This window comes from Manis pentadactyla, chromosome 19 (assembly GCF_030020395.1).
Source record: "Manis pentadactyla isolate mManPen7 chromosome 19, mManPen7.hap1, whole genome shotgun sequence".
Taxonomy (NCBI): Eukaryota; Metazoa; Chordata; class Mammalia; order Pholidota; family Manidae; genus Manis; species Manis pentadactyla.
In genome coordinates this window covers 15653950-15726038 of record NC_080037.1, presented here as the reverse complement: position 1 = coordinate 15726038, position 72089 = coordinate 15653950, and the positions used below count along the sequence as shown (strand labels likewise).

General features: G+C 39.3%; 1 long non-coding RNA gene across 2 annotated transcripts; it reads right to left on the bottom strand.

Moving 5' to 3' along the window:
* Positions 1-25866: 25866 nt before the first annotated feature.
* LOC118935389 (uncharacterized) lies at positions 25867-39128 on the bottom strand. Of its 2 annotated transcripts, XR_008994947.1 has the most exons (4): positions 39080-39128; positions 33187-33213; positions 32126-32474; positions 25867-26728 (listed from the first exon to the last, which is right to left on the bottom strand). It is a non-coding gene; the product is annotated as an uncharacterized LOC118935389 (long non-coding RNA). The 2 variants fall into 2 exon arrangements; XR_005033797.2 differs by lacking the exon at positions 39080-39128 and having other exon boundaries at positions 33187-34407.
* Positions 39129-72089: the final 32961 nt, after the last annotated feature.

Below are 72089 nucleotides of genomic sequence, written 5' to 3'. Positions count from 1 at the left end.
AGAAATGGGTCTTAATCACTTCTTACTTCGACTTGCCCTATATAAGCAACCCTATTAAAGTCAACTGATTTTGCTATTTCCAGCAGTCTTGAAGATAACCCTATTCAAAATTGAAAAGACAGAGGATCTTTTCTGCAGCTTCTGGGAAATTCCACTTGAGACAACCGTTTTTACCTTTAACTTATTTTGGGCTCAAGGTTCTTAGCTTCCTCTTTAAACTGTCATGTGCCTAAGCCGGCTAGGGGTTCATAAGAGGATAATGAAGGATAAATAGTGAGGGTTTGGAGGGAGATACTGAGAATGCTCCCAGGAAAACTTAGCTTAGGAATCTAGAAAATAGATTTATATGCTGTCTGATAGTGCTAGCTCTTCAAAAAATAGGAAAACAAAATATAATTGGGATTACACCTTAGATTACTACAACGTAAAGTAATTATCTTTATTAGTTGTTGATTGACGCTGAAATCTATCTTTGGGTTTAATATAAGTACAATGTGAGATCATTCTTAAAAGCTGAGCCAAGCACCATGTATTAGTATGTTTGGCTCTATTAAACGCTTCGGAAAGAAGCAATAAAAACTTAAGTCTTAATGGTAGACAGACACAATTTCATCATCTGTCATTGCCATCAGACACATCAACATGGAACTGAGGGCAGCGAATGTTAAAACAGAATAACTGTATTTTTGATCCATTTTCAATGTAGCAAATGTTTTTATTGACTATTTTATTTTTCTTGCTTAAAGTGTCAATATCTGATTAGTTCATTGATAGATAAAATATGGATTTGTTAATAGTCAAATATACATGAGATTAAAACAATGTGAACCAAAATAGTCAAGCAAATATGGTCTCTTTCTTGAAGTCAAATTGTTCCACACACCCAAACTCTTCCTTCATTAGTTCTTTGGTTAGCATGATTTAAAGCCTGTTTTTAAAATTTTGAATTGAAGTTTCACTCAGCTTTTAACGATTCCCATGACTGCTGTGCAATGTTAAAACAGATATGAACTTACCATCACTCTGTTCCAAATGCTTGCAGTACTAGTATTGTATTTCCCCCTCTCTGACCTTTGTATGATTGTATTTACCACTAAGGATCAGGTACATGAATCAACCCTTTACAAATGTACTTTGTGTCACAAATCATATACAAGCAGAGCTCAACTTAGAAGTGTAAAATCAATGAAGTTTATTTCAGAAAACATGAAATTTACTTTTTAAATGAATACAGTCAAGTGAGTTTAAGAAAAATACAGGGAAAGTCAAAAGGGCTCAATAAGTACACATAAATTTTTTTTTCAATTAATAGAAGTATTTTTAACAAGTAGTTCTTCTGTAATGTGTTCTGTGCCCTTCCCATTGGCCAGCATACACATCTGTATAATGATTCTTATTCAAAGCCAGTGAATCTACTTGAAAATGATATACTTGTTCATGATTTAAAGATGTATTAAGGTTGCTAAAACCATTCAGGACTAAGTAAAATATCAACATATTTGTAAACAAGTCTGTTAGAGATAAAAAACAGTAAGTTTTCCAAACAATAAATTAAATAGTACCCATAAAGATGAAATAATGAGATATTCCATTTTTGAGAACTTTGATGACTTTTGAGCAATTTTGACCTTAATGTCCTAAAGATTATTAATAGCCCTAAATAATATCTGTACCCATTAGTTCATTTGCATCTGTGACTATTTCCAGTGAGTCATTGTTCTAGGCACACTGTGTGTGCACAAATCCTAAATCGTTCAGCATACATTATTTCAAAATTGACAAATGGCTACATTTCAATACTTTTTCATGATCTTGTCTTGCTGTTTCTGTTATATATGGTCTGCAGGCATCCTTTATAAAATTGTTCAGAATGCTTAATGTGTCAAGTAAGTAAGCCACACTAAGTATTAAAAACAGTTACTTCTCTGGAATTGATGCCAAATGCTGTTCATTGAAATAGGCTGCCTAGGAAAATGCTGAACAATTTGTACAGACTATTTAGGACACTCTTGCCTAAAGACATGAGGATGGGCTAAATGGGTTGTCCAGCTTTCTTTCTGGTTCTTAATTTCAAAAACATTGACCACAGTTGGCATTTCTTTCCATCCAGTTTGCAGATTTCTTAGTAACAGTTCTTTTTTTGGATTGCTCGATAGCTGACGATATTTAATGTAAGCTAGTGGTGGGTCTGCTTTGAAACACTAAAATGTTTTTAAACTTGCTCTGAATTCTACTAAATGTAATTACATGCAGTTTGAATGCCAAATGTAGTAAATCTTTTCAAGGGAAAAGTAATCTTAGGTGGAAAATGCTCATAAAATAGTAAGAAACCTTTCTAACAGCCTTGCTAAACTTGACATGCTGGATTCTGTCAATTCCTTTTTGATGGATCAATATAAGAAATTTAATGATGAAAATGAATCATATCATTCCATCGAAATTTTCATTTCATGAAAATGATACAGATGATGAAATGGAGCTCTTATTTACCACAGCAAGTAAAATTAAATGAAATGTTTCAATTGGGAAAAATATATAGGGATCATGATGAAACCTATATTGATTATCACCCCACTTACTAGATATTTATCCCTAGGAGGGAAAACGAACAAACAGATTAAAAATTCAGGATCTAAAATGATTGCATGATTCAGCGTTTCCCTGGGAAACAGATTTGACTTTCAGGGCCTTTGTTACCTCATATGTGAAAGACTTTCCTATCACTATCCAGTCTCCAAATTCCCTTCCAGCCTGAAATACTATGATTCCAAATGGACTATTGGGAAAATAAAGAAACTGTATCCTATTAAGGGTTTATAATTTTTTTATACGAATGACCAAGTTGACTGAAATAATTTTGCAAAGAAAAGAAACTAAGCAAAATCAATAATGAGACAAAGGTCAGAATGACAGTAAAGCAAAATGTTTAACCTCCATAAAATTCTTCTGAAGCCAGTGTTGGGAGTTTTTATGATCATGTCCATTTGTCCAGCATTTCTTGATGATCACTTTAAACTAATCAGTCTCTTACTACTCAGGTAGGGGCGGCAAGGTGGCACCGCCCCTGTTTGTCTGTTGCTAACCTATTTTGGGGGAGGGCAATCAGAAATGAGGGCAAGAGTCATACTGCCTCTGCAGAAGCACCATTATCGGCTCTCGCTGACTCGGGGGTCTTACCATCTCCACCAAGAGCCATCCGTGATTGCCCAAGGGTCTGGTGCAGGGGCGCTGGCAGTGACGTAGGCACATAGTCACACTCCTTCCTCAAGAACTCCCTTGCCTCACTGGCTTTCCCCAGTCCTGGGCATGAGGAGGTGCTTCACTGAAAAAGTAGCCATATCTGAAAACCAGCACTAGGAAGGGTGAACAGCAGTTGTAATTTTATATATACGGACTGTTTCCTAGTAATACACAGGGGAAGAAGGCTTCTAAACTTCGGACTTCAAAAACATGTGACTCAAAAGGGAAGGTCCCACTTTCCAGATGTCCTTCTCTCTCTCTCTCTAGATCATCCTTCCCTCTTTTTCCCAAAGGCCCTTGCAAGCTTCTAGTCTTCGATCAATCCCCATCCCCTTTCCTCCACCTTTCCCATTAGGAAATGCCAAAGGATTTTTCTCCTTTTGTCCTATTTCTGAATTCTGCCCACTGTAGCATTTAGACCTTTGCTTAAATACTACTGAAAATGCTCTTTGGTCTGGACCCTGCTGATTCCTAACGGCAAGGGGTGCGTTCTTGTCCCGTGGCAATGGTGGTGCTGGGGACGCTGATGCCAGCTTAGTCTCTACATCGTGGGAGGCTGTCGCTGATTTTCTCCTAGTCACTGAGCAAGTAGCATGCCCACTTGCCAAGGTGAGCATCACTCATTTGTCTTGGTAGCTGGCATCCGAGGCTCATCTGGGGAAAGGACTGCCTAACGTGACTTTGATCCTATACCTTGAGAAAGAACATCGGTGACACTGTTGTGCTGAGGAACATTTTTGCTCTCCTAGACCAGGGTTTCTCAACAGTGGCCTTATTGACATTTGGGGCTGGATAGTTCTTTGTTATGGGGGGCTGCCCTGTGTATTGTATGAAGTCTAGCAGCATCCCTGACCTCGACCCCCTGAAAGTAGTGGCTGCTCCAAGTTGCAACCATCAAAAATGTCTCCAGACATGACCAAAGGCTTCCCATGGGGCAAAAACTCTCCCATGAAGAACTGCTGTTCCAGATGTATATTACATTAACTTTCACCATAGCCATAAATGGCCTCTTCTTCGCTATCCCAAGTATCATCACGAATCAGATTCTCTTTTGTTTCCAGATTATTCGACATCCCCCAAAAGAGTGGGATACTCTGTGTATCTAACAAAACTGAGATAAAGACATCATACTTACAATTAAAATACCAAGATCTGATAATGACCTGGTTAAGTTTTAAAGCCTACGAGAGTGCTCTGTTATTACAATCTTTTTTGTTTTACCTTGGAGATTTCCAAAACTCCAGTTTACTTTAGCTTAATGATAAGTTAACATTAATGCCTCTGCTCTTGGGCATTCTCTTGCAGAGCCAGGGTTCCTCTAGGAAATGAGTTGCTCACAGAAAAGGCTCAGCGGGGTGTCTGTGGCCTGGATTCTGCCCCTGCTGTGATCCAAAGCCTGTCTCTACTGGGTTCAGGTTAATGTCACCGGAGAGTTTGAGGACAGCTTGTTTCTCCTAGAGTATAAAAATAGTTACTAAATCATGTCTGCAGTGTTCTATGAGTGGATAAATGCCTATTCCTTTAAAACATATATATGGTAATTTATATATAAAATTAAGAGAAAAGCAAACTGGTATTCCCCTTGTCCTTCACTCCCAACTCTGCCGATGTCTCCTATTAATTTAAATGTGATCCACTTTGATCTTTTTGAAGGGTCCCCACTCATAAGATGGCGAACTTCCTGCTTCTCTTCTGGGACCTCGGTTCCCGCTGGCGCCACCTGAACCCCAATCACCCCTCGCCCCCCTAATCCCAGCACCCAGCCAATAGTCACCAGCCCCGTAGAAGTGACACCACAATCACCCTATGCCCCTTCCTATATAACCCAGCACCTTTCCCCAGTGAAGCGGAATTCTCCGGTGAATTGCTGCTGTGTGTCACTCCTTTCCTTTCATTGGTGCCGAAACCCGGGAGACGGGACACCCCAACTGGGCCCCATCTTCCCCCAACACCAGCAGCAGCTTGCCCTCCCTCGTCCTCTTTTTCCGGCGCTGGCTCCTCACACTCACCACTCCTCTCTGGCCTTTGGGTAAGTTTTCCCCCGGAGTGGGCCACTCTTGCCCGACGAGGAGGGAGCTCTCCCCGCCTTAGGCCTTCACGGCTGCGGCGGACCCTCAGGTCCCTCCTCCAACAGCCATAAACGAGGTGACTCCTTTGCGGATGAGAACGCTCCCTTCCCCCCGCCCCCCGCTCCTTCCGTTCCTTCCGCCGAAAACTCCTAGTACTGGGTACCTGGGACTCCGGCATCTGCCTTCTTAGAGAAGCCTGGGTGACGACCACACTTCCTAAGAAACCGACTCGTATACGAGTTTCCGCAGACCCCCAAGGATCATCGGGGACACCCTTTGTCTCCTTGCCGTCTGCTCCCAGTCCGAGGGTCTCCGTTCGTCTTCCCCTGTTTGTCTCCTTCTCTGTCCTTTAGCCATGGGAGCCTCCTCATCCCTCCCTGGAAGCTCACCTCTTGAATGCCTGCTCAAGCATCTAGCCACCCTCTCCCTGACGCCTGATATAAAACCAAAACTTCTCCGCAAATACTGCTCCCAAGATTGGCCGACATGCCCCCTAGACAATAACAACCAATGGCCCGCAGGGGGAGCTCTTGATCCTGACATCACTCGCGATCCTTTAACTACTGCCAGCGCCTGAGAAAATGGAAGGAGATTCCCTATACCGAAGCTTTCCGCCTCCTCCCCCCCCGCCTCCCCCCAAGTTCTCCCAGCCTGCGAGCCGTCTCCCCCGCAGAAGCCTCCCGCCCACTCCCCTCCCCCTCCTCTCCTACCACAGCCCCTCCCCCTTCCTCCCCCACCATCTCCTCCCCCACCTCACCCCCCTGCAGATCAAGCCTGAGCCTTTCAGCCCCCCTCTAAGTCCCAGGAGCCTCCCCCATCTTTGCCCCCATCACCTGTTTCTCCCCCACAGACTGAGCCAGAACCCTCCAGTCCCCCACCGCCGTGGGTCTCCGCTCTCGAGATATCTTCGCCTGCTGCTTAATAGCAGGTCTGAAAAAGGCAGCTCGTAAAGAGTCAATTTTCAGAAGCTCCCTCCAAGTTCCTAGACAGACCCACTCAAGCCCTATTACAGTTACCAGCCTGGACCCGGAAACGCCTGACGGGAGACGTGTCCTTATGACATACTTCCTGGCTCAAAGCTACCCCAACATTAAAGCTAAACTCAAAAAGTTAGAACAGGGCCCCGCTACCCCGCAGACTGAGATCCTAACAGTGGCCTTTAAAGTCTTCCATAACCGGAGGAGGAAAAAGAACGCTGTAAACAAAAGGCTGATCAGGCCAATTTCCAAATGCTGCCCAGCTGATAAAACCACCACCTGGGCGCCCCTCTACAAACAAGTCCCCCCCAGGAGCTTGTTTCAAGTGCGGAAAAGAGGGACATTGGTCAAGGGCGTGCCCCTCCCCCAGATCTCCTACCACCCCCATGCCCCAGATGCCACAAAAAGGGCCACTGGGGGTCTGACTGCCCAGCCACCCGAAGGGGAGGCTGGATGAACAACCCCCATCCTAAGCCCTCCGTAGTGGGGCTGGCAGAAGGAGATTGACGGGGCCTGGGGGCTTCTCGCCCGACCATTTCCATCACCAAACAGGAGCCCAGGGTTACTTTAATAGTAGACGGTCGCCCCACCTCCTTCCTCCTAGACACAGGAGCCACCTTCTCAGTCTTGCGGGAATACCGGGGCCCTACCACGCCTGCCATTACTCCTATAGTCGGGGTAGGAGGTAAACAGATTTTCCCATTAAACCCCCCCCCCTTTTATGCACAATCCAGGACAATCCCATACCTTTCTCCCACTCCTTCCTGGTTATGCCCCAGTGTCCCATCCCCTTACTAGGAGGGGACATCCTTTCTCTCCTCCATGTTTCCATAACTATATCCACTCCCACAGCCCCCAGTACCCCCTTTCTGATGGCCCTCATAGCCGACGACCCCCCTCTACCCAATGAAAGCTCCAGTCCCGCCCTCATACACCCTGTAAATCCCAGAGTTTAGGACATTACAAGCCCCTCCGTAGCTCTATGTCCTCCTGCCTCTATCAAATTACGTGACCCCTCTCAGTATATCTGTCAGGCCCAATAACCCCTAACCACTTCAGCCCTCATAGGCCTCCAACCCATCATTCAAGATCTTTTAAACAAAAATTACCTCAGACCCACTCACTCCCCGTTTAATACCCCCATATTAGCTGTTAAAAAAACCAACGGATCTTTCCACCTCATCCAAGACCTTCGCCTCATCAACATGGCCGTCATCCCTATCCATCCCTTAGTCCCAAATCCATACCCCCTTTTATCGCGGATCCCTGCCTCAGCCTCCCACTTCTCAGTCCTAGATCTCAAGGATGCATTTTTTTTTTTCTATCCCTCTGGACTCCTCCTCCCAAGATATTTTACAGAAAACGGCTCCTCTCTGACCTGCCCGTTCCCAAAAGCAAGACAGAAATCCTTTCCTTTCTAGGCCTGGCTGGGTATTTTAGAGTGTGGATCCCTAACTTCTCCCTGTTGGCAAGACCCCTATACGACCTCAGCAAGGGCCCCCCTGAAGAACCATTATCCTCCTCACCCCGACACTCCTTCATTAAGCTCTTTCAAGCCCTTGAGGAAGCCCCAGCTCTCCGTCTTCCTGATTTGTCGAAGCCCTTCTCATTATACATTCATGAGAGGTCCAGTCAAGCTCTAGGAGTCCTAAGCCAATATTATGGCCCATCCTTTGCCCCAGTAGCTTATCTTTCCAAGCAATTAGACCCCACAGTTCGGGGATGGGCCCCCTGCCTACGGGCATTAGCCGCTGGACAGCTCTTGCAGAAGGAAGCTCATAAACTGACATTCGGGGCGCCCCTTATCATTCTGTCCCCACATCACCTAAAGGATCTCTTAACCTACAAAAGTTTACAGACTCTCCCTCCCTCCAGACTCCTGACCTTACTGTCCTCTTTCCTCCAAAATCCCATTCACCCCCTTTGCCATCCATACCCGAATCATGACTTTTTCCTCCTTTACTGCTCCCTCGCTCTTTCTTGCTTTTTTTCCTCATTCCTATTGTCTTCCCCGCCACCCCAGCCTCCTTTGTATGGCGATTCAAAGTCAGACAGACTTACACACAGCATCAAACAAAAGTTACTGCCCTCATTGCCACGTCAGACTGCCCTCTGAAAGGCTGCTCCGAGCCTTTATACCTCCACTTTCCTCCCTCCACCGAAGTGTTCACTAGCAGCTACCTTTATTCTCCCTACCTCTGCTTCCTCTATGACCAAAGACAAGCCTGTTGCAGGCGATGACCAGACACCTATGGGGGATGTCCCTACAGGTCTTGCATCATTCACTACATGGGTAACTCCCGGTACCCACAGTATTACTCCTCCAACCCATTCTCTTCAATACTAACAAACCCCTTCCTCACCTGGCTGTGGCCCATTGCAGGCCCCATAATAATCATTCTTCTCACCCGTCTCTTCTTACCTTGTACAGTAAAGTTTATCAAATCCCAAGTCAGTAAAATCTCTAATCAAACTTTCAACCAGCTTTTACTCAGGAACTACCAGCTTTTAGCCACAGAAGATCCCTCACCCTCACGTGACCTCCTCACCACACGCTGAGATGGACCCCTCTCTCCTCTGGAAAGTGTTCCTGGAAACAATGGCCGCAGACGCCTGGCTTCTGGCATCCGTATCCTCTTGGCACCATTAGAGTCAACAAGTCCTCGACCTATGGTTACAGGGAACCTTCACTGATTTCCAACCTGAAGAAGCCCACATCTACTCGTCCTTACTGTGGGGAGTCCTATCAACCCTTTCCCCCCAGTCCTCAAGCCCTCACTCCCTTCTCCGCCCCCGTTCAGCAGGAAGCAGACAGAGAGAAAGCAACGTCCACAACCCCATAGAGGAGAAAGGGGGGAATGAAGGGCCCCCACCTTAAGATGGTGAACCTCTTGCTTCTCTTCCAGGTCCTCGGTTCCCGCCGGTGCCACCTGAACCCCAATCATCCCTTGCCCCCTAATCCCAGCACCTAGCCAATAGCCACCAGCCCCGTAGAAGTGACACCACAATCACCCCATGCCCCTTCCTATATAACCCAGCACCTTTCCCCAATAAAGCGGAATTCTCCGGTGAATTGCTGCTGTGTGTCGCTCCCTTCCTTTCACTTTTCTTGAAAAGTCCGAATAAAAAAAAATTCATCTTTCAAGTTTCCCTTATACTGTATGCCACGTAGTGAAATGTCCTTCGGGCTTCTCATAGAAGAAAAGGCCCATTACTTTTTGTTTGCTGCAATCAGGGTGGGGAAAATGTTTTGGCTCTTCTGTGAGAGAAAAAGCTTCTGGAAAAATGCTAGCAAGTGTTTAAATGATTATGATCACACACACATAAAATTAAGCATTCTTAGAAATGCGTTATGGTATTTTTTTTTTCACTGTAGGGTAAATAAGAAACAGATTTTTCATTTTTCTTTTTTTTTTAGTTTTATTGGAGACATTTTATAAATCACAATACAGTGAACTTCACCACATGAGTCGTGCTGGACACCCGCCACCGCTCAGCTCCGTAAAAGCTCTGGTCGTCCTTTGAATTCAGAGAGCGGCTCTTGGCCGGTGAGAACATCTGGGGAGCCAAGCGTTAGAACAGATGGTTCAGGTCCCTGCAGGAAGGCCCTTTCCGCAGTGGGGACAGAAGTGTGCTCACGCTTTAAAAAGATTTTGCAGCACCCATTGGCCAGAGGCACTCAGAGCTTCAGGTTCCAGAAAGATCTATGTGGACCTAAGGCAGTCCTCAAGGGGCCTCGTAAGATTATTCGGTGGGACTCAGGGGACCAGAATAGGCGTTCTCTTTTCTGTTCTCTGTCTATGTGGTTTCTTGGGGAAAAGGAGTGTCTGTCAATCTGCTGGTTGCCAGTGCCCCACATAGTGATGATGGGAGAGGGGCAAGCTGGAAAAGGCAGGGACTGAGGACACTTAGAGAAGAGCCAAGGCAAATCTGGTTCCACCTTCCAAATGCTGGTGAGTTTTGACAGGGATTTTTAGGGCACAGGGTGTAGAGGTTAACAGGTGGATAGGCTTGTCGAACAGTCAGGTGAAGGAAAGCAGCCTCAAGCACAGAACTGGCAGCTGTCTAATCTACCAAACAAGGTGCCCCTTATCTGCTCCTCTGTCTGCTCCCCCCGCCCCCACTCCGGTTCTGCCTCCTCTGCATCCAATAATGGAAACTCTTGTTCCTTGCAGGGGCAGCAGACAAAGGAAAAGGTGGATAAAGAAGGGCGTGCACACACACAGACCCAGGTATACTTATCCTGCGCAAGAAATTTCCTTTCTGACTCATTCAGGATGTCTTAAGATGAAGAGAGATATTATTCATTAAACATAATTACCTGAATAATTTTAATTACAAATCCTTAAGGAGAGATAGCCTTGTCTTTTCTTAGATAATGGAGCACTTAAGAAATCATGTCGCTCATTTCTCTGATCTTTTGGCTTTAGAGATGTATGTTAGGAGGGTGATTTGGATAAAGCTGTGGAGGCTCTGAGATTTACGCAATTAAATTACATTAGTAACAAAGTAAGAGTCCCTTGGCTCACACCTGTCCTCTGTTTTGAGACCAAAAGGCAACTGCCAAATGTCCCACACCTATTATTTCCAAGAGCCTCACATGGTGTAAGTCATCTAAGTACCTTCCTAAGTAATCTAAACTCTACTAGCTGCTGCGTGCCAAATCAGGGCCTTTTGCATCCAGCGCTGTCCACTCTTTCAGCATCAGATTGCTTTGTGATTCCAGGAAGCCACCATGTCCTGACAGCACCTCGATGCAGCCTTCTGAATGCCGTGGCTGCTGGGGCCTCACCCGGTGGGTACCGAATATCACTCCTGTCTCTGGAGCTCAGAAAGTTTCAAATTTGGGCTGTTACAGACCGTAAATGCCAGCGAGGAGTCCCCCTTTCCCTTTAAATACTGCAAAAAAGAGGGCTGGCTTGCATGCTTGATGCCTCCTAAAAATTTAAGAGATAGTGGTTATTTTCATTTTGTTCAACCTTCATTTTTGCCTGGGACTCCATGGGGCTTTCTTGAGTAACCAAGAAAATGGCAGCCACTGATCTCGGTGCTCACCGAGGACTTGGTCTCCCCTCCACTGAGGCATCTTGCCTCTCGATAAATCTCCTTCAAGCTTCTCCTAGGTTCCTCCTACAAATAGACTTTAGGTAGGCTGTATGCCGGGCCTCTGGACAGGTCAGGGTGAGCAAATTGGGATTCAAGCCTGGAACCCAGTCCAAATATTATTAGCTGTACATTGGGGACATTTTAATCCATTCTATTTGCAGAAAAGAACCAAGAGAAAAAAAAAAGGACTATAATCTACATATGTATGATTTGCATAATCTACAATAAGGGACCTGGTCAGGCTGAGATTAACAATCATCTAACCTCCCAATTCTATTTTGTTGTGTTGTTTTCAGTCACTCTTAACTAAGGTATATATGTTTTGGTTAATTCATTTTCACTGCTAAAGTCATATTTTGTTCCCTGTCACGTAATATACTAATTATTCATTGTTAACTAAATGAATTTGAAATTTCCAGTTAACTAAATTTATTTTTCTTTCCTTTTGGCTTACATGAGTCATCAAAGACTGAGTATTTCCAAAAGTTCAACAGTACTGTGGAGCATCAACCTCGTTGTGTAGCTGGATGTATAAATTTTATAGCAAATGTTGGATTATCAGGCACTCCATCATCTGAAGAACAGCCACATCTACTCATCTGATAGGGTACAAGCTAAATAAAGTTTAAAATGAAGACACTTCCTTCTTCAGTAACTTCTAGTTCAGTAACTTTGGGTCTTTCAGTAACTTCTCAATCAATGAGTAAATCAGGGTTAACTGAGCGTTAGTGTATTTTTATCATACTTTGCTTCCCTAAAATTTGACAATTCATGTGTGTTAGACACTGGGTATGAGAGTCACCACCCATAGAAAAACCACAGGGGCCTTTCTGGGGTTTCCTTGTCCTGTCTCAGATGTGCTTTTGAACTGGAGTGTGGATGAGTGACAACATCTATTCCCCTGGCTCTTGCTCACTGCTCAGGAGTCCCCTTATAACATGTACTCTGTCAGTAACACCAACCAGACACCCCTGGACAAGAAGGAAACAAAACATTGCCTGCCAAGATAATTATGATACAACTCAGGATTGACTTGCTTGGAGTTGTCAGCGACAGTATTTCTAGGGAAGAACAATAAAAACACGTTTATGTTGTTACCTCCTACTTCCCTCCAATCCTCAGAAAACATCAAAAGCCTTCCCCACCTTGTGGAAATCTGAGAAGAGATTTAGAGTGATGAGAGTCATCTCTGTGTTCATCACACTTGACTCTAAAAGTACAAACTTGAGAACTTTATTCATGTCAAAAGGGCCATTCACATGAAGCAGAGTGGGAAGACCACCTTGGCCTTTGTGCTAATTGCTGGGAGCCCTGGAGAGAGAGCCGAGAGAAAACCAAGACCTTCCCACGCAATGCGACTAAATAAAGTCAATGTGCTGATGGAATCCATTGGAATTAAGCACTTTTAAAGAGAAACTGTCTAAGCAACAAATACCTACACTTCTATGGTGGCACTTAAAAGAGAACTCATGCGAGTAAAGATAACTAACATGAACTGAGGCAGGGTAATCTGTGGGCTGTGTAGTAAACCCTGGAACCAAGTGATACGCTGTCTTCATGTTGCCTCATGCTCTTCTGCTCTCCTTGGAAATGTGTTCTGTTGATAAAATCGCTCTCTATTGGATAGCCTGTCAGATCAGTTCAGAGGAATCTTCTGATTTGACTAAAATACAGACCCCACAGGGCAGACACCTTTGTTTATTCGTGAGTGTATCTCCAGCACTTAAATGAATGTCTAGTTTGCAGTAGTGCCCAATAGATATTTAGGAACAAATAAGAAATGAATGAATTCTGTGGTATTTTTTACCTCTGCAACATTTGCCATCCTTGAAGAAGACTTGAATTTGCTCCATCATCCATGTTACTGCAATTTTCTCATTTCCATGCTACCTGACTATGAGAGTTTTGTTTTGTTTTTTTCTTTTTCAGTTCATCTTTCTCCCACCTCCTTCTTCTACCTATTATTCTTACTTTTATAAACCATAACTGTGTTCAAAATTTTCAAATTATATCATAATAAGAATAAATTCCAGCTTGGTTCTCTGTCTCAAGAACTCTGTTCTCCATCTAATTTTAGCCATTAAAAAAAAAAAGGCAGGAAGGGAGTGTTTATTGATTCATTAAACTGAACACTACCAAAGTAGATTTAGTTTAAAACACAGCTAGATTCAGAGATGCTTGGAGCTGGCTATGTATCTTGTGACTATGCAGCAATCCCTGGGAGCTTCAGAATCATCCTCGTCATTTCCAGTCCGACCAAAGAGAAAGAGGTTATTTCCCTTCTTCTTCTGAAACAGATGCAGCCTGTGTGAAATGAGGATTCATTGATTGCTTTGGTATATGTTGCAAAATCTACCCAGTTTCCAGGAGAATGGAGTCATTCTCTGAAATGTGTGAGCTGAAAGAGAGAACAGACTATATCCCCAGAGAAAAAGTGTGTAACACCTGGGTTCTCTAGTAGCACCTTAAAAAATGCGTATCATAAGTAAGCTGTGTAGTCAAGGTCATGAGAATGGCTCATTTGGGGTGGGGGTTTGTGGTGCAATGTCTGGAAAATGGTATGAGGGGTTTGGGGAAGCTAGTAAGATTATATTTCTTGATTTAGGTGCTAGTGATGGGCTGAAAATTCTTCCAAATCATACTTAGGATTGCAGCTTACTTCTAATGGGCTTTAATACTTCCACAGAAAGTCCACTTAAGAGTTTTAAAAAAGAGAAAAGAAAGAAAACATTTTAAGATGTCTTTAGCAGCAAATACTTCCTCATACCTGCAATGGAGATTTACCAGTTGGTGTAACACTAATGTTTTCTCACCCTGACTCTGGATAAATTGGAAGAGGGGTTTTTAATGCTGAAAATTTATTGAAGTTAGAAATCATATTTCATATATATATATATATATACATATTTAGATAGTCTCTACAGCTCTATGACTGTGCTTTACTTAATAAATACAAGACATTTATGAGTGGATATATATGATGTATGAAGGTCAAGGGAAAGAAAATGATGTCAAGGATGGGATAATTGACCCCAGATCCTCAGGACATTGCATCCCAGAAACTGGGGATGATTAATGATAGTCCATGGTCCAAATACAGCCCAGTGGTTGTTTTTGCAAGTAAAGTTTTATTGGAACATTCTACGCACATTCATTTATATACTGTCTGTGGATGCTTTTGCTGTAATGGCAGAGTTGAGAAGTTATGACAGAGACCATATGATCTGTAAAGCCAAGAATATTTATTATTTAGCCCTTTACAAAAATGTTTCCTGATCCCTGTTGTAAACCATCAACTTGGACCTTGCCATTTACTGACTGATTCATTGTGCATTGATCAATTCACTAGATCTTTGTTGAGAATATGGTATTATGTCAGATATTGTGCTCAGTGCTGAGGATTAGCAGGTTGAACAACAGAGATGAGATTTCTACCATCAGTAGAGTGTTACACTACCATGCTACTAATGGAAGTCACACTACTATTACAGACCAGTGTGTTACTCTAAGTGGAGCAATATTTGAAAATGTTTGCTGCTCCACCCTTCCCCCAAGTCCCATGTATATGGTTTAAAAATATCAAAACGCCAACTAAATCATCCTAAGCCCCAAGTGAAGATTTCCTTTGTTATTTTTTAAGTTTTGTTCTTGGGCAAAATACCCCAGATAAATTATCAGCACAATGGGCTTTTGTTCTTTACTTTTCAATGTTAAAAGAGAGAACAAGATTATTGACTATTACTGTTTTGTAATCAGAAAACTCTTTGGAAAAAAATCTGCAAATTCTTGGTCATCACAACATCCTGAAAATTAAGCAGTTGACCACATTTTCCTCTTTTTATTGTTAGAGGAACAAATTAGACCTTAGTCAATTTGCTTTTTTCCAATGTAATTGTGGTTAATGAAACATGGGGTTACAAAGTTCCCATTCTCCAAATCAAACCAAGCTGAAAAGAAGTTTTTGGGTCAGTCAACACATGCTTCTGGTCCACATCATGACAGTTTGTTGGGGAAAAGGAAGACCTGTTGTTAGAGAAGGGATTTGGCCATTAATATTAGTGCTCAAATGTCCTAAAATTTTGCAGTAGGGTCAGTTAACGAACACCTTTGGTTTTGTATCTTTGCCCCTTGCTGCAGGTGTGAAAAGACAGATTTTGGAAACACCTTTACCCATTCTTCTGTATTAGAAACATGCAATGATTCCAAGACGAATGTGTGGGGAAGGATACTGCAGACCACTTCGTCTCACCTTCTGCAGGCTTCTGCTGTTCTCTATTGGCTCAAAGCACAGCATGTCAAACCAGATTTTAATAGAGGGTCCATCTTCCCAGCACTTGCTCCCCCCATTGCAACTTTAATTAGGAGCTTCCTTCAAAACTCTCTGTAAAGCATTGAACTTGCCGCCATGACGGTTGGGTCCTCCTGGAAAAACCTGCATTGTGATACATGAAGATCTGATACCCATAGACACATGGCACCAAAAGGATAATAGAAAAATAATGATTTCAGATGAAAAAGGCTTATTTCTTACATGGGAGAAAATTAATGTCTCTTTCTTGAATGCTTGAACCTATGCTACGTCAGGTGAAATTAGACTCAACAAATTTTGTCTGCTGCCTAATGATTTAGACAGAGATCCATTGTGATAAGGGAAGTCCTCCCAGACCGATGGTGAGAAAAGCCCAGAGACTTCTCCTAGGATCTGAAACACTTTTGCACTCTAATCAGAAAATTCCTACAAGTAATTTTAGAAGGAACTGGAGATTTGGTCAGAAGAGGGGATAGCTCTGCAAAGGTTGTCAACCCATTTGACTTTTTAACTTAATGGAAGATGTCGGGTATGAATTATGTATGTGTTACTGTATAAATATAAGTTTACACCACACAAACACATCAGGATCTGGAGCATGCTGGCACCTAAGGGCTGCTTCATGGGAACTGGCGGTTCTGGGCCGGAATTGCTTTTCTCTTTGAAGGTGATACTGCTCAGGGCCGAAGCCACTACATAAACAAACTGACGGTTTGAAAAGAAACACCCCAGTTTTAATTCCATTTGGAGCTAAGTTTAGATCATAATTCATCTTGCAACAGAATTAAATTCTGAAAAGATGTTTGCGATTTAACCAGTAGTGTTTCTGTACCTGACAGAGGCAGCCAGAACTACGTCAAGCTCAAGTACTTTCTCCTGCAGCAAAGAGAATGAGAGCAGTCAGTTGCCCCCTAAAGGCAAGAAAGTCCAGGAAAGTTGCAGGGTTCCAGGTGGGACCGCTAGTGAGGATGTGAATTTCTTTTCTATCAAAATGAAAGCAGAGACCATGGAAGTCACGGGGATCATCTTCATCTCCTGTCCATGCAAACTCTCAACCAGAAGACATCCACTCATCCCTATTGACACATTTCTTAGAGGGCCCAGCAATGGAAGTGTTTAAGAATGGGACAAACATTTCATATATAGAATGATTCTTAAACTTAAAAACACATCTGGACTGCCTGGAGCTCTTGCATAATAAAGATTCTGATTCTGTAAATCTGGGCCAGGGCCTGAGATTCTACTTTCTCTAATAGTTCTTGGGCAAGGCTGCTGGTCATCAGACTGTAATCTACAATGTTAAGACCCAGTGTGCCAGTTTTGTAGCAACTGCCTGGAGTGTTATGTATAAAAGATTATAAGGTTAAGTTCTGGCTTTTTGAAAAATGTTGACACAATCTATGAATGAATTTTGCCCTGGTGGTGGTGATGGCTCCAATAATGTGACTTTTTTTTTTAAGAATAATTGACATACGACATTATTAGTTTTCAGGTATACCACAAAATGATTCAACTTTTGTATACATTACAAAATGATCAGCACAATAAGTTTACTTACCATCTGTCATCATACAGAGTTACAAAACCTTTTCTGATGAAAACTTTTGAGTCACTTCGTTAGCATCTTTCACCTTTGCAATATATTATTCACTACTGTTACCAGGCTGTACCTTAACTCTCCATTACGTATTTATTGCATACATGGAAATTTGTACTTCTTGATATCCTTCACCCATTTTGACCACCTCCCACCCCAACATCCCTCTCCTCTGGCAACCATCAGTGTGTTCTCTATATCTATGAGTTTTGTTTCATTTTATGTATTTTGTTTTATTTTTTAGATTCCGCATAAGTGAAATAGAACAGGATTTGTTTTTCCTCTGTTTGACTTGTTTCCCTCAGCCTAATGCCTTCAAATTCTATCTGTGTAATAGCAAATGGCAGTATTTTCTTCTTTTTTGTGGATGAATAATACTTCACTGTATACATATATATCTCATCTTCTTTATCCATTCATTTGTTAATGGACACAGGTTGTTACCATATCTTGGTAATTGTAAATGATACTACAGTGAACATAAGGGTGCATCTATCTTTTTGAATTAGTGTTTTCATTTTCATCAGATAAATACCCAGAAATACAATTGCTGGATCACATAGTAGTTCAATTTTTAAATTTTTTGAGGAACCTCCGCTGTTTCCCATAATGGCTGTACCAACTTACATTCCTACCAACAGTGCATGGGGGTTCCTTTCTGCACATCCTTACCAATGCTTGTTATACCTAGTCCTTTTCACAATAACCATTCTGACAGGTGATACCTCACTGTAATTTTGATATGCATTTCCCTGTTGATTAGTGATGTTGAACTTATTTTCATATGCCTATTGGCCATTTGTCTATCTTCTTGGAAAAATGTCTATTCAGATCCTCTGTTCACTTTTAATTGGATTTTTTAATGGAGTTTTATGAGTTCTTTATATATTCTGGATATCAATCCCTTATTAAATATATGATTTGCAAGTATCTTCTCCTGTTCAGTGGGCTGTATTTTTATTTGGATGGTTTCTTTCACTCTACAGAAGCTTTTGAGTTTGTTATCATCCTATTTATTTATTTTTGCTTTTGTTATCATTGCCTCTGAAGTCATATCCAAGAAAAATATCACGAAGACCAATATCAGAAATTACTACCTGTGTTTTCTTCCAGAAGTTTTATAATTTCTGGTCTTACATTCAAGTCTTCAATCCATTTTGAGTTAATTTTTGTATGTGATGTAAGATAGTGGTCCAGTTTCATTCTCTTATATGTGGCTGTCCAGTTTTCCTATGGAAGAGATTGTCCTTTCTCCATCGTATATTCTTGCCTCCTTTGTTGTAAACTGACCATATATGCATGGATTTATTTCTGGGCTTTTAATTCTGTTTCATTGATCTATATATCCATTTTTATGCTAAAACCATACTGTTTTAATCACTATAGGTTTGTAATATAGTTTAAAAATCAGGGCATGATGCTTTCAGCTTTGTTCCTTCTCAGGATTGCTTTGGCTATTTGGGCTTTTTTGTATTTCTACACAAATTTTAGATTTGGTTCTTTTTCTGTGAAGAATGCCTTTGGAATTTTTTGTTAGTGTATAAAAACATGAAAGATTTTTGTGTAATGATTTGTGCCTTGCAACTTTACTAAATTCGTTTCTTAGTTTTAACAGTTCTTTGGTGGAGTGTTTAGAGTTTCCTGTACATAAAATCATGTCTTTTGCAAATAGTGCCAGTCTTACTTCTTTCTTTCCAATTTGGATGCTTTTATTTCTTTTTCCTGCCTAATTTTTCTGACTAGGACTTTCAATACCATGTTGAATAAACATGGCAAAAGTGGGCATTCTTGTGTTGTTTCTGATCTTAAAGAAACAGCTTTCAGCTTTTCACTGTTGAGTATATTAGCTGTGAGTTTGTCATATATGGCCTTTATTATTTTGAGATATGTTCTGCTTTTATCTACTTTATGGAAGTTTTTTTAATAATAAATGGATGTTGACTTTTGTTGAATGGTATTTCTGCACCTTTCGAGATGATCATTTAATTTTTATCCTTCATTTTGTTAATGTGGCATATCGTTCATTGATTAAATATACTGAAACATCTTTGTATCCCAAGAATAAATCTCAATTGATCTTGGTGTAATTATTCTTTAATTATTGATGAATTTTATTGGCTAATATTTTGTTGAGGATTTTTGCATCTATGTTCATCAGAGATAGGGCCTATAATTTTCTTTTTTGTGGTGTCCTTGTCTGATTTTGGCATCAGCATAATGCTGATCTCATAAAATGGGTTTAGTACCATTCCTTCCCCTTCAATGTACAGGGAGAACACAAAAATGGTGCCTGCCAACATTTCCATCCCCTGACAGAGTACTAACAGCTCCTGCCTCTCTGACAGATGCTTTAAAATTAACAAATTAAGCTCCTTTGGGTATGCTCTAGGTGTTTGCAAGCTGCTGCTTTGGTGCTAGTTTCCAAGGCAAGTTGGTCTGCACCCAATCTCTGCGAGAGTGAATCTTCCTTTCCTGCAGCCCTATGGGTCTCCTCAATGTAATTCAGATGGTTTGGGGCTCATCTCTCTGCTGCAGATCCCAAAGGTTGAGGGGCCCAATGTGGGGCACAAACCCCTCACTCCTTGTGGAGAAATGGTATTTGATAAATTCCCCCCTGATTGTGGATCACCATGCAGAGAGGTGACTTTTTGGCAAGACCATGTTTCTGCCTCTCCTACCCATCTCAACATGGCCCTTTTATCTTCTGTAACCCTGGAGAGATTTGCTTTGTCCATGGGAAGAGGTGAGTTCAGGATCTTTCTAGGCCATCATCTTGAACTACCCCCAATAATGTCAATTTCTTGCCACACATGGGCCATCATGACAGAATCTCCCCACTGTTCTGGAGGATGGTGAGTCCTAGAGTTCATAGTATTCTCTCATTTCCAGAAGAACTTAGAATTTCTGCATACTGATGAAATAACATGGCGGTTTAATTATATAGAATTTTTTTGCTGATGGAGGAAGTTCCAGTGGAAAGGTTAAGCGTGGTAGGTAAGGTTAAGTAGAAAATCAAGAATACACGTTAGTTTTTCTGTCTCCTGAATATTTCTGTGATTACCTTAGCCTGCAACTCATTCCTGGTATCAAATGTATGAGAAATCCAAGCAGAAAATAAGTGAGTTTCTCCCACTCTTAAAATCCTGTGCTAAAAATCCATTCTTTATTGTTGCAGAAGAGAAATAAGGGAGGAATTATTCACATTTAAAAAGAAGTGATATTAAATTTAGCAAATATATTTTAGAATAAAGTAGTTTCAAAAAATTGTGTATATATATATGTTTTAATGAAGCATATCATATCTGTATTATTTATTGGATTATACCTGTTGAAGTAATGTGCTGAAAACTGGATAGATATGTTATTGGAATTCAGAGAGCATCTGAAAGGGAGTTAGAAGAACTTGATTGAGTCCCTGCACTGCCATTATTTAATTTCATGAAGTTTGGCAAGATGTTCCTTGTGTATGTACATGTATTTTCATGTTACACATGCATTCGTGTGTATAGGAATATGTATGTATAATAACATACATGTGTATAATAATATATCACTGGGTTATAGTGTGAATAAAATCAGAAAATGTGAAAGGTTTTGACAAGATATTCTGTGTGTGTGTACGTATGTGTGTGTACATACACATGCATACACACACATTTGTGCATGTGAGGAATACTATATCACTGGGTTATAGTGTGAATAAAATAAGATGATGTGAAAGGTTCTATAAACTGAAAATACTTGTAGAAACATGTTTTTATTTTTACAATATCAATCTTCTCAAGATGTGAACCCTTATGCTATAGCACAAAACATGCAACAATTTACCATGTTGGTGGTAGGTGTGCATAAGGTCATTAACATAGCTATACTGTCAAGCTCTGCTGACCATAACATTATTGGCAGTTAGTCATTAATTTCATAATTTGTGTATGTGTGTGTGTGTAAGAATAGATAGAATGAGAGAAAATGAAAGAGAGAAGGTGGTATTGATAAAGAAAGGTGTACTTTTGACAAAACTAGAGCTAATGACACTATCCAATGTTTGTAAATCAGTAAAAACTAAGGAGTAACAAGGGGGAAATAAAAGCCAGCTAGCCACCAGGTTGGGATTATCTAAAGAAGTGAGGTAAATAAAGGTCACCTGGCATCATAAGACTAGTCAGTTAGGATATACTATTAAAAAGCAAAACAACTGAGGAAAAAATCTTAGTGTTTTAACTGTAAAATATCTCAAGTTAACAAGCAAATTAAAAATACCAATGTTACACATCGGAATTTAATTTCCAGAATTAACCCAAATGTGATCGAAATGAATACCACTGAATTGAATTAATTGATCTATAGTTTTTACAAAAAAAATTAATAACTCAATGTATATACTTTTTAAAATATTTTCAAACTATTTCCCATTATCTTGACTGTGGTAAAGACCAAAAAGTAGTTGTCGTCACAGTGCTTGTGAATCCCTAGTAGTCTTCTCCTGTTAACCACCGACTCATGTGGATTCAGAATAACAGCTAACATTTCCAAATAATGCATTATTGCAACTCAAACCAACTCTCTGCAGAGTTTCAAACTAAGTTAAGCTCATTGTTAGTTGCCTCAGTTTCTCCTTTCTAAACCCCTTTGTATCTGTCCACTGATCCCAGGTGTTAAATCTACTTACCTTTGGCTATCAGAACATAAATAGAAGCTCTACCCAGCAGTGTTACACAGCTGATATACATTTAGGTAGTTGCTCTTCCCAAGAGTATTTGTACTTTAATAAGAATCAAAGCCTCAAACCTGCAGTCATGGCTTACATAGGACCCCACTGTGCATGGAACATGGGGTGCACAGTGTTGATGGCCAAGGGCTGATCTGAAAGCAGGGGTAAGGCACAAAGTTTTGAGAAAGACTCAGTCCCTTGTCTCTGAATTCATTCTCTATGGAGGTCCTAATTTTTCACATTTTTCAGTGTACCTGAAATTGTATCAAGTGCACATATATTTATGTACTCTTCTAAACAGCAAATATTACAAGAGTTATGTTTCATTCCCTTAGTATGTGTTTGTAATAGTTGGATGTTTTCCTCCCATACTGACTACTCCAAAAACTTCAGATTACTGTAGGATAGGGGCCTAGGGATAAAGAGTAAGGCTGAGGGAACTGGATCCGAGGTGATACACAATCACAGCAGCTCTCAGAAACTAATAGGCAGGATGGCTGCAGATGTCTGGACCTAGGTAGGCTCTCCTGTGTGAAAGTATATCCATAAATCTAACGTCTGAGCAGTCTTAGGTGTCAGAAATAGTCAAGATAAATGTAGGCAAAATTCACAGGAATAACAAGGGGTGGTAGATGCTAGGTTGAAATTCTATGCATGTTAGCATATCACAAAGGACAGGGTCAACTTTGAAGATTAAGAGTAAGTAGCAACTATGGCATTCTGGGAGTTTGGGCATTACAACTTTAGAGATCAAGCAACAGAGAATTGGACCTGAGGCCAGAGAGTCTAGGCCGTATGAGTAAAACACAACTCCAAGAAAGCCCTGTATTTAAGCCGGTCGTCTCCATGACCTATAATTTGCTTCAGCTTTTGTACACTTATTGTAGGATAGGAACTATGTCCCAAGAATGGCTGGCTTAGAGTCCACAGGTGGAAAAGGGACAAAAAGGTAGGGAAATAGATGTTGCCTTTTCTTGATCCAGGTCTCCTTCTTTCTGTTTAGTGACAAATGGACCCCTCAGTCCATGGTTGAGCTACAAAGACAGATAGAAGATAACAGGCTAAACTCTAAGCAGAGAGGCCCCTCAATAGATGGAAAGTAGACCTCCCTTCACAAGCAGCAGAAAATCCACTCCCTGTTGGTAGAATAATTGTTAGCTGTAAACATGTAGTGCAGGGGTGGGAGAAGAAAAGAAAGCATTTTGTGCTGTTTGCACCATTTGGAAACCCTGATGTCACAGCACTCAGGTGCACACCTACTTGAGCCACAGGTAAACTTGCCCTGCATGTGAGCTGATTATAGGGATGATGTCCCAGGAGATTAAACATGAAGAACATGACTACTGAATCATCTACAGGATTAGGAAGGTATCACACTTGAGCACTAGAAGAAAAGCAATAAATTCTACAATGCTATTACCTAGACCTGTGATCTGTTGGGGCAATAAGGTAAAACAGATGTTCAGTGAATTTATTCTTAATCCCATTAATACAACTGTTCAGGGTTAGATAATGTTCATTTTCTATTACCAAAGAGTAGCAACTTATCTACAGGCAATTCATGGATACCTGAAGCCCAGCTGAGACCCGTCCACAAAATAGTTCAGCAGTTTCCGAGTGTGAACTGGCAAACAGAGTTTTAAAAGAGAAGATGACACATACATGCTTTCCTTTTGTCCATCTGAAATAATTAACAACACTTGAATGCAGTTAGAATGTCAAGGGGTTTATTATTTAAAATAGAGTCATCTCTTTGGTATCCCATGTTGAAAAGCTCTAGAGGAAGAAAACACAGTCTGTTAATTAGAGCAACGTGGGACATTGTTTTTCATAAATGGAAGGTTTTTTAAAACAATCTTTGCTTTTCTATAATATGTGAAGAAAAATATACTGAGAATAAATCTCTAGTATTTAAATTTTTCAAAATGACAGCATCTGAGAAGTAACACAAAAAGTCACTGGCTCTAGACATAAAGGAAACTCTTTCTTACCTTCAATAATTAACAGAAACTGTGGCAAATTAAACTCACAGACACACAGAAGCCCTTCAGAAATGCCCCAGAGCTGGGATCCTGTGGCTAAGCCCATGGCAGACCCAGAACTCCCTCTACTTAAACTAGGCCATTATTCCAGTTCATTGAGTCACAGGCAAAGAGAATAAAGTGACCAATTCTGACATACAGGTCAGTTTATGGTGGAAGCATTTAAATTTTTGGCAGGGATAATTAAAATTGACTAATGTGGGATAAAAAAATGGCTTCTCACTTTTTGAGTTGTTCTCAGAGGAAAAAGAATGAGCATTGATTTAACTATGTTAAGAAAATCACAAGATTTTTCTTTAACAGCTTTATGCCTTTGATAAAAAGAATGAAAATTGTCTTTTTAACAGTTCTACTATTGGCAACTATCAGTGTCAATAACTTGAGGTAGTCCCAGAGTTAGTGAGTTTATATGAATTAGGTGATAGCTTTGAGCCTGCTGTTCCTTTTTAGGCAAAACCCAAAGGAAAACAGAATTTGAAACATCTAACTCTTCTTTGACATTCTGCAAGTTCTTGGATAAATCACCGTACTTTTTAGACTCAAACCGTCCTTCCTAGAGAATGATCTTCAACTCTCTGTATATATTATAGTGTTTTGTGGAAAACCGTATCAGTTGTTTTAGTTTTGAAATATATTACTAGTGGGTAAAATCCACACAGTTCATCTCTGGGTGGGCTATTTAACTTTGTTCTCTTACATGACCACACACTTTATCTTAACCAGGGACTTGGATCTAATAAAACATCAATTTTGTTCAAGTTTATTTCAGAAACTGTTCTGTTGCTCTAGTTTTATTCTGGTTCAGTGGCTTTCAAAAATATCGGGTTGGTTTCTGTTCAGAAGTTCTCACTGGGGTTTAAAACAAATAAATGCTGGCGTTACTTCTTTGTGAATGATGCTCAGCTCAGCTCAGAGTTCATTTAGTCAGCAGTTCATTCCAACTTTGAGTATAAATTCAGCTGATCGCTGGAAGTAGTTTATTTCTCAGCTTCTAACCTTAAGGCCAATATCTCACACACAGACCCTTTCAGTCATAAGAACAGGTAGGAAAGAACTGTGCATTTCTTAATCCTACTGAAAGTGGGAAAAGCACATCACATTATACAATTAGGACTCGTGAGGACTTGGTCATAAAAACGGGTTTATTTCTGTCTCCCGCAGTATATTTAAACTGTCTCAGTTAGGGATATTGCTCCCCCCTCCTGCATAAAAACTTGGGTGGCCTCATGATTTCAAGCATCCTGGTCACTCTTAGGAAATAAGGAAAAGGTAAAAACACAATCTCAATTCCATCATTAGGCATGCCCAGTGACAGTCCGCTGTAATAACCACAACTTGAAATTTCATTTAAATCTAAATATTCTCTCCCCACCTCATCCCCCCAACCAGCCGGTCCTGCTGTGGGTGATGTTGCTCAGAAATGCTATGTCCCTTCTCCTCTCTCCCTGTGTCTCTTTGCCCCACGCTAGGCCCCTCCAGCAAAGACACAGAGAATGTGGATGGGCTGAGCAGGCAGGATCCCATAAATTGGTACCATGTAAAATAGCTGGCCTCTCTCAGCACCTGGCAGAGTTTTAAAGGTGACTTTTACTCTCGTGGAAACTTTTGTGAGCTTCAGAGAGCAGGCAGCTCTTTCACTATGGTGCATCTTTTCCATGTTACATCATTTAATGCGAAACCCCGCAGAATACTAAAAGTAGAATAGGAATAAACATATGTAACCAAATACATCCATGTATTATAGGGGTGAAGAGATAGAGGGAATGAAAGCAGCAATCTGATAAACATTTTGGAGCTAATAAGCTTTGAGCAGAATTTAGTTGATAGAGGATTAGAAAGGTCATTTCAGGCAGTGAGAACAGAATTTAGATTGTCTAAGAGGTGGAAAGAGATGGCAGGTATGGGAGGATGTGTGAGTAACTTTCCCAGTGTGGGTAAATCAAACTGTCACAGGAAATCAGAACGACTTGGGAGGTAAGAGGGCGATGCTCATTATGAATAATCAGAAGATTTTAACTTGATTTAAGAGGGAATTGGAAACCTTCCTGGGGGTTTAAGAAAGAAAATTACCTGATTAAAATACTGAGGAGATGGCCTTGGAAATGTGCGTTGCAGAGACCAGAGAAGAGAGTATTGCCTGCAAGATGTCTAAAGAACCAGGTCTGGTAAAAATAGAATAGTCTTGTGAAATCCACATGGTCTCATATTTTCCATCTCAAAGAGATAAACAACATTTCCCTCTGCATTTTTTCATCATTTTTTATTTCTTCCATTTCTCCCATAATCTGATGAATAGATGATTCCCTAATGATTGCTAAAGAAGAGGGTGAGGAATTTGATGATTCCACTGTAGGATCATGCCATTTTTCAGGCAGCGCATCGTGTCACATGAACGAAATGTGGCTTTATAGCAAAAAGTAGCATTTGAATAATGTAAGTTTAAAAAGCCCAGTAAGAAGTGTTCATCAGTGCTCCATGGAAATGAGGAGAGCTTTCCTCCTCCCCTTGGCCCACGGAAGCACTTGCCCTCTGAAGGAAGGCTGGGAGGGGCAGGGTCATGCGGGTACCTCACCAAGTGCTTTCAAGCATCGCACAGGGCCTCTGCTCTGTCTGTGATCATGCTTTATGTTATCCAATCAGTCCTTGAAGTATGCTTTCCACTGTCCGAATGAACAATCTGAAGGTCAGAGAGCATAAGCGACTTGCTCAAGTCACACAAATAAAAAATTGAAAATGCAAAGACTCAAATACAGATCATCTGACTCTGAAGTTCCAGGCTCTTTTTCTCAACACCAAATAATTGGCATAAACAACTGTTCATATGTTAGTCATTGATCTTATTCTGTCTGCTTCACTTTATTAAACCATCACCCCATGTCCTGGGGACAAGACGTGACTACATTATTAAGGCAAATTTGTTAATATGGCCATGCCATGTTAAGTCACGAGGAGGCTAACACAATTACCCTTCCTTTGATTTTTGGTAGGGATACAGTGGACTTTTAGTTGTGGTTAGCCTTACGACATGATGTAAACACCGACACACACTATTTTAACTGTCTAAAAAGAGCTTTGATAATTCAAATGCGTGCTAAAGAATTACACTATTAAGCTGCATTAATATTAATAGTTTTATTCCAAGAGTCACAATTATGGCAAACACTGAGCCATTCCTTCAGGACTTGGGAACTTACAAAAAAATAAAATAAAAAGACACAGCTAGACAAGGAAACAACTAATAAGTACGATGTAGAAGGAGGCTCTAAAATTTTTGTTCCTGGTCTTAGCAATTCAAGAAAATCCAGATAAGACTGTTCTGTTAATAAATACCACTCACCTGATTTTTTTCCTACTAGGCATCAGAATCTTCATAAGAATATTGGAGAATCCAACTGACAGATGAAATACTACCTGACCCATTCTTTACCTTGAGATTCTATGAGTATTATATATCAGTTACTGACAATGAGAACTATGTGCCTTTTATGGGACACACTTGCATACAACTGTGTGAGATGGAAATATCACCCACACTACTTTTAGGTATGCAAAGAAAATTCAACTTCTGTATTTTTCTAACTCTCATCTTCCTCAGGAGGTACTATCTCATTGTCAGTAGGGAAAAAGAAATGTTATCCAATCTTATAAATACGTTCTATCCAATAATTTAATTTCAGTGTTTCAGATGCCCTCTTCCTTTTACTGGCCTTCCAAGATGATGCTGGATATATAAGTGAGGAAGCTTCACGGCATCCCATCCCCTATTTGCAGAGAAGGATAGAGGCTATGGATTTTAGAGCCTCATATTTTCTGAGTGAGGTGGCTGTTATGGTTGGTTCCCTGGACTAGTGATGGCTGAAGCAAAACTGATCCTGCCTGACATCTTGGCACCCACCTTAGCAGTCCGAGTTCCCAACACACCACAGCCTATTTTCTCCAATCCCAGGCCCCTGCTAGTCCACTGTGGCTCTCACAACTCTGCTCTCCTTCCTAGGAGTACATGGGAACTTGGATATTTCTTCTATGCTACCATTCCGTGGGGAGTCAGGATACTGGGCGGGTACAGCGCCCACCTAGCCTCCACCACCTGCCGCTTGCGTTGTTTTCTCCATGGTCATGACCTGACTACGAGGTTTGAAACCTTCACTGATTTTACCCCTCCCTCATCTCTGTTCTTGATCTTCTCCTTATTAATTTACATATTCCTACCGCGGCCCAATTTTGGATTTCCACCCTAAGAAAGAGAAAGCCAGCATATAAGAATGCTGCCACATTCCACTTTCAACTCCTTTCTTCTCACAGTCACTTGGGTAGAGTTGGGATTTTCACTTTTTCTCTTTGATACAGACTTCTCTTACGGAAAACTCTGTGATAAGCCAGCCAGACTTTTGATATGGAGGAATCTAAAGATATTTAAGAATCTTCTTCTCTCCTCTACAACATCTGGCATTCCAAAGATCAACATTCACGCACAAAAGGCTGTGTGACACTCAAAGGCTACATATATAAAAACAGTCTTATATATGTAGACCTTAAAATCCCTAGGCAAACAACTCTGACACAGATATTCAAGGCAGAAATTTGGGAGCAATGCAGTTTTCTGATGGCGTGGGGCACTTCAGCGTGTTGGTATGATGCTCGGTTCTGTCATGCTGTACTGTTTACCTTTCCACCTCTGAGAAAAAACACATCCTCTTTACCCATTCGAGGCAATACCAAGAGCTAAAATACATTACACTTTCATGATACTAAAAGGCAAAATGTACTAATAGCTAAAATTGTTAATATGTACTACTTGAAACACTTTAAATGTATTAAATCATTTAATCTTCACAACAATGTCAGAAGTAGATAATATCGGTACTCCATTTTATCCGTAAGAAAACTAGAGCCAGGGAGGTTAAGCAGCTTGTCCAGGTTTACCCAAGTAAGTGGCAGGGCCAGAACTGAAACCCACACTACTGTGAAGGGGCAGCTTCCGTCAGGTCATGATGAAGATGCCTCTGATTTTTCCAGCCCGCGGGTAATGGCTTCATTCTTACTTTTTATTATACATTTTTCTGTGTAATACTATTAACATTGTACAGTACGTGATATTTACCCTGCCATGTTCTTCTTTGTTATACCTCGTTTTCTTTCCTGAAGATTTAACTCTTGCTCTTCTTTTCTATTCAGCTCTAGTGGTGGGTAGGTAAAGAACCAATAACTTGGGTTTTGAATGTATTCCCCCTCTCCCAGCAACAAACATATGGCTAAGTATGAAACAGCTACTCAATATATATATATATATGTGTATATATATATATACACACACATATATATATATATACACATATATATATAAATTAGCTTTGCTAATTTACTGCAAAGTCCTTTACTCTGAATCATAAAGATGTAACTTTGGTGTTTTTCAGAAACGTAATAAATTCTCATTTTTCTTGTATTAGAGTATCATCCAAATGGAGCGCCTCTATGGTTTCTGAAATTATGGAAGAATGAGGGTCTAATGTCATCTAAAGCGTTGAACATGGTTTACGTGGCACTAATACAGACAGATACTTACAGTGATGTTATGTGTGAAAGGTGAGCATCAATATGAAAGTGGATGTAGGGACTATAGATTGTATGACCAAAGATGGTTGGGACCATGCACATAGTGTCAATGTCCAGTGTTGGGCCTCACATACAGTAGGCCATCAGTACTTCTCCTTCTTTGTCAAATGGATGAATACATCAACACTTACTTTACTGGAAAAGAGAGGTAGTGGTGCTGGTGGCAGTTGTGTTGTATTTTAAAAGCTGTTTATGTGCTTCCATGTAGAGAAATACACATGCACATCTGGGTACCTGGTTGCACACAACAGAACCCATCCTGGCAATTTTTAAAAGAAAATAAATTGATTAAATGACATGGAATAGAATGTGTGTGACAGTCGGGGGATGGGACATGGAGGCCAGACAACCAGACACACACCTAACGACACCACTAGGAAGCTCCCTGGTGACCTGCTGCCAGTACGAGGCCCAGGAACTCCAGCTTTCCTAGCAGACGCTGGGTCAGGGACGTTTCTTTGGGATTTCCACTGCACTTGCCTGCAAAATCAATTCCAGGGAGCATCTCCTTCACATTACTGTCTTCCAGGCTAAAATGTTGTGTGGGTACATCTCAGTAGAAGAGACTTCACCATGGATACTAGAGAGACTGGATTTTACTTAACTGAAGTAGGATTCAAACACAGGAAATTCCCCATTTCTGAAAAAGCTCTCCAAATGTGGCTGGCCTCTAAATTATGATAGATTGTGTGGGTTTTTTTTTCACTCTTCATAAATTTTTAGAAAATACTGAAAAATTAAAGGAGAAAAAATAAACATCCATATTTTAAGGTGTTAAGATTTTCAAGGGATGTTGATGACTTCTCAAAACTTACAAATGTCTTGTTAATAGCCTGAAACATGTTCAGTTCAATCTGTGGAGTTGACTTTATCCAAGGGGTTGAACTCTGATTCTGAGGAGAGATTTACAAAATAAAGCCAAACCAAATCAAACACAAATGCAGAAATAAACTTGACATTCCCTCAAAACAAATATAATGGTGATGATGATGATGATGATTACAAACATTTTTGCCTAAAAACCTGATAAAATAGTATCTGTGTCTTGCAACATTTTGTTAAGACATGAGAGTGTCTTAATATTTTGCTTGACAGGTTTGAAGCTGTAGCCAGAGATTTGCTTCTCAGTTTGGTGAGTTTCACATGCCAGGATTTGCCTCTCAAAGGTAACAAAGAAATGTGGTTGAATACCAATTACAGGTAAATGTCAAAACACCAGAGCCTTGGAAGGACTAACTCATGTATAATTGGCTATGTTTCGCCCTCTAAAAGGTCTAAGAAGTAAAAAGAAAATAAAATTGCCTGAATCTAAATGCTCCAATAACAAAAGCAATTCAATAGTTTAATGTATGTACAATTTTTGCTTTAAAGAATAAATTGTTAAGGATTCTTCATTATTTATTTGTCCAGGGGTTCTAGAACCATTATCTTGGCTATTTTAGAAGAGAAGTGAACTCACAGAAAATTAACTATTACTCATCTTTTATTAGTTAAAATGAAAAATTTATGTCACCAAAGTCATAGAATATTGAACATGACCATGGTTTCTAATCCTTCTATAAAGATTTTGTTTAGAAGTGTTTATCATTAAACCATATTGATTAAAAATACCCAAACTATTTCTTTAGAACAACACCTAAGCATTTTATTATTTAACCAGTCATATTATCCTATAAAGTATATTATATTTGTAATTTTGGGAAATTGGGATCAAGTATCTCATATTAGCTTTTTTTTTAATATGAACTTTGTCAAGATTTAGATGACCAATTCCTAAATGAGGGATCTGAGACTTTTCCTACTATATCTTGTTAATCAATATTAAGTTTCAATCTTTTGGACCTAACTTCCTAGTGCTTCCAGATTATTATACTTGCAGTAAAAGCTCCATCCTGCTACCAGGATTATCTTTCAAAAACCAAGTCCTTACATTTTAACACCAAAATGTCAGTGGCTTCCCTTGTCTATAAGATGAGGTTTAACATTTTAAAAGACTTTTAACATGCTTCAGTTTCAGGTCACAGCCCCACTTACTGACACTGTAACATACGGACACAACAGGCCACTACACCAAACAGTGTTCTGTCTCTGCAACTACTGTGTTCTTTGGCATCAGTCTTCCTTTGCATATGATAATTTCTCCGGTTGGCATGCTACTACTAATGATGATAATAATAATAGTTACAAACACTAAGTGAGCATTATATATTTAGTACTAATTGCTAAGCATTTCACATAGATTATCTCTTTTAATATAACATTCCCTGTGAACATCCCCACCTCACAAATATGAAAACAGAGACTTGAGAGAGTAAATTGAATGAATAGTTGGAGGGTTTTCCCCACATAAAGGTATAAGATAATCTGTCATTTTGAAGAGTATGCTTAAAATCAGAAGCCAAGGAACTTGATTTTAATGCATTATTAATGTGGATGTTTTGGTCTTAAGAAAATTACTTACCTTCTACGGGCCTGGGCCTCTGTCATTTTTCCATCTGTGGAATAAAACAATCCTATTTTGAATCTTTGACTTGGACTTCTTGTTACCTGCTTACTAAGTGAAACTGGCAGGCTAATGAGGTGATGAGTTTACAGCAGATTTCCAATTTCTAGTGTAATGGAAATACATATGGTACAATGCTGGTGTCTATTTCGCTCTACAAATCCAACCATTCCACCTTTGAGCAAGTGAGGTAGAGAGAGGCCAGGACTATTTCATTAGCAGGGATTCCACCACTTCTCTGTGCCTGCCATGTGGATAGTTTCTCTTCCAACACATGTGAATTCTATCTAGTCACACGAAGCAGATGCTGCAGAAAAAAAAAAGAGAAATAAGCTTTTATCAATCACATGGGGCTGGGAAGAATTTTCCCATGACCCCTTGAAAAATTCTGTGGGAAGCCCTTAGAATTTTCTGTTTGTTAGAGTAACCCTTATGGCAACCGGAAGCCCTCATGTGACTGTATTCAGGGCAAGAAATTACCATCTGTGAAAAAGATCCTGTTGTTAGTGCTGAGTTACAGACATTGTACTAGAAGTATTAAACAAGGTAATAACATTATTGAAGGTAGGAGTGGTGGTTAAATTTTACTGAGTGTGTACTATGCGTCAGGTTCTAGTCTAAGCAACTGCACACATTGGCTTACTGAATCTTCATCTTACCCCATAGAGGTAAATACCGTGATTAACCTCATTTTGCTGATAAGGACACAGGCACAGAGATGTGAGGCAACTCGCTCACTAACCATTCACACAGCTGGTGAATCGCAGAGCCAGAATCTCAACTCAGGCAGTTTGACTCCAAGCTTCCTTTTCAAACACAAAAAGACTAAGTGGCACTTGCACAAAGCAACCTCTTCAGACCCTCTGTCTAATCTACATAGAAAAGCCATGTGGCAGATTTTTTGTCTCTGAAAGATCAGAAATCAAATGATCATTAGCACAGAACTGCTTTATGGTCTTCCTATTAATCTGCTTAGGCATAAAACACTGGTTGTTTTGTTAAACTTCCTGTTTACTTACTTCTTAGTCAATGGGATCCTCTTGGTCCTAGTTCTGCAGAAAATTAGATGAGCTGAAATCCCTCAAAGAGAGCAGAATCACATTATCATTATCATATACAATGATACCATTATTAGTTATTTGAAATGAAATATTAAGCCAAACATATCTGTTTTATTTTCTTCTCAACGGAAAAGAAAAGTCCCTGTATTCCAAATAGAATTTGACACTGTGGAGGAAAAGAGTAGAAGAACAATTAGAATGTAAAACACTTAAGCATTCAATCTAAAATATACTTATTTCCCTACTTTAACCTAATTGAAAACACTGAAGTTTGTATTTATAACTACATAATTATCAAGTGTCACATAGCAGGCAAGTATAATTTATGTGTGAGGTAACAATTTATTTAAATTCTACCTGATACATACTTCTATGTGAAATATTTTATTTTAATCAAGAGCAATAATTCTACACAGCACAGCTAAATATTAACAGGCAGTAAATAGGAAAACAAGGAAATTCATATAGGATGAAATAGAAAGCAAAAGCCCCATAAAGAACTGTGTTCATGTTTGAATTATTTGTTTCAGGTTCTTGCATTTCTTCTTATATAGTAGAAAATATATATGTAAATGTTATAGTCTTTCTCTTGGTTGGAAGGCGAAAGTCTGTTTTATAAAGCTGCTCACCTATCATGTGTTATAACAGTGAACATCTGCTTATTAACTCTTTACGACGTCTGCAGTTAGGCGTTGGGGTGCAGTAGTGAACGTGAAATACGGCTTATCCCAAATGCAGTTTTTATTTGCTTTGATGCAATACTACAGTCAGGTATATAGATGTCTGCAAGGTCTGCTGAATGTGACTTAATGATAATATAAAGAGATGAAGATTATACCTGTCTAAAGGCCCAGGTAAAATAGGTAATAGTTTTCATACTGATTTCCACAAAACCTACCTTCTCATGAACCCAGATTCAATGTTTTTTTCTGCTTGATATTACATCTGAAAAAGAATTCTGGAAAAAGAAGATGAAACATAACAGAAAATAGATTATGCAGCAATGTCATGTTTTTAATCAAGGTATAACGTAATTGGTTGTACCAGCACAGGAAAGTAAAAATCTAGTGTTGTCTCAGCTGAGCACCACAGCCTCTGCTATGGTTCTTCTGGCTTCATCTGTTCTTTAAAACTGCACCCAAGCAAGTAGAACATGGGCTTTCTGGTTAGTGAGAACTGGGTGCAAGTTCTAACTTCTGCACTTTATATGTGAGACCATAGCTACGCTGCTTTATCTATCTGAGCCTTAGCTTTCTACTATGTAAAAATAAGGCTAATTATGTATCTGTAATAGAGTTACCATAAAAAGTGAACAAAATAATTTATTTTGAAGCACTTCACAAAATACATGACATTGTATTAGATGGATCAGTATTTTTGTTTGCATGTGAATCTAAAGCACATGATGGAGATGTTTCACTTATTTCACTGAACCCTAGTTATCCATTGCTCTGTGGAAAACTATCTTAAAACTTAGAAATTCAAGAGTGGCTTAGCTGAATGAATATGGCTCAGGGTCTCTGAGGATTCAGACGATTCAGTCAAGAAGTTGGCTGGGATCAAGGCATTCTGAAGGCTTGACTAGAGCTAATGAATTCACTTCCACAATGGCTCACTAAACTGACCAGCAATGCAACATTGACTGTTGGCAGTTGGGGGGTGGTGCTGGGGGGTCTCAGTTCCTTGCCTTGCGGACCTCAATATAGAACTGCTGGCATAGCCTTACATCACAGTGGTTTGTTTCCTCCAGAACAAGTTATCCAAGAGACAGGAAGGCAGAAACCATAATCAAATTACTTCTATGTCCCTGCCTTGAAAATCAGACTCATCATTTACATGATATTATTCTATTGGTTACATATATTAGTACTTTTTAATGTGGCAGGGGAAAGCACAAGGTAATGAATAGGAGGAGCAAGAATCATCAGAGGCCATCTAAGAGGGCAGATATCACAGTAGATGCAGGGAGTCAGAGGTAGATGGCTCACTATTAGGAAAACAACATGTGTTATTAGGTACTGCTATCATACGGCAACTTCTGAGCTCTCCATGGACAGCTTTCTGGTCATCTCGGGATTCCTTAGGTGAGGCTTTCTGAGGCTCCTGAATATTGCTTTTATTGAATTTGGTGCCTTCAGATACCCATATCCCCACAAGATGCAAACATCTGTTCCTCAGGGAGTTTTCATCTATCAGCAGATATTCATCATGTGCACAAGTCTGGTCTCAGTGCACAATGGACCAGGCTCAGTAGTTCCTTGTAGGTTTGGGGAAACTTGACCTATTCAAGGAAGTCATCTCCTGGTTCAGAGCAGCCCAAATGTTCCTTAAATGCAACACATCTTTGTAACCACCAGCAACTGGTGGGCCACCCAAGGCATCTTTACTGACTTTAAATGGATTATAGAAATGTAGAATCTGGACTCCACTGTCCAAGGCTTAGAAATATTGAGTGTCTCTTCCAATCAAGCTCATATGAATGACCAACCGTGAATTAGACATAAAGCCTGACTGGTAACCTCCAATCTAGTTGAAGAAACAAATGACTTCAGTATAATACGGTGGGGAACCCCCACAGAGTGGGGAACAGGATGCTATGGAAGCACAAATGTGGCACATGCAGCTGTCCAGAAAGATGTTCCGTGTGAGATAGATTTGAGACATGTCTTGAGATATTGTCTAGATGTTCAGGTAAAAGAATATATCCAGGCAAAGGAAACAAAATGAGGAATGAAAGAACATGAGATGTCCAGGAAATGAAAAACATTTCAATGTCACGAGGACTCTTAGTTCTGGTTCTCTGGGAAATTGACTCTGAGGCAGAAGTGTCCAAGAAGGAGGTTCACCGATCAGCTCTGGGCATATCACCTCTAACAGAGTGAAGGAGCGGGGTCAGGCAGAGGGGGGTGTTCAGCTGAGAAGCAGTTGCAACAGAGGTCTTAGGCAATCCCAGTGGATCTGGGATGGTCCTTCAGAGTTGACTCAGGATGGTCCAGAACTTTGTACCTTGCACTGAGCAGTCAGTGGATATGGGCTGCCCCAAGACAGGGTATATAACCTTAGGCAAGGCATCCCTTTATGATAGAAGGATTCCTGGAAAAGTATTTACCTGAGATTCATCAGCAGCCAATACTCCGAGCACTGCTGAATTCTCAGGCTTGAAGGCGGGATTTCTGCAGCCACCAGATCACCCACTTGCAACAGGGCATAGTTTAAGCAAGGAGTGCAGGAGAGAATGGAGAGTCAGGTAGGGTCCATGTCTTGAAAGCATTCTAGGAGTCTCGGAGTTAACCACATAGGCCACTGATCCGCAAACATTTCCATCTCAAAAGTCCTTTATGCCTTAAAAAGTACTAAGGAATTCCAAAGAGCTTCATTTATATGAGACATGGCCATTGATTTTAAAAATATTAGAAATTAAACTTGAGAAATAAAAAATTGAAAACATTTATTACATATACACAGAAACAAAATACTTTACTGCAAAAACTGTATTTTCCTTCCAAAACTTGGTAAGAAGAGTGGCATTTATTTTACGTTTTCTTGCAAATCTCTAAAATACCTGCCTTAATGAAAGACAACTGGATCCTTATATCTGCTTTGGCTGTGATATCATAGCTCATGTAGCTTCAGGGAAACCAGTGCATTCTCATGAGAGAATGAGAGCAAAGAAGGCAAATAATTTTGAGAATCACTGATAAGGGCAATAGGGAGTCTTTGAAGGGTTTTAAGAAGTATGCACCGTGACTAGGTTTTCTTCTGTGATTGCAGCACAGAGAACTGATCAGAGAGAGCATACGTGGAGGCCCGAAGGCCACCCCCAAAGTGTGAAATTGTGAGGGCCATAACTAAGGACAAAGAAGCACGCATGGAGAGGAGTGGATATATTTGGAGTATGTTTCTCAGGTAAAATGAGCAGGATATGTTAACTGGATATGAGGGTAGGTGTCTGGAATGATGGTAGTTTTTCTGAATGAATTCTTGGATGGTTAAAGACATTCCAATACCCGAGAGTAAGAACATCAAGAGATGAAGAGTAAAAGTTCACACAATAAGATGAATGAATGCAACTAATATTTCAGGAGTGACTTCAACAGTATTGAGGGGCAGTACCCTGGAAGTAAAGCCTGAGACGGGGATTTTGTTTATGTGATTTACTGAGGGAGTGGCCTCAGGAGAAGAGGTATGAAGGAAGCAAGACAGAGCAGGGGTAATTTTAAGTAAGTGGTTTGAGGTGGAGACTTTGACCCCACTGGGAGTTCCAGAGCACAAGTGACTCTAACTACACAGCTGGTCCCACTCTGCTTTGTGGGGCCAGACTTTTGCACTCAACCAGACATGGATTGGCCAAAGGCTAGGGAATGTGACTTCCTGGGACAAGCATCTTCCCTTTAGCTGAGGGCATTTCCACAAAGAGGGTAGTTGTGAGTTGCAGTCAGCCAAGCCAGTCGCCTGGGAATGGTACACTAGCTGGTAAAGGGTAATAGGATGCCAACAGCATGCACTGGAACTGTCATCTAAATCTGGAAGTATTACTTGAACATGGGGGGGAAAAAACATGGGAATCTCAGGTTGTCAAATGATAGAGTCAAATCCAGCCCACAGAAGTTCTAAGCCTAGTGACTGACCCAACCAGATACTGACCTCCATAAAACCAGTGATGAGCATGATACATGCTCCATCGAAGAATGGAGACGGGTGTTTCTTGTATACTTAGAGAAGCCAGAGAGATTCACAATAATTCAACTTTTCAAGAGCTCAGAATTGTCTTATCAAAGACCCAGGCCAGATGCCGTTCTCTGAAGGAGCCAGACCTTTCTCAGACGACCCATTCTTGGCTACTTGTCTACTTAGGACCCACAGTCACCTTTGGCTGGGTATGTTGCTTTACACCTATGTACATAAAGTTTGGTTTATAAAATATTTTGAGATATATCATCTTAATTAATCTTGAATACTCTATAGGAATTATCATACCCATTTTGTTTTTTTCAGGTGAGAAGTTGAAACTCACTAACATTAAGGAATGTATACAAAACTGCACAGCCTGGGGCTGTGTGCACTGTCTTTATTCCATAGGACCATCCTTTTGTATCCTAGTCCTTATACCTTGGTACTGAGCATTTTGATGCAGCCGCAATATAATCTAACTTGATAAGATAAATGAAACATTCGATCCAATTTTATGGGGAATTGTTGAAGAGATAGGTATCTGAAATTGAGGCAGGCAGGGATTGAATAAGAGGGATTCCTTTTTGAAATGAGCTTCCATTTGGGGACATGTACCTACCTTGAAAACATATTCTTAGGAAAGCACCTGATCAAGCGCAAGTTCTAGGTAAACTTGACCTGTGACTATTTTCCTCATTTTTTTTTCCTGTTTTCTTCTGCTTGTTTTTTAAAATAATCTTTAAGGAAATGGTCCAGCTCTGAAAGCCTCTGTTCTAGGAAAACCCTTTTACTAACAGACTGTGAGGTTATAAACTGACATCTGGTAAATGTCAAAGTAGTGCTTCGCCAGGAGACATGCTGGTGTGGGAACATCAAGAAAGGTCAGTTGTTGCTCTATCTTCAAACCCTGGACCCTCAAAGATTGCCTTTACAAACCCCATACCATCTCTCCTTTCCAGTGAGCCTGGCTTCTCTCTGTCAGCATCCGTGTATACAAGTCACCCTTAATAAACCCTACCTGATGTATTATTTAAGTTCAGTGGTACTTACATAACATTGAGCCTCAAGAACCGTCAGATGCAAAATGACCAGGAGGAAACCCAAGCAGCTATCTCCATGCTTCCCCCCAACGTCTGTCTAAGTTTCTCTGCTAGTCTCAGCACCCAACTTCTCTCCACACCTCTGAAATTCCTCTCTGTCCAGCCTCCAGGCACTCGGGCTGCCCTCCTCCTCCTCCTTCAGCTGCTCATCCCCCCAGGATGCCCATCCCCACGTGACATGTTTTGTCTCCCTTCCGTTTCTCCTGTGTGAATCCTCACACGAATCACCCTGCCTCGCAAGCAACAGATCTTTCTCAGTCTCCATCCTCTGGGATTGTCTTCTGGGTATGTGCTTCTGTCAGCTGGACATGAGCTTTGAGTTAATTTCCCAGTGGCAGAGATGCGCCTATACTGTCTTTCTCACAGAAGTCCGTTTTTCCCTTTTTTATAACCGGTCCTTCACAGTAGGAGCCGGTACACTGTGTATACCCGTAGGGCAGAGGACAGCTGGCCTGCTCAGGAACCCACACCGCGTCCCGGGCTCCCCCAGCGCTCTCCACTGACTGAAGCCACTCGCCATGTGGTCTCACACAACTGCCTTCGGTGTTTTCACTTTCCCATCCACGGCTTCAGTGGTCCGGAAGACACAGCCAGCTGACTACGTTACTTTGCCAACTCTAGGTGCTGGTGACATTCTGATGCAGGGAGTCTTAAACTTTTTACGTATCTTTTCAGCAGGCGAATGAAAGCTATGGCCCTCTTCCTAGGAAAAGTCATGCTTATACGTACACACAAAACTTTCCATTTCAAAACTCATCCACTGACTTCCTTCTGAGGATTAATGGACCACAGGTCTAGAACCATTTGACTGGGGCTGTACTTGGAAACTGAGCAAATGACACATGCACCCAGTCCTCAGACTGTAAAGGAAACCAGGGGCCCCCAAAACATTCAACACTGTCTCTAAAATAGACTCCCATTTCCAGGGAAATGGCCAAAGTCAGATTACAAGTGGGCCACTGTTCCTACAAGAATGACCATGGGAACATACTAGAACTCATTCCCACCAGAGATATCTGCAGAATGTTAGCCTTTCTGGAAAACAGGTGAGCATGTAAGTGGGACTAATGGTACCCCCTATTTAATTTATGGCTCCTAGAACTGATACTCTACATTTTTCTTTCTGGCATATTGATAACTAGCTGAGTTCACAGGCAGACCCAATTTCCTCAAACCAGATTGATTTTCATTGCCTTAACTCACTTTGCCTTCTCTGTGTTGATGTTCCACTTCATGTCGATCCAGAATGCTAAATCACAGGGATGCATATACACACACGAGGCGCTTACAGTCAGGAGGTTTTAATGACCACCATGAGCCCAGGCACTTTTGGCCTTATGATCAAAATCAGACATTTTAAAAGTTATTTCAAACCTGAGGCCATGTGCTTTCTTTTCACGCCTGCTCGTCAATGCAGAGCTGTGGTTTGCAAAAGATCCTATTTCTTTGATTTTATTTTGTGGTTTCAAAGGTAGGAAAGAATTCCACCTTGTTTGAAATTACAGCTAACTGCAGGTAAAGAATGTGACTGTGTGTTCTTGTGTCCACGAGAGCCAAGGATAACACAAGGAACCAGCCCGAGACATTAAAATGTCTGCACCAATTGTGGCCACTGCGCCTGGGTTCAGGTCTCATTAGGGAGCGAACCTTGTTGATAGATCCTGGTGTGTGGGTTCTGTGTCCCAGGTGAGGCCCATCAAGCTTAGTGAATGGCTGGCAGTGCCAGACGGTTTGAGTGTAGTCTCTGTATCTGAGACCAAGTTCTGAAACTAAGCTCTGAACTAAACGTAGCAACTGACTCCACTTATTCTCAGTTCTTGAAACTCTAAAGAGAAGAACGACTTGGGTGGGACAGATGAGTTGAAGTAGAAGTGAACTAAAGCATTCTCCTCATGCCTGTGAATCCATGAATCTCCAGATCCCAGGACTGAGTCCCAGCTTCTTAGAAGACTATGGTTTATAAGAAGGTTGTGACCTGTTAGTTGATCAAAAATCAAATTGGTGAGTCACAATAACCCTTCCATGCATAGATTAGAAAAAATATCAGAATGTATCACAGATAGTAAGAGTAGGAATGTTCTGTAAAACTCTTAGTTCAATAATGTTTGTTTAGATTTGTTTATGTGTGTGCTTGATCGTAATTTTAACTTATATTTTTATTGTGGAGTGTTGGTCAAAAAAGTTTGAAAGCTATCATCTTAGGTGAACCTGAAGCCCAATTAGAAAAGCAAGTGCCTCTCTGTCTCAGCATCTTATGGCACTTTCCGGTGTAAGTAGGAGAGAAAGTCACTCATTCTGTAGTCATGTTGGTACTTTTTAAAGAAGCCATTCCTAAACTAAGTTCAAATAGACATCCTTATTCCCATTCCTCCTTTTGTCCCTGAGACTACTTCTGGTGATTCAAAGCCAGCATTCACACCAGAGGCCCGGTCTGCCTGCTCCAACAATTCCCTCCCTCCCTCCCTCCCTCCTGCCTTTTCTGCCCTCCTTTTCCCCTCCCTTCTTTTGTTGGAACACTGAAATGAGTATTTCAGGTCAGGAAGGCTTAGTAGCCAAGGCAAACTGCACCTGGAAGCAGAAATGGTAGCAAATAAGCAGTTAAGGTGGATACAATGACCCCACTGCCCCACCTTCCACAAACATTGCCATCATGGATCAGGCCCTCCTCATTACCTCACACCTTGAATATTGCCAGAGTCCCAGCTCACTCCCTGATTCCAGTAGCTCCTCCCACAACTCCATCCTGTCCACATCTGCCAAATTCATGCTTCGAATATATTGTTTTCATCCAAAAGTTTTTTAAAAATCATCTAAAGTTCCCATCACCTACAGGTCAAATCTGAATGCCAACACATGCCATTCTGGACTCTCCACAATCTTGCTTCGACCTGTTTGGCTAAACTTACCTCTGGGTGCCTCTCAATTTGAAGTCAATTCATCCCCCCTCAACCTCCCGATAGGTTGCTCAGCTTCTCTTCATCCAGTCTTCCTATTTCAACGTGCATGTATTGCTCCTCAATCTGAACACATGCAAAATTTCCTGTATCATTTCTTTGAAATCTTTCCATACAATTTCACCACTGTTAGTGGATGGTTTCATATTAGTGTATATGATCTCAAGTACTCAAAGGCAGGTTAATCAAGGGCAAATCTCCTGCCATGCTTCTTTTCCTATCAAGAGGCTATATGACATTAACATACTAAAATAACAGCTACTACTTACTGAGCATTACCAAAAACTGTGTTAAAAGCACATTATTTAATTTATATTTCAACTATGCATGATTTTTTGCCTTCTATAAAGATGATGAAATGGAGGAAAGAGAAGCTGTAGGGAAGAGTCATGAGAACAACCAAGAGCTGTTTATTTGGAGAGATAAGAGGTGCCTGTCTCTTTGGAGAGACAGCATGTGTTGGCCCATTTGCTTTACAGTCCTAAATCTTATAGAACAATGGCTCTTAAATTTTTTCAAGGACTTTAGACTCCTTCAGTAATTGTATAAAAGCTATGGAACTTTTCTTTCCAGAAAAATACACATACTACACACTAAATGTGTGCATTCAATTTCTGGGGGCATGGCCCTTTAAGGTCCATTTTTGGGTCTGCAGTGTCCATGGATTTAGGTTAGAAATTCTTATAACAAATGTTACATGATGACACATTCAAATAAAAAATTTCTGCAGTGTCCTCCCAAATCGACACTCAATATACAAACAGACTTTTCCAATATTACCCTAGAAATTGGAGACTTGGTGTAATGTGAAAGGGAGATACGGTTGTATGTGTTCTATGTGTGTGTGTTTGTGTGTACGTCTTTCACATCTTAACTACACATGCATGAAAGCAAATCTTCTTTAGTTTCAGCCTTACCCCTGGTGTAAAAATGAGGTGAATCAGGCAGCTTGTTATTATCCCCCTGTGGTCAATGAGGAAGCTAAGCTCAGAGAGGTTATTTGATCTACCCAAGGTCACATTGCTAAGTCTGTTCTCTGTCTCATCATGGGGCCTTGCTGAAAATCAATGTGTTCTATAGAGGAACCCAGACCCACTAAGGTAGATTATTGAATCAGGGCAAAGCTGAGAGCAAAGAAATTGGAATTTGATGTTAAAAACCATTAATGGTAAGTAGTAACAGTGGTGCCTTAACAACAATTCCAGATGCCTGGCCTTCATGCTTTTACCGGCAGGTGATGGCTGTCAATATCCACAGCCCCTATGGGAGAGCAAAAATGCTTTCTGAGAATGTGTAACGGCTGTTAGGATACCTATATGTGGGAAGTAAGTCCATTAATATCAACGTGACTCCCAATGCAAACTGAGTTTACAGGTCAAAAATCACCTGGCTTACTCCATGTTAACTTTCTGGTGTAATAAGTATATTTAATCACCAGAAAAAATGAATATCAGCGGTAGTTTATTTATAGCTCACTTCTGGCCTTTCAAAGGGGCTGTTTCCAGAACCCCTTACATTTTCTGCCCCCTGAATCCCTAATGAGTTCCAGTTGAAAGTGCTATAGTTCCACATTTGGGCTATTAAAAAAAAAAAAGGAGAGAAAGGGGTAAAAAGAAACCTGAAAAGTATGTTTCTCCAAACTACCAAAACTTGTGGCTGATATAGCCTACCCTTTCCGCCCTCCCTCTTGGCAAAAGTTGGCAAATATGCTAGCACTTGGACAGGCCTGCTATGTTTTTAAATCCTTTTAATCCTCTTTATAGTAACAGAAACATTTGAGGCTGATCTTTGAAGACTCTGTAGAGTGCAGAACACCTGCAGGTTGGTGCTTTGTGCTAACAAACACCCGGTGTGAGCCTAACAGGGTCAGGCAGGCTCAGAGCCGGCCCCCAAATCCTCCCGGCCTAATGAGGGCCCCTCTTCCCCTCTGACCTCACCCTCCCCAGCTTAAACCTGCTCTGGTAAATGGCACCCTTGCCCTCTGACCCTCCTCAAATGGCTCAATGATTCACATAAAGGCTCATAAAAATGATTTGCCAATATGTCAGGAAGTAGAACAAACCAAGTTGATTCTAGTTTGGAAATTTCTCAAATCACTAACAAACCCTCCTTCCTTTTATTCAGTTGCTAGAAAAGTTGATTATCCAGGATTAAAGCCAATGTTGATGACAATCTCACAACCAAGTAGAAAAAAAAGGACACCATTTTCTTTATTCTCTCCCTCAAACAATGAAACCGAATCAATGTTGTTCACAACCCCTCTGATACCAGTTGAAACCTGTCTACACATTATTAGATGTTCATCTCTTAGGGCTGGGGTTGTATTTGTTCCTTATCATGCACGTAGACCTATGAACCTTTGTATTAGTTGCTCTACTAGCAATACCTGAATGGGTAAAAATATGCTAATTAACTTCAAACCAACTTTCAATTCATTGAAAAATTCACATTTAAAGCATACATGGATGAGTTAATATTGATTAATTGAATGAAAGTTCACACGGAGAAATTCATATTTATATAAAGCATACATGTATGAATTAATTCTGATTAGCAAAAGGAATCACTATAATATTTTCAATGGAAAAACACCCTATTATGTTAAATATTTTTGATGAATAGAAATATGTACAGTTTTTTAGAAAACTATCCAGCGTATACGTGAGACACTTCTTAACTTTGGACGTTAGGTTATTCCACTCAACACAAGACACACGTTACTCAGATCAGTAGGGGAGCCCGAGCATGCAGTGTTTGAGGCCACGTGGAAAGAAAGCATATTCTTCTTGGATGTTCCCTAGCCTAATTATGCTGTTCGAATTAGTCAATTGCTTCTAGTCCAGTCAGATCTCTGGGGCCCAATCCCAACCTGGGCATGAACACAAGATGTGCATCCCATCTACTGTTCCAACTCAATACGAATGCTGCATCTGCCTGATCATCCTTCATCCCTTCCCCCAACTAAAGTAAAAGCCCCCCTCTCTTTCGTTTGAATTACTTCCATGTCTCCCCCAAACATCATAAGCCCCCATTGGGAACACCTGCTGAACTCACTGACACTAGGTGTAGGTGGTATAGCATTTTTCAAATTGAGTGGATGAACATTTTTAAATAAGCATTTTGACAACGGGAACAACTGGGTTTCCCTATGCACTCAAATCCCTTGCCTCTTAGCTGGTCGGTTAATTCGCCTAGTTAAGAAAAGAAAAAAAAAAAAAAAAGAAATAGGAAACACGACAAGCATATGTATGCTTATACCTAATGCTTTTTAACTATAATACTGCTATTCTGTGGTGTTGATAATTTATATGAAATGCAAGTGTTTTGTTTCTAAGATGAATGGCCATTTGGCAATTTATTGTTTGCTCTGATACTGACAATCATTAGGTGGTGCCAAAATTCAATTAAAATATTTCTTTTCAGATACTGCCACAACTCAGTATTTTTATTCTACTTAACCAGGAGGATAAAATGATCAATTATATTTTCCCTCATTTTCCCTTCTCATGATCACCTACTTCCTGGGGTGCTAGGTAGGATGAACAATATGGTAAATTAAGAAGGATATTTGTTTGACAGAAAACTAGAGTTCTAAGTTTAGATCATTTGCTGTAACTAACTTAGTGAACTTGAATAAATTACATAAATTCTGATTCTCAATATCTGCATCTATAAAAACATTATGGGTTTGGGTTATTTTATTAAATAATTTTGAGGCTTAAAATTATATTACCCTATAAAACAAAGCTTTGAAAAGAGGAAATAATGAATCTGGATGAAATAGAGATCACAGATATAACACTTACCCATTCATCCATCTGTGTGTGTGTGTGTTATACCTTCTCTACATTGTACAAGAAAAATTGAGGAGGCTTACTTTGAGTGCACAAGATAAAATAAAATTTAAGAAGGAAATTGAAGTGCTGTGATCTAGGAAAAGTAAGAATGGCAGGGGAAGGCATACTCAGAGTCACTGAATAAAACACCTGGACAATTGTCTGGGCACCAAATGTAAGGCTTCTGATTTGATCTATTAATGGCAAAGACAAAGGCATAAGTAACAGGCCCAGAGTGGAATATGCCAGTGGAACAGTCTCTGTGGGTCAATCTAGAAGTATCTGTTAAATGAAGGAATAACACTGTGAAAGAATAAAACACATTTGATATGATGATAGAAAGCATTTGCTCTAGGAATATAAAAGTTGTTTTCATAGAAGTAGTCTATAAGCTGTTTAGTTAGAAGGAAGATACAGGACATGCTTTCTTAATGCAGAGCACATGCAAGTAGAAATGGGAAACTTTAAAGAGCTTTGCAGATTCCTGCTACCTCATCCTGATAAACACCTGAAAACTCTTTGATTTTTGCCTTGATGGACTTTTTTACCTATCAGTTTTAAAAAAATCAAGAGTGATATATTCTGGAATGACTTCAAAGTACAGTGTTACAAGTTTGTACTAATAGTGACAATGCCTTTTAAAATTACATTCAGAACAAAAAAAAATTAAGGAGCCTTAATATGAAGGGCATATTCATATAACATTAAGAAATAATAACACGTGTAATTGTTGAATCACTCTATTGTATACTTGAAACCAATAAAGTATTGCATATCAACTATATCTCAATAAAAAGAATAAATAACAAAAAGTATTTCTTAATTGTACTTATGCTCTATATTCTCTGTTCAGGAGAATAATCTTCAAATTAAAAAGACACCTATATCATTGTAGTTCAAAGAATTGGATGAGGAAAGAATTGTCCATACCACATATTCTTCTGTCAGTATAGGACTGTCATAATAAGCAGATCAGTAATAGGAGGAACCGATTATTCTAAAAGACAAAAATACATCTGATACAGGAGCTACTGCATACAAATGATTAAAAAATAGTTTCGAAAATTAGGCATGTTGATTTTGTATGTAATTTACACACACACACACACACACACACACACACAGAAGCCAAGCAATGACATATTATCTAGCAAAGCCCCATGGAGACTGCTTCGACTTAATCTTTCATAGGGGCTTTGATAATAGTAGAAGTCACAGATCAGAGGTATTGCAAAGAGATCTGTGGTATTTATACTCTTGTGTATCCAGTGGTCCTTGGTTAAGGACTCCCTCAGTGAACACAAGCAGCTTGGGCTCTGGCAGCCCAAGGTAGCCCTCCAGCAAAGAGAGCCGCTGGCTGATAGAAGGAGAGAACACCTGCAGCTGGCATGCAGGAAAGTGAAAGGGCATTTTCAGGGGATGTGTGCTGAGTCCTGAGTCCTGTTGCTCTGCTCCCTCAAAGGTCATCTTCACTCAGTGCCTGGGCCAGGTTTTTTTCAGCATTCTTGCCAGCCTATCGAAGACTATATAGAAAGCAGACATTAAATCTGTGGATGACTCAGAAAGGGATGAAGATTAGCTAATACATTAGATCAAGACAGAAAGAAAAGCTTGCAATGATAGGTCAAAGTAATAGAGTAAAATTTCAAGGAGATAAATATAAAGCCCTCCCACTTAGCTTCAACAAAATCTTCCGCATAACGTGTAATATGAGGGAGAAGTGGATTACTGCAGAGTGCATAGAAATAACAAAGACCTTTTAAAATTGAGTACAAGTTCAGCATAAGTCAAGTGTGACATTTCTGGACAAACACAGTCACACAGAGAGACAATAGAAGAACTAAAGCTGTTTAATCCAGAAGAGGGGAGAATTAGGAGAAATTGAATGTGGAAGGGAGGTTGTATTTATTCTTTGTTACTCTAGAAGAAAAAGCTAAGAATGAAGTGTAGAAATCGTAGGAAGTCAGATTCTGGCTTAGGGTGAAGAACCTTCTAACCATTAAAGCTAGACAAACATGACTTTCAAGGGTGTGAGCTGCCAATGCTTGGACTTGTTGGAGCTTAGGCTGAATAAGATTCTACAGAGATACCATAGAGGGGATTTTTATATGGGATGAGAGAAAGAGGGAGTTTATGCTAAGAACTCAACATTCTATGCCAACTCAATTATTCTATGATTCTGTGAATTCAGTTGGCAATTTTCTATGAAAAGCTAATAGAGAGCATGCGGAAGCAGAAGCCATGGAGCCTTTATAGCCTTTTAGTGGATATATAAGTCTCTGAGTTATGGAAATTGGCAATACTTATTGAGCATCATTCAACATTCCTGCTCAGTTGTAAGTGCTTGGAAGGTAATAGGAAAGATTTGCTATCCTGGACACACCTATGCTTATGACCAAGCAAAGAAAGCGAAGCAAAGAAAAAGACTTGGAAAATCTCCTTACAGAGAAAAAAGGGGAAACTTGGACAAGTAAGAGGAAAGGAAACACAATGATGAGAAAGGAGAGACACTGTGCATCTATTCACCTTTGCTCACCCCTATTTCCTACTCATTGTTGTTTTGGATACATTTAATTTCTTCTCTTCTGGGTCCAATCAACCGCTGACCACATCTGTTCAATTGGAAATATACGTCATCTTGGTTTTGGAATATAGGCAAGTATGCACTTAGTTTTTCTCCAAGCCAGAAGGTTGCTCAATGTTTAAGCCTTCTGCCTGTTAAATGCCAGGAAACAGAGAACAATGGTATCAGGACAGGGAGCTGTGTAATAGGGAAGATTAGATTGTTGTCATTCCACATGCCTGTGGGCCATTTCATTGACCTTTTCAAGAGGGGGTCATCCCACCCATAAAGCAGAAACTCACAAATTGTAACAATATCTTCATACTTGGTCTATGAAAATTCCTTCCTGTAAGATCTCAAAGTACTTTACCTAATCAACAAATTAAACTTCACAAATTCCTTGGGAGACTGCAACAACTATTATTACATCTACTTTATATATTGAAGAAATCTGGAGATGGACACATAAGGCCTAAGTGGAGGAATGTAGAGAAGACAATAGATGTTTCCTGAAACCCGATTCAAAACCCAGATCAGAAACCATGTAATAGACCGTCAAGACTTTCTTGAACACAACTTTGTAGAACTAATGATCCCAAAACAAGTATGTTACAGGCCTTGGGTAATAACTTAAAAGTCACCTGGAGTGATGTCCAAATGACAAATTACATGAAGCCCATTTGATTTGGCAGAAGCAACTTAAAACTTCTATAGTATAAGCTTCAAATGCTCTGGCCTATGGGAAAAAAGACACTTAAGATTGGAATGATTATTATCTTCATTGGGTATAAACTTCCCACCCTAAGTATTTAGGCCCAGGATATTTACAAACATTGAGGCAGTATGGCTATTTTTATATTTGAACACACACACACACACACACACACACACACACAGAAGAATTAGTTGTTAGAAGTAAAGTCAACTGGTCATTTTGTCCTTATGATATTTTTCCAAGAAAATCTGGAGAATTTTGAGACTAAATGTTTTATCACTTATGAAGATATAGCCTGCTCATTAAATCATTTTTTTTTTTTCTCTCTTCAGGTTCAGGGCAAAATAGAGAAGCAAATGATTTACACTGAATTCATTTAGGACATTCTTGCAGCAGAAGGCTGGACATGTATGGTGAGAATGAGATCAAAGGTTAAGAGCAGTACACATTCCAGATGTTTGCAACTTAGTTCTGTGGCTTTTGGTGGATATGGAGCTTTGGGGCAAAGGAGACTGAATGACAGATGTAACAACTTTTTCGAGATAGATGAGCACAATAAATAATGCAGTGGGCCAGTGGATGTACTGATCATCTGCAAGACTAAGAAAAACAGGAACAGGTTATGTTTAAGAAACTAAAAATCTATTTTATTAGGTAAGTTTGAACAAAAATGCAAGGAATCCAATGTACATTTGTTCTTTTGCTCTTTTCTGTGTGGAAACAGACTGGCCTGTATGAAAAAGTACATACCCAGAAATGACCTTTCTGGTTATGAAGTGGGACAAAATCTGAAGCCAAACTATGAAAATAAAACAAAATTCACAACAGTGAAAAACACTGAACAATAGAAACTCCTGAGGTTTACTATTTGTCTCTTTAGAGGTGTTAGATTATGGAGGTCATTTGCACTTAATATGCTAGGAGATTGTTTCATGCCTATAAAAGCTCTTTGCTTTTGTTTCAAATAATATGTATACAAAATAGTAAAGAAGGCAAACCAAAGCAAAGAACTTACAAGCGCAAGATGGAGAAATCCCAGCTGTATAAAAGTGGACTATAAGTGGACTATATATTAATTCCCATGCAAAGTTCAGGTGGAAAACATGTAAATACATAGTCAGTTGCTAATCAGTGGGCATTTGCTGAGTGTTGACTGTGCCTTGGATATTGAGTGTAACTACAGCTCTTAAATTTTAGAGCTAATTAGAAATCACCTGAAAAATTGTCAGAAATTCATATTCCCAAACCCCATCCCTAGAAATTCTATTGTTAGGTTTGGGGCAAGACCAATATACCTGCATGTTAAACAACACCATAGATCATTCTGATGCAGACATTCTTTTGACCAAATTCTAAGGCTCACTGGGGAGATCAGTCTTTATTCATGGGATAGTCTACCTCTTACTATTCATATTGGTTCCCTCATCTTTGATGTGGAAGATATAATAACTCCTACCTTCTAGAATTGTTATGAGGTCACATATGTAAAGACCAGACACAAAGTTGGTGCTTAATAAATGATTATTCTTTTCATCTCTTACTAGATTTGTGCTTTATTTGTGAGAAGTAAATGAGGCAGCAAATAATTGAGGTGCATTTCCTGTCCTTAAGGTACACCTGATATATTTAGTAGAACAAGTTAATTGCCCCAAAGATGAGAATCTTCTTTTCATTTATTTCACTTAGATTGCAACATCATCAAAAGACACTGCATTGATATTCAGACTGAAATATCTTTAAGGCACTGCCAATAAATTGTATCTCTAGAACCTCTAGATATTAATCATATTTGTCAAAGAAGCTACCCTTTCTGTTTTTTTTTTTTTGGTGATACAAAGTAGAATTGCCTCATATGCAAATTTTCCCTACCAGAAACCATGGAAGTTAACTCCAGCACCTACATTGTTGAAGAAGTGGTCTGATTTTATTTTTTTAATCAATTTTATCAAAGTGTAATCTTAGGAAAAAAACAGACCATTTTAAGTATACAGCTCAGTGAGTTTTGGCCAATGCATACAAATAATCAGCCATGTAAGCTCAAGAACATTCCTAACATCCTATAAATTTCCCCTGTGCTCTTTGCAAAGTCCACCCATCAGAAGGATGTGCCGATCTGATCTCTATAAATTAACCATAGATTAGTGTTGCCTGTTTTAGACATGGCTCCTTTGGCTCAAAATAATACTGGCAAATTCATCCTTATTATTGCAGGTATCAACAGTTGATGCATTAGTAGTGCTGGGTGGTTATGCTCCTGTATCACTATACTACGATTTGTTTATTCACTAACCTACCCATGGGCATTTGGATTACTTTCAATTTGAAACTTTCATGAAAAAAAACTGCTAAACACATTCATGTACAAGTCTTTCCCTTGGAAATGGAGCTAGTCGGCCGTGAGACTTGCAGGTTTAACACTGTAAGAAACTATTTTCCAAAGGTTTTACCATTTTGTAACTCCCATCAGCAGTGTATGAAATTCCAGTTGCTCCACAGCATTACTACTGAATTTATCAGTCATTTAAATTTTAATCATTCTAGTGAGTGTAAAATGGTATCTAAGTGTGTTTTTAATTTGTGTTTCCTAATGGCTGTTGATTCAACATTGTTAAATGTTGAGCATCTTTTCATGTGCTTATTGGCAGCTTCTATAACTGCTTATGAAGTGTCTGTTCAAGTATTTTGCCCATATTTTAAATGGAGAAGGTTGTATTCTTATGCTTGAGTCTTTATTATATCTGAGTAGAAGTCTTTTGTAAGATATATTATATACTGCAAATATTTTCTCACAATCTGTGGTTTGCTTTCTCATTTTCCTAACAGTGTCCTTCGAAAAGTGAAAGTCTTAATTATGAGGAAGTTACGTTTTTCATCTTTTGCTCATGAAGTTTTTGCCACGCTCCACCCCTACTTTTTTTGGTCCTGTTTTTTGTTTTTTAAAGAAAATACCTTTTACTACCCTAAGGACACAAAGATTTTACCCAATGGTTTCCACTAAAATAGGTAGAGTTTTAACTTTCATACTTAGGTCTTTAACCCATTTGTATTAGTCTAGATTCTCTAGGGAAACAGAACCAATAGGATATACATAGGTAGAGATATAATATATAGATTGAGAAATATTTTTTCTTTATCTCTACCTCTGTCTATATGAAGAACGCTAGTGTAAGGAATTAGCTCACATGATTATTGAAGTTAAGAAGCCCCAAGATCTGCAGCTGACCAGCTGGAGATCCAGGAACACCACGTGTGTAGTTCCAGTGCGAGTGTGAAAGGCTGGGGACCAGGTTTAAGTTCAGTCCAAGTCTGAGTGTAAAGGCAGAAGACTCATGTCGCCACTTGAAGACAATTAGGCAAAGGGAGTAAATTCTCCCTTACTCAGGCTTTTGTTCTATGCAGGCCTTCATGGATTGGACGAGGCCAACCACATGTCGGGGAGGACAATCTGCCTTACTCGGTCTACTGATTCGGATGTTAGTCTCACCCAGATACACCCTCGTGGGGGCACATCCAGAATGACGTTTAAGTACCTGGGCTCTCCATGGCCCAGTCAACGTGACATGTAAAATTAACCATCACACTGTTTCACATGAACTGTTTTCTCTTGATGTTCAGTAGGAATGCAGATTCATTTTTTTTTTCAAAGGAGATGCCCAGCACCATGTGCTGAACTACTCTGATGTCCTGGTCACTAATAAATTTACTTTATACCTGTGGGGTCAATTTTTAAGATATTGATTCTGTTCTACTGAACTTTTTTGGCTTTTCAATATAACATTGTTTGGATTGTCAGTTTTATAATAAAGATGGAAATCAAGTTTGTTTCCCTTTTCAAAATTGTTTTAGCTATTTGAGGATTTTTTGCATTTCCACAAAAATTTCTTAATTGGCTTGCTGACTTCCATGAAAAAAAACCTGGAGATGTATGATCCTTTACTAAATATATTCCTACATATTTTATGTTTTTGAGATACCTTTGTAAGTGACATTTAAAATATTATTTAAAATATTTATTACTTGTGTATAGCAATACTAATTAACAGTGATAGAATTGATTTTTCATATTTGCAGCTTTCCAAGGTTCATTTAGAAAGATATTTTGTTCCTATTCTTACAATTTTATCATGACTAGGTATTGGATTTTGTCAAATCCTTGTCCATCTTTGTTGAAGGAAATATATGGCATTTCTCCTTTATTTCATGTGATGAATTACATTTCAATGTTGAAACAACCTTGGATTCCCGGAATAAGCCACACTTAGTCATGGTATATTATGATTTTAAAACACATTATTGGACTTGATTTACTAATATTTTGCTAATTTTTTGCATCTATGTTCATAAGAAGACTATTTTTCAATATTCCTTAATTTCTTTGTCTAGAATTATGCTGGTCAAAAAATTTCGTTGGTAAACATTACCTTACTCTCTATATTTTTAAAGAATTTGAGTAAGGTGATATTATTTTTCTCTTTAAAATTTTCATGGAAGTCACCAGTGAAATTATATGGACCTTGAATACTCTTGGTGGGATGTTTTCTTGATTATAATTTATTTAGCAGATTTGAGCCTATTCAGATTTTTTATATGATTTTCAACCTAGTTTGATATGTTGTATTGGTCAAGGCACTCATGTAGTTTATTGAAGTTTATTAATTGATAGGCAGAGTTTTTTTATAATCTTCCCTTATTACACTTCTAACACTTGTAGGCTCTGTATTAATGCCTATTTTATTCTTGATAGCACGAATTTATGTCTTCTCTTTTTCTTGATCAGTCTTCCTAGGGATTTATTAATTTCATTACTCTTCAAAAAAATTAATTTGTCTTCTTTGTTTTTTTCTATCGCCTTTTTGTTTCCTATCTCACTGATATTTCAATTTTTTAATCATTTCCATCCTTCTATGTACTTTGGATATAATTTTCTGTTTTTCTGATTTTTTTTCTAGATTTCTCTAGTTTCCTAAGCTGAAAAATAAGGTGATTGATTTTTTTTTTTTTACCTTCCTAATGTAGCTCTTTTTGCTCTAAATTTCTTCTAAAGCACTTATTTGTTTGCACACCGCAAAATTTTATATGTTGTTTCATTACCATTTGGTTTGAACTTTTCTCTGATTCCCTTTTTGATTTCTTTAACTCATGTTACTTAGAAATGTGTTTTAAATTTTCAAACATCTTGAAGATTTCTAAATAGTTCATTAATATTGACTTATAATTTAATTCCAACATGGTTAGAAAATATACTCCATAAGATTTTAATGCAATTTCAATGATACAACTTGGTGAAGAACCAGGAGCATTTGCAAAGAGTGTGTATGCTGTAATTGTTGAGTATAACATTCTATCAATGTTTATTATGTCAAGTTGACTGAGAGTTTTCTAGTGTTATTTTTTTTAAATATTTGAGTAAGTTGATATTATTTCTTATTTAATTTGATGTAATTCACTGGTACATGGACCTGGGAATTTTCCTGATGTAAAGTTCTTTTTCTTACTACAGAGACTATTTATTTAATAGGTTTGAGCCTACTTAATTTTATTTTTGTTTAGTTTTCAATCAATTACTTGAGAGAGGGATGTTAAAATCTCCAGCTGAGATTATAAATTTGTCTATTTCTTTCTTTTATTCTGTCAGTTTTGTTTCATGTATTTTGTACATTTGCTATAGGTACACACACATTTAGGATTGCTATAGCATTTGTTATAAATGACTACCCTTTTACCATTCTGAAATATTCCCCTTTATTTCTGCTTATATTTCTTGTTTTGAAAAACACTGTTTCCAATATAAAGATAATATACATCAGCTTTCCTGTGCTTACTGTTGTCATGTCTTTTTATATCCTTTTTACTTTTAACCTATGTCTTTATGTTTTGGGTTAATTGAATATTTTTAATATCTACTTTTACTTCTTCTATTAACATTTTCATAGTTATACCTCTTTTTAATTATTTTTAGTGGATATTCTAGAGATTAAAATATGCATTCATAAATTATCAGTCTAATTAAAATAAACATTACACTATTTCACTCTTCACACTTTAAAACTTTCAAAAATATAAAATGCTTGCATTAGTGAAATTCCACGTCCCTTCTATTCCTTTTTGTTTATGTTGTCATATAGTTTAGGTTCCTACACATTAAAAAGCTATATCATATTATTATGATTATTGCTATTACTTAACAGTAGGTTATCTTTAAAAGAAATTATTAGAGAAATAAAAAGAAAAAACAAAAAAATACATGTTCTGTTCTGTATTCCTTTATTTCTATACTTCCATGAGTGTTTCTTACAGTTTGGTTCTCATAGCAATGAATTATCTCCACTTGTACCCTTATTTGAAGATTATTCTTACTAGCCATAGAATTCTTGGTTGCCTTTTTCCCTTTCATCACTTTAAACATATTGTTCTATTATAGTCTATCATCCATTGTTCCTAACAATAGGTCAGCTGTCACTTCTATAGTTGTTCCACTGACTTCAATGCATCTTTTTTCTCTGGCTTCTATTAAGAGTTACTCTTGGCGAGAGGCGGAGCCAACATGGCGGCGTGAGTAGGACAGTGGGAATCTCCTCCCAAAAACATATATACTTTTGAAAATACAACAAACACAACTAGCCCTAAAAGAGAGACCAGAAGACGCAGGACAGTGGCCAGACTGCAGCTACACCAGCGAGAACCCAGCGACTGGTGAAAGGGGTAAGATACAAGCCCCGGCCCTGCGGGACGCGAGCGCCCCTCCCCCCAGCTCCCGGCGGGAGAACAATAGGCAGAGCGGGAGGGAGACGGAGCCCAGGACTGCCGAACACCCAGCCCCAGCCATCCGGGCCAGAGCGCAGACACAGTATATGCCCAGGGGGCCCTGGATACTGGGAGAACAGGGGGTAGACCTCAGAGCGGGTGCTGAAGCTGATGCCCCTGTGACAAAGAAAAGCGGGGGCTTTTTTGAAAGTCTTAAAGGGACAGGGACTTAACAGCTTGACGGAAACAACCCAGGTCACAGTACAGCAGCTGGAAATTACAGGGAAAACCGGGTGCACTAACCCCCTGGGCAACAGCTCTGAGACCCCTCACGGAGGCAAACAGTCAAGCAGCCCCCCCATCCATCACCCCACCGGGCGCTGCGAAAGCAGAGAAGCAGCCTGAGACAAATTCCGCCCACAGAAAGGGAAATTTCTCCCTTCCGGCCAGGCAAGACACAAAGACCCACTCTACACGCAATTACCCAACACAAGCCACTAGGGGTCGCAGTTGCCCCAGTAAAGAAAGGCCAGTAGTAAGTGAAAATTTTGGCCCTCCCAGCTGACAGTCAATAGCACCTGTCAACATGAAAAGGCAAAAAAATATGATTCAGACAAGACTAACCCAGACAGCTTCGGCATCTGCTACATCTTCCCCTGAGAAGGAATCTGGGGAGATAGATTTAGCCAGTCTACCTGAAAAAGAATTCAAAACAAAAGTCATAACCATGCTGATGGACTTGCAGAGAAATATGCAAGAACTAAGGAAGGAGAATTCAGAAATAAAACAAGCTCTGGAAGGACTTCAAAACAGAATGGACGAGATGCAAGAGACCATTAATGGACTAGAAAACAGAGAACAGGAACGCAGAGAAGCTGATGCAGAGAGAGATAAAAGGATCTCCAGGAATGAAAGAATTTTAAGAGAGCTGAGTGATCAATATAAAAGAAATAATTTAAGAATCATAGGCATTCCAGAAGAAGTAGAGAGAGAAAAGGGGATAGAAAATGTCTTTGAAGAAATAATTGCTGAAAATTTCCCCAAACTAGGGGAAGAAATGGCCTCTCAGACCACAGAGGTACACAGAACTCCCATGACAAGGGATCCAAGGAGGGCAACACCAAGACACATAATAATTAAAATGGCAAAGATCAAAGACAAGGACAAAGTATTACAAGCAGCCAGAGAGAAAAAAAAGGTTACCTACAAAGGAAAACCCATCAGGCTATCATCAGACTTCTCAACAGAAACCCTACAGGCCAGAAGAGAATGGCATGATATACTTAATGCAATGAAACAGAAGGGCCTCGAACCAAGACTACTGTATCCAGCACGAATATCATTTAAATATGAAGGAGGGATTAAACAATTCCCAGACAAGCAAAAGTTGAGGGAATTTGCCTCCCACAAACCACCTCTACAGGGCATCCTACAGGGACTGCTCTAGATGGGAGCACTCCTAAAAAGAGCACACAACAAAACACCCAACATATGAAGAAGGGAGGAGGAGGAATAAGAAGGGAGAGAAATAAAGAATCATCAGATTGTGTTTATAATAGCTCAACAAGCGAGTTAAGTTAGACAGTAAGACAGTAAAGAAGCTAACCCTAAACCTTTGGTAAGTAACCACAAACTTAAAGCCTGCAATGGCAATAAATTCATACCTTTCAATAATCACCCTAAATGTAAATGGACTGAATGCACCAATCAAAAGACACAGAGTAATAGAATGGATAAAAAAGCAAGATCCATCCATATGCTGCTTACAAGAGACTCACCTCAAACCCAAAGATGCGCACAGACTTAAAGTCAAGGGATGGAAAAAGATATTTCAAGCAAACAACAGAGAGAAGAAAGCAGGTGTTGCAATTCTGGTATCAGACAAAACAGACTTCAAAATAAAGAAAGTAAAAAAAGACAAAGAAGGACATTACATAATGATAAAGGGCTCAGTCCATCAAGAGGATATAACCATTATAAATATATATGCACCCAATACAGGAGCACCAACATACCTGAAACAAATATTAACAGAACTAAAGGAGGAAATAGAATGCAATGCATTCATTCTAGGAGACTTCAACACACCACTCACTCCAAAGGACAGATCCACCAGACAGAAAATAAGTAAGGACACAGAGGCACTGAACAACACACTAGAACAGATGGACCTAATAGACATCTACAGAACTCTACATCCAAAAGCAACAGGATACACGTTCTTCTCAAGTGCACATGGAACATTCTCCAGAATAGACCACATACTAGGACACAAAAAGAGCCTCAGTAAATTCCAAAAGATTGAAATCCTACCAACCAACTTTTCAGACCACAAAGGCATTAAACTAGAAATAAACTGTTCAAAGAAAGCAAAAAGGCTCACAAACACATGGAGGCTAAACAACACGCTCCTAAATAATCAATGGATCAATGACCAAATCAAAATGGAGATCCAGCAATATATGGAAACAAATGACAACAACAACACTAAGCCCCAACTTTTGTGGGACGCAGCAAAAGCAGTCTTAAGAGGAAAGTATATAGCACTCCAAGCATATTTAAAAAAGGAAGAGCAATCCCAAATGAACGGTCTAATGTCACAACTATCAAAATTGGAAAAAGAAGAACAAATGAGGCCTAAGGTCAGCAGAAGGAGGGACATAATAAAGATCAGAGAAGAAATAAATAAAATTGAGAAGAATAAAACAATAGCAAAAATCAATGAAACCAAGAGCTGGTTCTTCGAGAAAATAAACAAAATAGATAAGCCTCTAGCCAGACTTATTAAGAGGAAAAGAGAGTCAACACAAATCAACAGTATCAGAAATGAGAAAGGAAAAATCACAACAGATCCCGCAGAAATACAAAGAATTATTAGAGACTACTATGAAAACCTATATGCTAACAAGCTGGGAAACCTAGGAGAAATGGACAACTTCCTAGAAAAATACAACCTTCCAAGACTGACCCAAAAAGAAACAGAAAATCTAAACAGACCAATTACCAGCAACGAAATTGAAGCGGTAATCAAAAAACTACCAAAGAACAAAACCCCCGGGCCAGATGGATTTACCTCGGAATTTTATCAGACATACAGGGAAGACATAATACCCATTCTCCTTAAAGTTTTCCAAGAAATAGAAGAGGAGGGGATACTCCCAAACTCATTCTATGAAGCTAACATCACCCTAATACCAAAACCAGGCAAAGACACCACCAAAAAAGAAAACTATAGACCAATATCCCTGATGAACGTAGACGCAAAAATACTCAACAAAATTTTAGCAAACCGAATTCAAAAATACATCAAAACCATCGTACACCATGACCAAGTGGGATTCATCCCAGGGATGCAAGGATGGCACAACATTCGAAAGTCCATCAATATCATCCACCACATCAACAAAAAGAAAGACAAAAACCACATGATCATCTCCATAGATGCTGAAAAAGCATTTGACAAAGTTCAACATCCATTCATGATAAAAACTCTCAGCAAAATGGGAATAGAGGGCAAGTACCTCAACATAATAAAGGCCATCTATGAAAAACCCACAGCCAACATTATATTGAACAGCGAGAAGCTGAAAGCATTTCCGCTGAGATCGGGAACTAGACAGGGATGCCCACTCTCCCCACTGTTATTTAACATTGTACTAGAGGTCCTAGCCACGGCAATCAGACAAAACAAAAAAATACAAGGAATCCAGATTGGCAAAGAAGAAGTCAAACTGTCACTATTTGCAGATGACATGATACTGTACATAAAAAACCCTAAAGACTCCACCCCAGAACTACTAGAACTGATATCGGAATACAGCAAAGTTGCAGGATACAAAATCAACACACAGAAATCTGTGGCTTTCCTATATACCAACAATGAACCAACAGAAAGAGAAATCAGGAAAACAACTCCATTCACAATTGCATCAAAAAAAATAAAATACCTAGGAATAAACCTAACCAAAGAAGTGAAAGACTTATATTCTGAAAACTACAAGTCACTCTTAAAAGAAATTAAAGGGGACACTAACAGATGGAAACGCATCCCATGCTCATGGCTAGGAAGAATTAATATCGTCAAAATGGCCATCCTGCCCAAAGCAATATACAGATTTGATGCAATCCCTATGAAACTACCAGCAACATTCTTCAATGAACTGGATCAAATAATTCAAAAATTCATATGGAACCACCAAAGACCCCGAATAGCCAAAGCAATCCTGAGAAAGAAGAATAAAGTAGGGGGGATCTCACTCCCCAACTTCAAGCTCTATTATAAAGCCATAGTAATCAAGACAACTTGGTACTGGCACAAGAACAGAGCCACAGACCAATGGAACAGACTAGAGAATCCAGACATTAACTCAGACATATATGGTCAATTAATATTTGATAAAGGAGCCATGGACATACAATGGCGAAATGACAGTCTCTTCAACAGATGGTGCTGGCAAAACTGGACAGCTACATGTAGGAGAATGAAACTGGACCATCGTCTAACCCCATATACAAAAGTAAACTCAAAATGGATCAAAGACCTGAATGTAAGTCATGAAACCATTAAACTCTTGGAAGAAAACATAGGCACAAACCTCTTAGACATAAACATGAGTGACCTCTTCTTGAACATATCTCCCCGGGCAAGGAAAACAACAGCAAAAATGAACAAGTGGGACTATATTAAGCTGAAAAGCTTCTGTACAGCAAAAGACACCATCAATAGAACAAAAAGAAACCCTACAGTATGGGAGAATATCTTTGAAAATGACACATCCGATAAAGGCTTGACGTCCAGAATACATAAAGAGCTCACACGCCTCAACAAACAAAAAACAAATAACCCAATTAAAAAATGGGCAAAGGAACTGAACAGAAGGTTCTCCAAAAAAGAAATACAGATGGCCAACAGACACATGAAAAGATGCTCCACATCGCTAATTATCAGAGAAATGCAAATTAAAACTACAATGAGGTATCACCTCACACCAGTAAGGATGGCTGCCATCCAAAAGACAAACAACAACAAATGTTGGCGAGGCTGTGGAGAAAGGGGAACCCTCCTACACTGCTGGTGGGAATGTAAACTTGTTCAACCATTGTGGAAAGCAGTATGGAGGTACATCAAAATGCTCAAAACAGACTTACCATTTGACCCAGGAATTGCACTCCTAGGAATTTACCCTAAGAATGCAGCAATCAAGTATGAAAAAGATCAGTGCACCCCTATGTTTATCGCAGCACTATTTACAATAGCCAAGAATTGGAAGCAACCTAAATGTCCATCGATAGATGAATGGATAAAGAAGATGTGGTACATATACACAATGGAATACTACTCAGCCATAAGAAAAGGGCAAATCCAACCATTTGCAGCAACATGGATGGAGCTGGAGGGTATTTTGCTCAGTGAAACAAGCCAAGCAGAGAAAGAGAAATACCAAATGATTTCACTCATCTGTGGAATATAAGAACAAAGGAAAAACTGAAGGAACAAAACAGCAGCAGAATCACAGAACTCAAGAATGGACTAACAGGTACTAAAGGGAAAGGGACTGGGGAGGATGGGTGGGTAGGGAGGGATAAGGGGGGGAGAAGTAGGGGGGTATTAAGATTAGCATCCATAGCGGGGTGGGAGAAAGGGGAGGGCTGTACAACACAGAGAAGACAAGTAGTGATTCTACAACAGGTTGCTACGCTGATGGACAGTGACTGTAAAGGAGTATATAGGGGGGACCTGGTATAGGGGAGAGCCTAGTAAACAAAGTATTTGTAAGTATTCGTCATGTAAGTGTAGATTAATGATTAAAAAAAAAAAAAAATGCAGTTCCTATGTGGTGACCTCTAATGAGTTCTACACAATAATATAAAGGACATATAAAAGTGTAGGCAAAGGGTCTGTTTGTGTTTATACAGAGGATCAAAGCCTAATTTGGCTACCCCGAAAATGAACTAAGAAACGATATGAAAGAGAACTTCCAACATCAGCACTCTCGGGAAGACTCATGCCAGAAGATGATCATCAAAAAACCCCAACAAAGATCCACGCACTGCTACAGCTGTAGATGCACTCATCCCACCAGCTCCTGGACTTGCCATGGGAATGAAGGAGATATCTAAGCTGGCCTGTGCATACAGTAAAACAACAAATTTGACTGGATCTATACTGTTGGAACTCAACCAAGAATTAGGAGAAGTGCAAATTGTAGCGCTCCAAAATCTTACAACTACAGACTATTTACTGTTAAAAGAACATATGGGATGTGAACAGTGCCCAGGAATGGGTTGTTTTAATTTGTCTGATTTTTCTCAAACTATTCAAATTCAGTTAGATAATAACCATCATATCATTGATAAGTTTTCACAAATGCCTAGGGTGCCTAACTGGTTTTCTTGGTTTCACTGGAGATGGCTGGTAATTACAGGTATGCTTTGGTTATGTAACTATACTCCTATTATGTTAATGTGTGTGCGCAATTTAAGTAGTAGCTTAAAATATATACATGCTGAAGTTACTCTACAAGAAGATATGTCAAAGAAATAATCAATCTTCCCATGTTTTCTCCCGCCTGCTACTTCTATAGCTTTTCTTCTTCCTTCCTAATTACAACGAATTCTTAAATAGAATTCGTGCCTCATATCAAATTTACCGAGTATCATAACTCCTCCAAGTGGTAAAGATACCTCAAGACAAATGCTGGGCATAGAAGCCACAGGGCATAAATATGCAAAGAAATAAAAAGCTAACCATTTCAAACAATAAGGCTTCTCTCTCACTTACCAACTTAACATTTCCCTGTGTGGCCCCGGAAGATGACTGGTTAGCCAGAGACGGGTAAGATTCCTCAAGGGAGGAACAACCTAAGACAGGCACAGTCGCTGGGGGGTCATCAGGTGAGAAATTGGGGATCAACAGAGGTGAGGCTTAGAACCTCACCCCCCCTGTTCTGAGAGAAATCTTCTGCATATGTGGATGTTTTATTGCCCTTGTCTAGCTTGGATTAACACATAGTCTACAGGCACACACCTGATCATATACATTTGCTCTCTTACAACACTAAACTATGTTTTCTACCTTTATGTTGTATCTACCTACCACTTCAGCATCTTATTAAAAATAATAAAGAGAGAAATGTGGTATCCACATATAAATCAAGTATAAAAATCAAATGTGTATTCATATTTGAACTGACTGTTTATAGTTCATAATGCATGAGCAAAACCAAAAGTTTCTGTGATGACTGCCCTTGTACTGTTCACCATGTAACTTATTCACTATGTAAGAATTTGTTCTCCATGTAAGAACTTGTTCGTTATGCTTCAGAAGATTGGAGACTGACGAAAATTAGGCTTGGGGTGGATTAATGATTGTGCATTGAGCATTGACTCCCCTATACAGAATTTTATTGTTGTTAACAACCATTTGATCAATAAAAATGAGAGATGCCCTAACAAAAAAAAAAAAAAACAAAAAAAAAAAAAAAAAAAAAAGAAAAAAAAAGAAAAAAAAAAAAAATAAATAAAAAAAAAAAAAAAAAAAAAAATAAAAAAAAAAAAAAAGAGTTACTCTTCTTTGCTTTTCAGCACTTTGCCATGATGTGTGCAGCTTAGCCTTAACCAGGGATCCATGGTGAATCCTTATATAAGCTTTGCTCCTCCTCCCTCTATGCTCATTCCTTGCACAGTCTCCCTCCAGGTTGATCTGCCCAGGGAATGTCAGCACTTAAGTCATCAAGAATTTAAATCTCTGCTTGCTTCCTCAACTCAGCATGACTGCAAGTCTCTAGGTACCTATATGCCCTTAGGTAGTTAGCAAGAGTTGTAGTAGGGTTTGCCATATGTATTTACTTTCTCTAAGGATCGCATGTCCCCAGTCCCCAAGCTGCCTGTTTTTCAATGTTTAAGGACATTTACTCAGATATTCTGTCATTTTATACTTGTTTATGGTAGAAGGGTATGCATCATCTCAGTTAACTGTTTCATGGTCAGAAATGGAGGTCCAATTGTCAAGCACTGACCACTTGCCTATATTACATTCAGATATCAGGGAAAGAGATATAGATACATGTGTGTGTATTTGTATATATCTGCATAATGACACAATTTTACTACCACTGTGCTGATAGGACTACGACATACCATTAGTCACATACAAGCAATGACATACAATTAGTACCCAAGTTTTGGCTTTAAATACCAATGGAAAATCTTCTAAAATTAATAAGAAAGGCAGGATATAAATTTAGCTAGAGTAATCATCTTGCTTTCTATATAAAGATAATAATCAATCACAAGATATAATTGAATACATTTCCCCATTTACAATAGTAACATACACAAAATAGAATACCTACGAATAAATATAACAAGAAATATTAAAACCTACAGAATAAAAAACTATAAAACTGTATGGAAAGACCAAAAAATAGACTTGAATTAATGGAAAGCTGAATAAGGGTCTTGTTTAAGAAAATTCAAGATCAAAATAAGATGCAATTCTCTTTGGGTTAATTTTTTAAATATTATAAGACCACAATTAAAATACTAATATTTTTTGCTGTTAGTCAGATATTTCTAAAACTAATAAGGAGAAAATAATCAATGAAGAATAGTCAAAAGCAGGGAATGGAATTCTAGTATATTTTTACCCCAGAACAGAATGAATCATTGTCTGCACAAATACTGTGTTCAATAATATCCTTCACTTTACCTTAAAAGTCATTAGCATGGACTTTTCTTTTTAAAGCCCATGGCAGGACTTTAAGGAAAATAGTTATTTTAAAAAGGGTTGGAAAAAAGACAGGAAAACAATATGTGTTATTGTACTGATTTGGTATGTATCTGTGAATCACCAGTGGTATGCTTTGAAGTGGTGACAGAAGTAAATCTAATTAAACTAACAAAGTTTAGAAGTGAGTCAGTGTGGGTAAAACTGCAATATTTCCAGACTCTCTCACCTGGCTTTAGGACATCTGCATATCAATAGGTGTTTCAAGGGGTGGAGAGAAGTGGTTCATCTACATATCAATAGGTAATTACAAGGGCAGGGGAGGGTTTATCTGGACCGGAGAGGTTGGGTGCAGCTCTCTTCGGCTGTAGCCTGGTTGAGATAAAGACAAGAAGACTGCTTGTAAGAAATAAATGAGTTTCTTTATTTCTCCCTTCGGCTGATTTTGGCTTTAGAGGTATTTTGCCCTGGGATTTTCCCCTGGAGTTACAGTCAGAAACTGAAGGCAAAGAGAGAGGAGAGCCATTAATTTCACCTGATCCATTGTGAGTTGCCTACAGAGGCAGTTTAAAGATTGGATATCTATACAGTGACCTTTGAGTCACTGAAGGGAACATGGTGATAGTCGCACGTAGTGTTAGAAGTGAAAGTTTCCAAATGGCCTCCCAGAAAAAGGAAATGGGAAGGTATGAAGGCACAGGTATCCTGAAGTCAGCCATGTTCCCTATTTTACTCTCTCCTCTACCAACATCTTCTCAGTGAAATACCCTGCTTCTTCCTACAAGGATGGACCGTGGAGTGCTGAAGAAATGGAAATTTTCAGTGAGAGAATTATCAGGTTATATCAATAATTCAATTCACTTTAACAGTGAAGAAAGTACTCTACTTTTCTTAGGTACATGACAATGAACTGAAATTTAATTTATAAAAGACAAAAACAGCTAAAAATTGTCTTGAAAGTTATTTATGGTTTGGAAAACACTTGTTTAAATCAAAAGGGTAATTTCCCTTTACTTTCATTTATTTTGTTTTATTTAGAAACATAGATTTCTTCATCAAAATGCAGAAACCCTGAAAATTTATTTAAGTAAAAAACTCTGGAGAGTTTCAGTTCATCAGAACTGATTTTAGCCAAATGATTCCCTTTGTATCCAAAATCAGCTTTATTTACTAGAGATGAACCAAGGATGCCAAAGAGCAGTCTGTGTTTTGTCCTCTCCACATTTTGTTCATCTCTGGTGAAGAGATTCTGAAATATTCCATGCTGGGCAGGATGCCAGAGTTCAGGGGTTGGCCAGGAAGGATGAGAACCCTCCTTAGATCAGGGGCTCCCAGTAACAAGCAAGTGAAAACAAAGGAAGATGAGAAAAGGGTGGTGGCTGGCTGTGCGCTGATGACTTTCTAAGTTTCTATTTTAGATCACTTGCATGGAATCATTAGGGCGGATGCCATGTCTACACTATTATGAAGGTCACCAGAAATGGGATTTGGCTTCTCGATTTTCTTTCCACCTCAGCAAGTTCTACTCTGAAGCTTAACTAGAATAAATGCTTTAGCCCTTATTGTGAAAACATTATCTAAAGGTGTAGTCTTACACTGAATTTTGCCAGCAAACACAGAAAAATGATCACAGTAAAACCTTCGATAGTTCAAGATCATTCAGGGCTTTGTTGCAGAAAAGATTTATTATATTAAAGATAGAATGTTAATTCTCTTCTCTAGTGCTTTTAATGAAACTATGTTCTTCATTCTTGTGATTTGTCCTCTTTAATGCTTTCTCTATCTTCTTGTGGTTTCTATACCCTAGGTCCATGTATACCCCAAATGACATCATTGTTTTTCTTTCTCTATCTTCCATTCCCTAGACATCTCACTGAACCTACATTTCTACATAAATAGTCCCCAAATTCACATTCTGACCCTGATTCCTCTAAGATCCAGACTCATTTTTCCAATTAGCCCAATATTTCAACTTATATGTCATGTTTACCTAGATGAACTTCTTTCAAAACACTTGAAAATAAATATTCAGGTAATGTTCTTTTTATTAAAAGCATGACCATGTAGCTACTGATGTCCTAAATTGGCTTTTATAATCATCACCCAAGTGTCTGAGATTTGAATGTCCTCCAACCTTCAGACATCTGAAAGTCTTTAAAAATTAAAGTGTGTGGGTAAAATTGCAATATTTCCAGAATCTCTCACTTGTCCTTAGAGCATCCATATCAATAGGTGTTACCTAGGGACAGAGAGAAATAGTCCATCTCCATTTCAATAGGTGATTACAAGGGGGAGCGAGGGCATATCTGGGCTGGAGAGGTTGGGTGGGGTCCCTTTTTGCAGCCAGGTCATGAGATACATGGGCGAGCAGAAGTAGACAACGGCTTGTAAGCAATAAATGGGTTTCTCCTGCTTTATTTCTCCCTTTGACTGAGTTTGGTTTCAAAAGTAATTTGCCCTGGGCTGGGAACTTATTTTCCCCCTGGAGTTACAAAGGGGCAAAACAGGTGGAAAGCCTCATCCTATACAATGTCCCTCTGATATCTCTAAGGATTCTTGAAGAAGAGGAAACGCACAGATGAAATGGGAGATTGAATTTCTACTGGTCACCTCTCCTGGTCATCTTGTGCTCCAATTTCCTGCTTTAGTTAAATTCTGAGTCTTAAGGGGAGCTTGCATCTCTATGTTGCATATATGCCAATGACTCCCAGATCTGATCTGTCCCTTGAACTCTGGAATACATTTCCTAAATGCCTTTTCAACAGACTGATTTTGGTTATCAGATAAGCATCCCACACTTAACGTACATAAAACTGGACTTCCCCCCCACCCCACCCCCCACACCTGTTTCTGTAAATTTTCCATCTCAGAAAACGCCACTACTATTCATCTAATTCCTTGAGCTAAAAATCCAGGAGTCATCTTTGATTTTTCTCTTTCTGACGCACTTAGCAAATGTGTCTGCTCTATTTTCAAAATATATACTCAATTCAACAATTACTCACTCCCACTGATACTATCATAGTCTTTCACCTGGACAACAGGAATAGACCCTTATTGTCTATTGTTTTACTGTTTCTATGCTTGCCACCCTACATTCTCTTCTCTTCACAAAAATCACCACGATCTTCCAAAGCATAAAACAAATTATATCATACTCCAATTTTAAACTATATATTGTCACCTCCTCCAAATATGTTAGTATAGTTGACAAATCCTCTGTGCTTCTGTGGACACCTACTTCTCTGTCTTCATCTCCTATCACGCTCTGCATAGTTTCTTAAAGCTCCAGCTTTCTCATTCTTCTTTTAATCAACAAGCTCTCTCCATTTCATGGCATTTGTATTTGCTGTTAGTTTCTTCATGGAATGCTCTTTCCATATTTTTTAGTGTCTATAATTTAGTTGAGAATTTTCCACAAAATAAGAATATCTGTGATTAATTTTAAGCTACACACTTATGAGAGTCATTTGCAATTGAGTTGCCCTAAACTAAAATGTATACTCCTCACTTATATTCCATTTCTTTAGCCCTTAATTTCTTTGTAGCATTTATGATAACTTTAAACTATATACTTGTTCACTTTTTCATGGTCCCCCCAGCTATATAAAGTTTAAGGTCCAAGAAGGTAGAATCTCTAGCGTTAGGCACACAGCAGACACTGAAGTTAAGTTTACAGATTAAATAAATATGTGGAGATTGTCATTCAATTTTTTTAAACTTCACTTTTCTCATTTTTAAAAGACAAAGAATAATAAGATCGAGCTAAATATACCCCTGAATACTTAGTATTCCCTTTTCTATTTGTCTGCAGAGTGATTCAGCTGTCTTTTCATCTGGCCCAGCTTCACCTGAGGGAGCCTCACTGTCCATATCAATTATTCTACCAGTGTGCTTTATAAAACAAAGACAACTTTACATGTTTAGTAAGTTTTTATACCTTTAAAAATGTTTTCCTATGTATTATATTTATATATGCATATATTTATATGGAAAAATCTATGTATGCAGTATATATGTATATTCATATAATTTGTGCTAAAAATTAACTTGGTAGTATGCATTTGTATATCATTTATTACAAAATTTTTCCAGTATGATTAGGAGCAGTACTAACAGGATTCACTGAAGTCTTATGTTTTGAATTGTAAGTAAAAGTATGGGCTGGGGGGCTCTCAGCCCTTCCCGACGCCTCTCTGCTCGTGGCCCGGCGGGGTTTGGGGCTCTGTGTTGCTTTGGGCGGGATGCTTTTCTCCACCAAAGACCCCATTCTCTTCCCACCTAGTACCCCAAACCTCCACTTCCCCTGCAGGAAGTCCACCGGCGCCTTCCCAAGGGCTTTGTAGGTCTCCCCGCGCAGAGCAGAGGCACTAATGAAGATGAGTCAGCACTGATTTCCCAGCTGGGGTGTCATGAAAGTTGACATAAATCTTCAGAAAGTGGACATTGACCAATGTTCAAGTGATGGCTGGTTTTCAGGAACTCACAAATGTCACCTTAACAATTCTGAGGTGACTGCTCCCTAAAATACGTAGACATCAAAGCAAGTCCATCAGAAACACAACAAAGCGAGGAAACGTGACACCACAAAGGAAACCCAGTAATTTTTCAGTAAGTGACCCCAAAGAAACGGAGATCTGCAAGTTACTTGAAAAAATTCAAACTAATTATTTTAAGGAAACTCAGTGAGATTCAAGAGAACACAGACAATTCAGTGAGTTGAGGAGCACAATACATGAACATAAATGAGAGGTTCAACAAAGAGATAGAAATCATAAAAAATTACCAAACAGAAATTCCAGAGCTGAAGAATATAGTGAATGAAAAGTGTAGTGGAGAACTTCAACATTAGTCTCAATTATGCAGAACACAGAAGCTGTACAGACAGGTCTCTTGATGCTATCCTGTCATAGGAAAAAGAGAACTAAGAATGACAAAGAGTGAAGAAGGCCTATGTGAATTATGAGATACCATCGAGCAAAACAACACCTGCATAATGGAAGCCTTGGTAACGATTTTTTGGATATGACACCAAAAGCATAGACAGCAAAAGGTAAAATAAACAAGCAGGACTCCATTGAACTAAAGAGCTTCTGTACAACAAAGGAAACAGTGAATTTAGATGGCAGCCTATAGAATGGGAGAAAATATTTGCAAATCATATATCTGATAAGGCATTAATATCTAAAATATATAGAACTCCTATGTTTCAATAGCAAAAAACAAATTATCCTAGCAAAAATATGTGAAGGACATGAATAGACATTGTCCCAAAGAAGACATACAAATGGCTATTATGCATGGAAAAGTCTTCAGCATTACTAATCATCAGGAAAATGTACATCAAAACCACCATGAGATATATATACCTCACTCCTGTAAGGATGGCTATTATCAAGAACACAAGGGATAACAAATATTGGTAAGGATGTGGAGAAAAGAGAACTCATATGCAATGTTGTTTGGAATGTACATTAGTACATCCATTATGGAAAACAGTATAGTGGTTCCTCAAAAAATTAAAAATAAAACTACCATATAATCCAGCAGTCCCACTCCTGGTTATATATATCCATGGGAAATGAAGTCAGTATTTCGAAGAGATATCCACACCCCCATATTCATTGCAGTGTTATTCACAATTGCTGTGAGATGGAAACATCCTGAACATTTTTCAGTGGATGAATGGATAAAGAAAAAGTGGTATGTATGTATGTACACAGAATGGAATATTATCCAGCCATATCAGGAAAGAAATCCTCCCATTTGTGACACCATGTATAAATCTGGAGTGTATTATGCTTAGAGAAATAAGCTAAAAAAAGACAAATACTGTATGGTATAACTTATAGGTAGACTGTTAAAAAAACAATAAAACCTAATTTCATAGAAAGACAATAGAGTGGTGATTGCCAGTGGCTGGGGAGAGAGAAGGTGGAGGATGCAGGGCAAAGAGTACAAACTTCCAGTTAGAAGAAGAAGTTCTGATGATCTAATGTACACCATGGTGACCAGAGTTAACATACATCATTGTATACTTGAAAGCTGCTGAGAATTGGTCTTTGTTCTTACCAGGAAAAAAAACAAATAAATAGACACCCAACTGAAAAAAAAAAAAATAAGTATGGGCTGATACAGTGCTCATTGTTTCATGTGATGCCTCAGATTAATTCCAGAAACATCAAGTGATGTGATTGAGCATCAGCAAATCTGTTAGTGCCTCCTGAGCATAAGGATGCTACTCTTTTCTCCTGTAAGACTCCCACATCTTATTTAATTTTCCGGAAGAAATGGAGAGGTATTGCCTGGAGAAAGCAATATACATGCAGCAGAACTTGGCGACGTGTCTCTGGCTGGAAACAGGATAGCTCCACCTCTGTCCCAGTGCCCACAGCTAAAGCCCCGTAACCTAGCATCCAGGAGGTGTTTGGTCGTGCCTGGTATCACTAAGCTGGCTGGACAGCAAAGATCGGAAGCATGGTTTTTCCCAAGTCCCATAGGCTTGCATCACTAGAGACATCTTTTCCATCTCTGGCTTGGGCTTGGGAGGCTGATTTTACCTTAAGACTGAGTACCATAAAAGAAAGACTAAGGCTCCTTAAGAACAGCAGAACCATCTGGAAAGAAGGGCTTTTGCAGGGAGAGGCCTTAAAAATAAGTATAATTCAACCAGAAATGGTACTATTGAGATGAGAGTATCGGTATGCCTGTAATCAGATTGCTGAAGGCCACATTAAAATAAAAGCTGTCCTGCATTCTTGGCTTTTTTCTATAAAGCTCTGAGTGTCTACCAAATCCAAACCCCCCTGTTGAGGTGCTCTTTACATATGGCCACCACTTGACTGCAGGACTGGTTTATACTGACTGGGAACAAAACAACAGCTGCAAAAATTGTCGGTAGCCCAGGGATGACATGATTGCTTGGGAAACTCATTCATTTTCCCAGATTATCAGTGGCTGAATCCATTGGATCTCCTGGGGGTATGAATTTATATAGTATTTCTTGAGAATATGAACATACAGAGTAAGCTGGTCAGCAGAGGACAAGCAGTTAAGTCATGACTAATGTTAAAAATATGAAGGAGTGACCACCAGAGCTCCCATCGATCACTAAGGTTACTATCAATTCAGAATCACTGTGTCTCCAGTTTTCCAGGAGGCTTGGCCATTTCTCCTTCTTAGATGACCTTATAAGGAACTCTTCTTTACTAGGGTAACCAAAGCGCGTCATTTTGCTGCACCTTAAATTAGGCCATAAATGATAGTATTGTTAATGACAAATAGCACCTTTATTTTTCTTTTGTTTTCAAATTTTTCAGAGTCTTTTACTACTCAGGGGAACTGAATAGTCAAGATCCCTTACATTTCACTTCCAGGTAGATAGATATTGTGACCTCCCAGGTCTACCTAACACCAAATTACTACATGGATCCCAAAACAAACATCTTAGGGCATGAAGACTGTGTGCGCACATGTGCACACACACACCACACACACATACACAGTCCTTCTAATTGTCTTCAGCTTTCAAAAATGCTTTGGTGGCTTAC